This window comes from Rana temporaria, chromosome 10 (genome assembly GCF_905171775.1).
Source record: "Rana temporaria chromosome 10, aRanTem1.1, whole genome shotgun sequence".
In the NCBI taxonomy this organism is placed as follows: Eukaryota; Metazoa; Chordata; class Amphibia; order Anura; family Ranidae; genus Rana; species Rana temporaria.
In genome coordinates this window covers 29,447,115-29,519,203 of record NC_053498.1, presented here as the reverse complement: position 1 = coordinate 29,519,203, position 72,089 = coordinate 29,447,115, and the positions used below count along the sequence as shown (strand labels likewise).

Below are 72,089 nucleotides of genomic sequence, written 5' to 3'. Positions count from 1 at the left end.
AAGCTGGCCTTACGAGTGGGGAGGGAAGCTAAGATGGTGTGGAACCTCACAGGGAGACTAGAAACTCTTACATCCTCTTACATCCACCTGATAGAATCAAGTGAATGTATGGACGGAAGACCAAGTAGAGGCCTTGCAGATCTGAGTCATGGAGGCTTAGTTATGCACCCTCCATGAAGCACTAACTGCTCTGGTAGAGTGCGCTCTAATTTGAAAAGGTGGAACTCTCCCTTTCAAACCATAAGCCTGAATATTTATTTGCCGAATACACTTTGAAATGGTAGATTTCCATGCTGTCTGCCCCTTCCTGGAGTCTTCTGGCAATACAAACAAAACATCAGTTTTCCGAATCTGAGCAGTCGCCTTTAGATAAACTTTAACTGCTCTCACTACACCAAGAGGATGCAATGACTTTTCTTCCACAGAACAAGGTTCTGGAAAAAACGAAGGCAGAACAACATCCTGGTTTTGATAAAAACCTGACACTACTTTAGGTAGGAAGGTTGGATGAGGACGTAATACCACCTTGCTCTTGTGAACAATTAAATATGGCTCTTTACAATAAAAAGTAGCCAACTCTGATACCCTTCTTGCAGAGGATATAGCAACCAGAAAAAACTGTTTCCTTGTCAAAGGACCAAGGGAATATGGTGTATTTGCACAAAAGGCTGTTTTTGCAATACACGGGTGACCAAACTGTAATACGCATTACCCCTTGCATAAAGGCCTGGACCAAGGAATGCGAAGCAAGCGGTCTTTGAAACAATACCGATAAGGCAGAGACCTGACCTTTGATAGTACTGAAGGCCAGCTTCATTTCTACCCCCAACTGTAGAAAGGCAAGAAATCTACTCATGACATACTTCCAAGGATGCCAACCCTTGGATTCGCACAAAGAAACATATGCCCTCCACATTCTATAATATATGACTCTGGAAGCCGGTTTTCTCGCATTAATCAGAGTAGTGACCACAGACCCTGAAAGCCCCTGATTCTTTAGAATGTGGGCCTCAATAGCCAAACCATTAAATTTAGAGTTTGTAAGGCAGGATGGAACACTGGTCACTGCAAGAACAGGTCTGGACGTGGAGGAAGGGTCCACGTGTCCCCTACTGCCATCTTTACAAACGGACAGGATACTGTTAGCAACCATCTTAAATGAAATTGGGCATAGGGAACTGCTTTGACTGAAGCCATCATCTTCCCTAACAACCTCATGCAAAAGGCAAATGGAAGGATCTTTCCTCGCCTTGACCACCTGGACCAGCTTCCTTATGGCGCTAACCTTGTCTGGGGCCAAAACATTCTCCTTTGGGCGTTGTCTATGACCAGACCCAAGTACACCAGCCTTTTAACTGGTTGCAAGGATGATTTCTCTATATTGAGAATACAACCCAGGTGTTCCAGATACTTGACCAAGCTGAGCACACTTTGGTCTAGGCGGACTACCGAATGTTCTATTCAGCAGGTCGTCCAGGTATTCCATTACTGCTATACCCTGGGCCCTTAGTTTTGGTAGAAGTGGGGCCAGAACCTTACTGAACACTCAGGGTGCAGTAGCCAAACCGAAGGGCAGAGCCACAGACTGAAAATGGTGCCGCTTCACTTCGAATCGCAGGAACTTCTGATGAGCGGGGAAAATTGGCAAATGCAGATATGCATCCTTGATGTCAATTGATGCTAGAAGCTCTCCTCCCCATAGGGTGGAAACTACTGACCGGATTGACTCCATGTCAAAAGAGCAAATATTTAGGAACTGATTTAGATCCTTGAGATCTAAAATGGGTCTGACATCTCCATTTGGAGAAATTTTGCAAATGTGTACAAACTAAACCCCGTTTTTAATGCATACTGTTAAAAAAATTTGGTTGGTTGCAGACTGGTCAGTAAGTTGAGCTGGGAATTTCTTTGGTTTTGTTTTTCATGCATTGCCCTTCCAAGTGCTCCTTGCTGTAAAGGCCAGTTATAGGTAAGGGTAGTGGCCATTTGTTTGTATAGTTAATTAGAAGGGACCCACGTCAGACTAGGTGCTGTACATCATGTTCTATTATTTGCCTGTAACAATTCCTTAGCAATAGTAATCACTTCACAGATTCAGTGAGAGACTAATGTAATGTGGGTGAATGAAACAAAAAGCATACTCCCAACTGTCCATCATTAGCTAGATATGTAGACCTCTATATCAGTGGTTCTCAACCACAAGGCTGTGGCCACACTTCTCCCTGGACTCCAGACAGTTGCTGATCCCTTGACCTTTCATAGTGCACTTCAACCTCCCTGAGATCCCCAGCCTCCACAATGCACCCCAATCTTCGACAGTGCCCCTCAGCATGCTGCAGAGCCACCAGCCCTTTATAGTGTACCCAAGCTGCAACAGTGTTCCAGTGCCTCCAGATCTCTTCAGACATCTTATCCAATGCAGGGCCACTGTCAGAAAAGGTTCCTTCCGCTGGTGACACTGCCTGATATTTGGCGTGCAGTATTGTGGTCCACCACCAGGTGTCTCCTGGCAGTCTGGAACTGCCAGGGGAGCTCTCCCCTGGTGGTGGTATTATGTGATCTTTGGGCCGCAGTACTGGCGTCCACCAGCTGGGGGTTCCTGGCAGTGTGGGGCCGACATCTCCTGCGATTAGGCGTCACCTGAGACTGATTGCAGGAGATGTGTACAAATACCCTGCAGTGACAATCAGACGTCGCCTTGGTATCTCTCCATGCGCCCTGACCCTGAGTAGCTCTGCATCTGATCCTGATTCTGATCTGTAACCTGAACCTGGAATCCTGTACCCTGTGCTTTGTACCTATACCTGCCCCCCCTGTGATCCATCCGTCCTCTCCTTGTCCTGTTTGTTTTCCCTTTCCCCAGCTGCTGACCTCCCATTGACGATCCTGGCTTGGCCCTGTTATGATTATGGTTTTCCCCATTACCTGTACATATTGGTCTCTTACTGTTATTATTTGTGGGTTCTGCTGGTATTGGTTGTTGTGCACAGTGTGGTATTGGAGGTTGTTATTTTATTATTATTTCACTTATCTTTAATAAATTATATTTTCACTTAAACACATCTGGGTTTCCTCTGTTGCTGTCAACACAGTTCTGGTCTTATCTGATACGTGACAGCCACCATGCCTGCTCTAGGGTCCCCTAGGCCACTTCACGGCCTCCATTTGCTCCACAGTGACATTCAGCCCCATCCAGATCCTTCCAGCATTTCAATACATTTAGTGTTTCTATACTTTCATTGTGTGAGTATAAGCTTTATTTTTTACTCCTGAAGCATGGAAGTTTTTGAAAGAATTTACCAGGCACTGGTCTCAAAAGCTTGACAACCACTGCTCTATACTAATGCCCGGTACACACGATCCGATTATCGGACGAATAAACGTCTGTTTTTTTTTTTGTATGCTAATCTCACGTCAAATCTGACGAGTTTACTAAGGTCATGAAAATTCTCGTACGGCAGAATTAAAAATCGGAAGTGATGTCATGTGTTGTAATGCATTTGTATTGCATTTTCGAACGACAGCTGTAATGATTAAACGAATAACGTACGATCTGGCATCGTACGAAAAAAAATTCTGTGCATGTCCGATAGAATAAAATCGGATGAACTGTCCTGATCGGCTCTCGGAAGCTTTGTACTAATGATCCGATTATCATACGATCGTTTCGAAAGTGGCATTTTTCATATTTTCGGATCACTACAAGTGCACTTGGAAGTGCAGTCACTGTAGATCTGAGGGGAAGATCTGATGATTTCTATCATCCAGTTATGTGCAAGCAAAAATGCTGTTTTTTATTTTTATTGCATGTCCCCCTCAGATCTACAGAGACTGCACTTTCAACTCCTAAGTGAACTTGCAGTACACTTGTAGTTCACAGTGGATTTGCCTTTAGTAAATAAACCCCATAGTAATGAAAAACAAAATCAGTTGTGGGGCTTAGCCAATCGTTCTTTGATCATTCATTCTTTATGGTCCATTTAACTGGTGGGGTGGCGGGTGTATCCTTGTCTACACGCTTTGTGCTAAAGAGCGTCCATCTTTCTCATCTCAGAAAGTTGGAAGGTATAGCCAAAGGTACAGCATATGAGGCATATAAGTTAATGGCTGGTGGACAGCAATAGAGTAAAGATGATTATTGCAGCCAGTGATGTATTTCTATTCTAATTATCTGCTGGAGGACCTATGCCCAAAAAATGGCCAGAGTTCAGCTGTAAAGATAACATTTGTTTACACAATCCCTGATCAGATGTCAGAAATGACGAGTTCATTGCTTGTGAGGTGTGGTTTTCAGGTGGGCAGGTCTTAAGAGAAGAAAAATCTAGCCGATAGGTGGATATCCAGCATGGAGAAATAAATTGATCTAGTGGATTTCCACAAGGGTAAGGTGACCATATTTTTAAAATAGAATCCGGGGACATATTTTTTCTTTACTAGTAATGGCAACAATCAGCGACTCTCCACCCGTCTCACAGCCTCTCAAGTCTTAGGCCGGTCAAAACCGATGGAAACGGACTGAAGGACCGTTTCATCGGTCCAAACCGATGGTGTGTGGGCCCCATCGGTCAGTTATCCTTGGGTCAAAAATTTTAGAACTTGCTTAAAAAATTTAACCGATGGACGCCTAACCGATAGGTCAAAACCGACGGTTAGTATGCAAAAGCATCGGTTAAAAACCCGTGCATGCTCAGAATCAGGTCGACGCATGCTTGGAAGCATTGAACTTCATTTTTCTCAGCACGTCGTTGTGTTTTACGTCACCGCGTTGGACTCGAACGTTTTTCTAACTGATGGTGTGTAGGCACATCAGACCATCAGTCAGCTTCATCGGTTGATCGGATGGACTGATCGTGTGTACGCGGCCTCACTCTTTGGGCCCCGGCTACTACTGTATGGGAAGCAGAGGAAGATCACTCCGCCAGGGAAGGCAAGGAGATAGGCAGGTGGCTGGCCAGGATTTGAGCCAAGGCAGAAGAACATGCGAGCGAAGCTGAATGGGCATGCACCCGAAACTGAAGAAATATTCCCTCCGCTCCGACCAGCACATGATCATCAGAAAGGGGCACAGATAATATGAAAAATACAACCCCCCTCTGCACTGATTGTCTTTGAAATTTCCCCTGTCCCCTATTAAATCCAATCTGGGGACAAAACCAGGGACAGACTTGGTCCGGGGACAGTGTCCTCAATCAGGGGACTGTCCCCTGAAACTGGGGATGTCTGGTCAACCTACACAAGGGTCAGTTTTAAACATTTCACTGATCACTAGTTTTGCTTTGTAAAAAAATACATTGCATGTTGGTATTAGCTTTACTGACATTTAAAGGGCCGTAAGCATTTTTAAACGCTAATGTCAGAGTCCATTATCTCAGCTGCATGGCTGTAGGACACATGAAAGCAGATGTTGATAAAACGGTTTTTGGCCTCCCTCTAATGGAAGCTATTCTAAGATAATTTTTTTAAAAGACTAAAACAATTCTGATTTATGTCTGCTATTAATAAACTGACTGCACCACACTAGAAAAATTAATCAAAGATGCACTTTACTGTTGGAAACGGCATGCATCATTGCTCCTTGGCTGGTCAAAAATGATTAGCTATAAATTAGATGTATTATTTTCTTGTTCATACATCACGGGACACAGAGCCTGAGTTAATTACTTTGTGGGTTAGATAGTCACCACCAGTGGCGGCTGGTGCTCAACATTTTTGGGGGGGGCGCAAACGAAAAAAAAAATGCAGCCTCACTGTGCCCATCACATGCAGCCACTGTGCCCATCAAATGCAGCCACTGTGCCCATCAAATGCAACCACTGGGCCCATAAAATGCAGCCACTGTGCCATGCCATCAAACGCAGCCACTGGGCCATGCCATCAAATGCAGCCACAGTGCCATCAATTGTCACCACTGTGTCATGCCATCAAACGCAGCCACTGTGCCATCAATTGTCACCACTCTGCCATGCCATCAAACGCAGCCACTGGGCCATCAATTGTCACCACTGTGCCATCAATTGTCACCACTGTGCCATGCCATCAAATGTAGTCACTGTGCCATGCCATCAAAGGCAGCCACTGTGCCATCAATTGTCACCACTGTGCCATGCCATTAAATGCAGTCTCTGTGCCATGCCATCAAACACAGCCACTGTGCCATCAATTGTCACCACTGTGCCATGCCATTAAACGCAGCCACTGTGCCATCAATTGTCACCACTGTGCCATGCCATCAAACGCTGCCACTGTGCCATGCCATCAAATGCAGCCATTGTGCCAGTTGTCGCTACTGTGCCCTTCCCCCCCCCCCGCCTGGCCGGCACTTACATTTCTGGTGGTCAGCCATCATCCTTCTACGTCCCTCGATGTCTTCTGCCACCCTCGATGACGCTTCAGCCAATCAGGTTACCTGTAACCAGATTGGCTGAGACGCCTATCAGTCTTATCTAAGGAACGCACCCCCCGTACGTCCCTTAGATAAGTTTCCTGGAAGCCAACTACAGCCTGAGGGCTGTACTCGGAATGCCTATCAGAACCGCTGGCTCTGAAAGAGACTTCCACACAGCTAACCAACTGCCGTTATTCAGGTGGCCGGTGCTCACCATCCGGCCATCTGAATAATCGGCGGCAGCGGCAACAATAACATAGATTCATGCAATGCATGAATCTGTTATTGTAATCAGTGGCGGTGCGAGAGCCAGAGGGGGCGGCGCTCCGGCGCCCTCTATAGACGCACCGCCACTGGTCACCACAGGTAATTGGACACTGGCAACCCTAATTACAAGGCAAGTTTCTCCCCTATATAACCCCTCCCATATGGAGAACACCTCAGTTTTTCGCCAGTGTCTAAGGTGGTCATGTTAAAACATGTGCTAAGAAGAAAGCTCTGTTGATGGTTTTCTGCGAAGACCTAGGACAGTGATGGCGAACCTTGGCACCCAAGATGTTTTGGAAATACATTTTCCATGATGCTCATGCACGCTGCAGTGTAGTGGAGCATCATGGGAAATGTAGTTCCAAAACATCGGGGGTGCCAAGGTTCGCCATCACTGGCCTAGGAGCTACACAACCGGATTCATACCTCGGGCCAATACTAAATGCCTAAGATGGATGGTACCCGGGCCTCGTGTAAAGAAGAAGCAAGGTCATCTACAGGTCCAGGTAAGAGGTTCCTGTACGAAGGAACCCATAAACCTGAAGGTTGACACAACACTACCTGCCGTGATGGGTGAAGGCTGGATCTGCTGTTTTTAACAGCTTTCCTGCGGCGGGGATAAAGTAAGTGAAGATAATTTTTTTAATGTCATCTTCTGTGCGTAGGCATGTCTTACCTGGTTTCCACCACCAGAGGTAGTAAGTTACATACCTGGAGTACTCTTACATGCCATCCACGCTCAGTGAAGTCGGTCTGTTAAAAACACCATTCACCTCCTCCGCTGCAGGCCCTGCCACAATAAACATAAGAGGGGTCCCACAAAGCCCCCCTGGCCGCCACCATGACAGGAGCGTGCTTCTGACTGTCAGATGGCAGGGGAAAGAAAGGAGGCGTGGTTGCTCGTACCCGTGTGCGTGCACGGCTCTCCAGTGTGCAGGCGCCAAGAGGCTTGTTTTAAAAGCCCAGCATGCCAGAGCCTTCTGTAAGTGGTGTGGATATAGAGCTGTGGACTGTAATCATCCCAGTGGATTGGACCATTTTAAGGGGCATTCTGGCGGCATTTTAGGGGAAAACTGGCGACAATTTATGGGCACAGTGGCGACAATGTCATGTCACAGTTGCTGCGTTTGGCATGGCACAGTGGCGACAATTGATGGGCACAGTGGCTACAATGTCATTGCACAATGGCGACAATTGATGGCATGGCACAGTGGTGACAATTGATGGGCACAGTGGTGACAATTGATGGCACAGTGGCTGCATTTGATGGCATGGCACAGTGGCAAAGTTTTGGCATGGCACAGTGGTGCCAATTTTATGGCACAGTTGCTGCGTTTGATGGGCACAGTGGCAGCAATTGATGGGCACAATGGCGGCAATTGATGGGCACAGTGGCGACAATTGATGGGCACAGTGTGGCTGCAATTGATGTTTTTTTTTTCGTTTGTTTGCGCCCCCTCCAAAAATTTTGAGCACCAGCCGCCACTGCAGAAGTATTTCATGTCTTCTTGGCAGAGAACAGCTTTTATTTTTTATTATGTATTTTAGCAACTAAGTCTTTAAAACAAATCTATAAAGTAAATCTTGGATGTAATGTTTCTATTTTTTTTCTACCTTCCGACAAAACAAACATTTTGCTCTATAGAGATGTGGTATTTTTTTGCAAATTTTGTTCACTATTTCTACACAGCTTACAATAAGATAAGATCTGTATATATTACATTAAAGACCAAATACTTGCAAGACATTCTTGTGTGTGAAAAAGTGGTTCAAAGAGGAACTACAAAAAGTTAGACCATAGTAAAAACATTATTGTTTAAAAAAAAAAAAAAAAAAAAAAAAAATGTGATGCTTCATATTTCTCATTTTCGTGAGTTACTGGACTTTTGCAAAGGCTTCTTATGGTCTTAAAGCGGAGCTCCGGTCCAAAAAAATTTTATTTGTGAATGGGCCGGCTGCTTTCTGGGATACACACAGTTCCCAGAATGCAGCGCGCCCCATTCACAAGAAGAAACAGAGTGTAGGAGGAGGAAGAGAATCGACCGCGGTGGATGAAGAGGCAGATTAGGCACTTCCGCATAGCAACAGCTATTTAGGGTAAGTAAAACATTATTTTATTTTTTTTTTGTTTGATTTTTGCTGGAATGATTTTTTTCAGGGTGGAACTCCACTTTAAATGGAAAAAAAAATACGTACTGCTGGTTTAACCACTTGAGCCTTGAGCCTGTTTTTCAGACTCTGTGTTTACACGTTAAAAACTATTTTTTTTGCTAGAAAATTACTTAGAACCCCCAAAATTATATATTGTTTTTTTTTTCTAACACCCGAGAGAATAAAATGGCAGTTATTGCAATACTTTTTGTCAAATCGTATTTGCGCAGCGGTCTTACAAGCGCATTTTTTTGGGAAACAAAACACTTTTTTTAAGCAAAATGGTAAAGTTAGCCCAATTTTATTGTGTGAAAGATAATGTTACGCCGAGTAAATTGATACCCAACATGTCAGGGGACATAAATAAAGATGACACACAGGGAACTGAGAGTACATTGATGGAGGCTGAGAGAATTGCACATTGTATACCACCTGTCAGGGAACTCCTGTGAGACGTTTTGCAAACAGACGTGCGCAAGCACATAACCTTTGCCACAGAATGGCTCACAGGCGCGGGCACGCATGCGCACAGGCGCGGGCACACGTACGAGCCTAATTCCTTTTGGCGCCAGACAGCCTATTTAAAGGGAGTCTGGGCTCTTGTGCTTTGCTGACTGATCTTTAGCTGTGTTCCTGAATCCTGCTCTGATCTTGCGTGTCCTCCCAGTATTTAGACCCGGCTTGCTCTTGACCTTGGCTCTGTGTTCTGTTCCTGTACTGATGCCCATCTCTGACCCGACTCCGTTCCTGACTTTGGCTCTGTCTATGATTTAGTACTGAACCTTTTCTAAGAATATTTTCAGACCGAGTGATCCTTTAGACGGATCCTACCTTTCTTCCAAAAGTGTCATCAAATTTCCATCGGTTGCAAGAAATAGTTTTACCCACTTTTTCTTCCAATCCTACTAATGCTGGAGAAGAAGCGTTTCATACTTTAGATGTGAAAAGGTGCCTGTTACAGTTTCTTTCAGTCACTAGAGATTTCAGAATGAAATGCTCTTTTCATAACATTTTCAGGTCCTCGTAAAGGGGAAAAAGCTTCTAAAAGTATGCCAGGACGATGGCTCAAACTCGCAATTACAGAAGCCTATAAAGCCAAAGGAGTAGTGCCTCCCTCAGGTATTGCTGCACACTCAACAAGATCAACTGCAGTTTCCTGGGCCGAAAGGGCCGGTGCTACACCCGAGCAGATTTGCAAGGCTGCCACCTGGTCCAACTACTCAACATTCCTCAGACACTTTAGGTTGAACTTATTGTCTGCCGCAGATCAAGCCTTCAGCAGGAAGGTACTGCAGGCAGTAGTCCCACCCTAGGGTAAGTTACTTGTTTATCCTCTCCATGGTTGTCCTGAAAGGCGAGTTGAGAAAGACTTAGTTAGACTTACTGTTGACGGTATTTCTAAGAGCCTTTTAGGACAACCGCTATTTCCCTCCCTAAATGTATATTAAAGTAATAGTTAAAGATCTATCATGGTGTTGTGGCTTTCTGTGCTTTATCTTCCAGAGTGTCGGACCACAATAACTGAGGCCATGGTGGAAGAGGAGGGATTTAAAGGCCAGCATGTGTTTCCTAATTAAGAGGCGGAGCTGCGCTCTCTCCAAGGTTGTCCTGAAAGGCTCTTAGAAATACCGTCACCGGTAAGTCTAACTAAGTCTTTTTTGATGTGTTAAATGGAATTATCGCTAGCCTGTGCCATTTGTTGAATGTCTGCATGTGAACCCATCACAAAACAAATACACAATATATGTATACATATAGTATAATATAATATACAAATACATATGTAGCAAAGTCCCGGACCTCTTTAATGAACTCCCAGTCTCTCTCACTAGACTTCAGATCCACTAGCCACTGGATCCCTTCAGCTATTTCACTGTAGCACTCAGTATCTTCCTCAAGCGTCACCCCCGCTTTACTGCTGGATCCCTGGCTTGGCACTCACAGATACTTCTCAAGCTTCGCCCCTGCTGAAACGTTAGGTCACTGGCTTGGCACAAGCGCCACCTCTGCTCTCCCGTTGGGTCCCTGACTTGACACTTGTTGATGCTTTCCTACTTCTTCACCGTCCCCGGTTGTTAAGTCTGCTCTGGTATTGGCCTCAGCTTACTCACAATGGTCTCCGGTAGCAAGATAAACGGTCCCTTTGTGTTGAAAGCTTCCTCTCTACCTCCTACCACGACTGGTTCCCTGGCTGGCGGAACCGTTAATTATGGTCGGACTACAACCCGCAGTCCCAACCCTGCACTACTTCTGTATAGGCTCTCAGATAGCCTAGCAGCCAGATATCCCCGGGATAGGCCTTAGGTTTCTGGCCTAGCAGCCTGGAAAAATATGATACACAAGTCCACTCCGACAGCCGTCCAGGTGGCACAGAACCCCGATCGCATGACTCTACCCAAATAAATAGGTTCTCCCAGCTTGCCAAGGGACCCAAGAAAATCGTCTCCCAGTTTGTTTTGTTTTTTTAATGTGGGTATTGTGTCTATTAATTTTGTTGTAAAGAATCTGTTGGAAAATGTGTTGTATAGTCTGGTTCATCAAATCATTCACGAACATTTGCATTTTCGAAGCGTCAACGCGCGCTGGGTACTAAGACAGCTTTCCACTTTTAACTGGCACAGAAGAGTTGAAGACTACATTGTGTTTAAGGAGCGTTTTGACAGGGAAGGCCAGGATTTTCTGGATCGCATCATTAAAAGTCACAAAACCTGGGCACATCAGTTCACTTCAAAATCAAAAGGAGCATCAAAGCATTGGAAGCTTGCGGACTCAACACCACCAAAAACAATTAACAATTGTGTCTGCAGGTAAAATGATGGCAAATGTTTTCTGGGACATGGTGGTGTTCATGTGGATTTTCTACCCCGCAGTGCCACTATCAGGGCCAGCCTTAGGTGTTCAGGCACTCTGTGCGAGCTAATCCTGTGGCGCCCCCCCCCCCCACCCCATCTTCACCCCTCGCCCCCTGATCACCTAAACATAAACAAAGAGGAAAAAAATATTTGTAACAAATAATTTGTTTTAATAACAGTTAATTTAAGTGCATGTGCAAACAATTACAATAATAAATAACTGCATAGACTGGTAACAATGATGTATATTAAATACATTAAACACAGAAAAAATTAACCCCTTCCCTGCCAATGGCATTATTACTGTAACAGTGCATATTTTTAGCACTGATTACTGTAGTAATGTCACTGGTACCCCAAAAGTGTCAAAAATGTCAGTTAGGGTTCCGATCTGTCCGCCGCAATGTTGCAATCCCGCAAAAAAACGCAGATCGCCACCATTACTAGTAAAATAAAACAATAAAAATTACATAAATCTTTCTCGTAGTTAGTAGACGCAATAACTTTTTCTTATGTTACATCCCTTATATCCTCCTCCTCTTCTGTGTGTAGGCAGGCTATAAAAAGTAAATACTTTTTCTTTTTATCTGGAAAAGTAGATGCATGCAGGGCCAGGGGCTCAGTGTGACCTACCTTTCTGTGGACGGTGCGGCTTTGCATTTAAAAATGCGCTGTCTGCCCGAGAATAGCCAAGCGTTTTCAGGCTTTCCCGGCGCATGCGGCGTGTGCCTGTCAGAGGCCGGCAGCAGCCATTTTTTTCAGGTGTCGATGCGTTGCTCTTCACCCAGTCCCAGGGCAGGGGGACCTGGCAGCGCCTGCTGCTGTGACTCGTAGGAGTGCGGCTCCTGTGATGATCATGTGAATAACTGACTGCGACTCACATTCTGCGAGCTGTGATGGCCGCACGGCGCCCCTGTTGCCCATGGCGCCCTGTGCGGCCGCAAAACTCGCACACCCCAAAGGCCGGCCCTGGCCGCTATCAATGATGAAGATTACTGTTGTGTTCTGAGTGATGTGTGTATGAAACTGCAGAAAAATTTGATCACTAAGGGTGTCCTGTTTCTTCAGGACAATGCATGAGCTCATACTGCCCACCGCACTAAGTGCACATTACAGCAACTCGGCTGAAAGGTTTTGCCACATCCCCCTTACAGCCTGAATTTCTCAGAAATTTACACCTGTTTGGACCATTAAGAGTTCCTCAGAGGTCAGCATTTCAGCACTAAATGCTGTCCTAGGATGGTTCAGGTGTACTGACAAATCTTTCTATGCCAAAGCTTTCCAGGCATTAGTTGAACGCTGAGATAAGTGTATACAATAAATGTAGCGGACAGTTTCCACTCATTAAAATGTATTTTAATATATAACATCAAAAGATATGATATGACTTAAAACGCCCATCATAGTTCTCTCTACTGCGTAGTATTTGAAGAGTTTCTACAGTTAACCACTTCCCCTCTTATAAACAGTCCCTTCTCCTCATAATTCTCATAATTCTCAGACTTAAGCCTTACAAGCTTTGAAGTCCTCACTGCTTGCAACCAGATCGGAGGATTCCATTATTTTTTTATAATATTGCAGGATGACCTCCTACGCATACTATGATGATGTAAGTATTACTAACATGTGTCTTATTAAAAAAAGGTATTCAAATAAAAATTGCTCACACTGCTCAAACTCAGGGAACATTTTAAAAAAAATTGTTAAAAAATGTTTTAAATCAATTATTCTGCAACAGTTAATTTATCAACATTTTTATAGCAACATGTTTATAGCTTGTTTTTGCTAAAATGCTTTCATATGCATTACAAATTCTTTAAAGCTTAACACTGATTTAAAGACAAACCCTCACATTAGCAGCAATATTTAATATGTCTGCACAGGCTTTTGAATGATCCTTTGTAGCCAATGGGAAAAAAATAGAAACGTTCACATAAGGCTTTCGTTTACAGCCTTTACTGTTAACAGAACAAGGATTATTATTCTGTGGGGGGTATTGCAATTACAACTACAAGCAGAAATTCACAAATGTTTTTAAAAAATTTCACAATTCAGTGTGAAGAAGAGGAAAAGTGAGAGAGAAAAAAAAATACATGATCAAGTCACAGCACCAAACATAATATTTATTAATTGTGGTACTAAAGATACTTTAAGCGCCTGCACACCTAAAGAACAAAAACGTATTTAATAAATTTGTTATGTGTAAAAATCTCCCCTATTTTGTCTACGCTTCAGTCTTTGTACAAAAATAATTGTAAGCATTTTGGGTACCAATAATGCCTAAATCATTTCCTTACAAGGTACTGGTTTGATTATTTATATTTATATATATATATATATATATATATATCATTTTAATTTGTTTTAGGAAAGGGGTGGAAATAAGGATTTCATTTGGTAGTAGTGAGGCTGATTTTGTAAGGCGTTAAGAATTTCAAATTTGAATATGTACTTTATGTAATTATGTAAAAAGAATCAATGCATTATTGGATATTTAAAGTGAACAGGAATTTGCTTTTCATACGAATAAATAATTGAACTTAATATTTTTTGTGAAGTGAAGATTCTCAACTCCTTCAATAAATAAGCTGTTTTCTGAAAAACAATGAGTCCTACAAATGAAAAACTAAAAAATAATTTTATATGTTTGAAAAAACGAAAAAAATGAATACTATATATATATATATATATATATATATATATATATATATATATATATATATATATATATATATATATATATATATATATATATATATATATATATATATATATAATAACAAACTTTATTGTGCACCTTTTTCATTTACTGCTAAATATTTAGGCTTGGTTGCCACTTATGCAAGTTTCCTCTTGGTTCTTTCTGCAGTGCTTTTTGCGTTTTTGTAGATGCTATTTTAACGCAATTTGCTTTTTGCATTTTTTTATGTTTTTTTTCCCCCAATTTGTTGTTGGACAGATTAAAAAACCCAAATTGCGGAAACATCATTGTAAAATTGCGGGAAAAAAGGAACTACATGCTTTTCTGCAGTTTCTCCATTGATGTCCATGGAACCAAAAAAGCAAAAATAGCACCGTTTTGCATTTACAAAAAAAGTCCTTAGCCCTATCCAAAAACGCAGGCAACTAAAAAAAAAATGCCAGAACCTTTGGCAGAAAAAAGAGGCATACACAATGCTCATAATGGCTCATCTTGCACACAAGGTTATGTGTGTTTTGTGCATTTGCGTTCATAAGCTTTTTTTTCCCCAAAAAACATTATCTGAAGCACATTTTTTCCGTTATAATACATTTTCACTTGAAAATACTATATGCATACTTAGATGGCAGCACCCTCTCTCTTTTGTCTATTATATATAAACATATGCACAGCCAAGGGTAACTACCATACTACTTGGGAGGGACTTCTAGTTAGTCAGTATTTGTAAAGGCACACTTATTGCCAGCCTTGATAATGCATATATGCTTATAACTGTGGATAGGTGGGGATGAAGGCACACAAGTGATGTAGCACCTTAGGGGTGCCTACTTACTTGAAGGCAATTAATTTTTATTTATTTTTATTTTTTATATATATTACAGACCAAAAGTTTGGACACACCTTCTCATTCAAAGAGTTTTCTTTATTTTCATGACTATGAACATTGTAGATTCACACTGAAGGCATCAAAACTATGAATTAACACATGTGGAATTATACATAACAAAAACGTGTCAAAAAAGTGTGAAACAATTGAAAATATATTTCATATTCTAGGTTCTTCAAAGTAGCCACCTTTTGCTGTGATTACTGCTTGGCACACTCTTGGCATTCTATTGATGAGCTTCAAGAGGTAGTCACCTGGCCCAGCACCCCATCACTCTCCTTCTTGGTCAAATAGCCCTTACACAGCCTGGAGGTGTGTTTGGGGTCATTGTCCTGTTGAAAAATAAATGATGGTCCAACTAAACCCAAACCGGATGGAATAGCATGCCGCTGCAAGATGCTGTGGTAGCCATGCTGGTTCAGTATGCCTTCAATTTTGATTAAATCCCCAACAGTGTCACCAGCAAAGCACCCCCACACCATCACACCTCCTCCTCCATGCTTCACGGTGGGAACCAGGCATGTAGAGTCCATCCGTTCACCTTTTCTGCGTCGCACAAAGACACGGGGGTTGGAACCAAAGATCTCAAGTTGGGACTCATCAGACCAAAGCACAGATTTCCACTGGTCTAATGTCCATTCCTTGTGTTCTTTAGCCCAAACCAGTCTCTTCTGCTTGTTGCCTTTCTTTAGCAGTGGTTTCCTAGAAGATATTCTACTATGAAGGCCTGATTCACACAGTCTCCTCTTATCAGTCCTAGAGATGTGTCTGCTGCAAAAGGTGGCTACTTTGAAGAACCTAGAATATGAAATATATTTTCAGTTGTTTCACACTTTTTTGTTATGTATAATTCCACATGTGTTACTTTATAGTTTTGATGCCTTCAGTGTGAATCTACAATTTCCATAGTCATGAAAATAAAGAAAACTCTTTGAAAGAGAAGGTGTGTCCAAACTTTTGGTCTGTACTGTAATATATATATGTGTGTGTGTGTGTGTGTGTGTGTGTGTGTGTGTGTGTGTGTATATATATATATATACACACTCCTAAACATTGGACTTTATGTAAAGGGAGACTTAAAGCAGAGTTCCACCCGAAAGTTGAACTTCCACTCATTTGTCTCCTCTCCCCCTCTGGGGGCCACAATTGTCACCTTTCGTAGGGAGGGGGGACTGGATACCTGTCTTTGACGGGTATCCTGTTCCCACTTCTGGGAGTCCACGTCGCAGCCCATGACATTACCGCAGCGCCTACTCCTCCCTCTGTCGCCAGGCCGGTAGGAGAGAGGAGCGGGGCCGCAGTAGTATTACCGGCCTGAAGCCGTAAGGCTTATATACTATAATATATGCAGACCGGATAGGATTAAGGCACAGCCAGACTGCTCTGGCATTGTTCTGCTATAATGACCAATCACAGTGGGATCTCAAACTTAACCTATCGGTCATATTTGCCGTTGAATGGTTAATCACAGGGATATGCAGGTACTCTTGACTGGGAAAGGTTTTGCGGTCTAGCTTGAAATGGAAAACCGTAATTTCTACATTTTTTAATTAAGCTCAGAAGCTTGCTGGCTTGGAATACTGGCAAGAACTGGCTCAGCTCTGCCAGGAATTGGATCTTTGCTGTTTTTATTTGGATGGATGGTTGCTTCCAAGCACAGTGTTCTAATTCTCAGATGCTGCCTAAGTGAGTGATCGGTTATTGAAAATAAATAGAGATTAGCTCATTAGTCAGATTTTCAACAACAATAACAAAAATGGGTACAGAAGTGAAGTTCCACTATGGCATTTTACTTTCAGAACTGTAATTAAAGATATATAGACATAAATAGACTTTCACTCTCATCAGCTCACACTGACAGCAGGTGTGCAATATTCCAGGACTTTCTATCCCATTCATTATAGCTCTATGTTACTAAAAAAAATATATATTAATATGTGTTAAACGTGTATTAAACCCCAAAGAAAATATTTTTTCTATTGCAGCTTACCAATTCTTAGATGTAGGGCAAGGGCGTCAAACTCAATTTCATCACGGGCCATATCAGCATTATGATTGCCCTGAAAGGGTTGGTTGTATCTGTAAGACTAGGGGGCAGATCCTCAACGATCTGCACCGGCGCAGCGTATCTGAGATACGCTATGCCGCCGTAACTTACCTGGCTTTGGTTTGAATCCAGAAAGAATTTGCGCCTTAAGTTACGACGGCGTAGTGTATTTCTCGCGGCGTAAGGGCGCGGAATTCAAATGCGGCGAGTAGGGGGCGTGTGTCATTTAAATGAAGCGCGTCCCCGCACCGAACGAACTGCGCTTGCCCCGCCCATCAAAACTCCCAGAGTGCATTGCTCCAAATGACATCGCAAGGACGTCATTGTTTTCGTCGTGAACGTAAATGGCGTCCAGCCCCATTCACGGACGACTTGCACAAACGACGTAAAATTTTTAAAATTATACGCGGGAACGATGGCCATACTTAACATTGAGTACGCACCAGATAGCAGCTTTAACTATATGCCGGAAAAAGCCGAATGGAAATGACGTAAAAGAATGCGACGGCCGCTCGTACGTTCGTGGATCGTCGGAAAAAGCTAATTTGCATACTCGACGTGGATTACGACATGAACGCCACCCAGCGGCCGACTGAAAATTGCATCTTAGATCCGACGGCGTACTAAGAAATATGCCTGTCGGATCTAACACAGATGCCGCCGTATCTTGTTTGGTGGATACTTTGCAAAATTTGAAATTACGTGGCGTATCAACAAATACGCCGGCGTAATTTCTTTGAGGATCTGCCCCCAGATGTCCAGAGCTCCCCCCCCCCTACCTTTATATAAGATGTCAAGCATGCCACCACCCGCATAAATCAATAGTCAACCCACCCTCCCTTACATCACAGTTCACCCCCATACCTTGTGCTGCTTCCGGGAAGAAGATGGGAGCAGAGTTGAGAAGCAGAAACTGCAGGGTCTGGAGGAGGACCAGAGGAGGACTGGAGTTAGCTGCCAGAGTCTTCTGAATGCTGAGACCAGGGGAGGTGGAGACGTGGGGGTGCTCCGGCTGCACAGAGAGGTTCAGGATCTGTAAGAGGAATTTTGTCTTCCTCTCTGCTGCTGGCTGCTGAGACAAGGGGGGGGGGGTGCCACAGCTGCAGAAGAGGTGCGAAGGGCCACATGAAATGGCCTGGTGGGCTGCATTTGGCCCGCGGGCCTTGTGTTTGACACATGTGATGTAGGGCTACATTTGATTCTTTTTTAGGCTTTATTTATTTTATTTCCACCCATCTGGCCAGTAAGTCTGGTGTATTTCAATAGACCAATCTGTCTTTCAGATATAGAGAGGGTGGTGGTAAACCATTTCACAACGACATGGGTGCTTACAATGATCAGCTTTTATTTATTTAAAATCTCTATCCCTAAAGGAAAAAAAACTGTTGCTGCAACTGCTTAAAAAGAGTCGGCTGGCGTTTGGCTTAAGTTTGTTAGTGTTAGTCTAAAACTGTCTAAAGCCCTGTACACACGATCGGTTTGTCCGATGAAAACAAATCGATGGACTGTTTTCATCATACAGACCGATCGTGTGTGGGCCTCATCGGTTTGATTTCCATCGGTGAAAAAAAAAAATAGAACATGTTTTACATTTTTCCTATGGATAAAAAACTGATAGAAAAATCTGATCATCTGTGTGGAAGACCAAAGTTCAAGCATTGAACTTCATTTTTTTCGGCTCGTCGTAGTGTTGTACGTCACCGCGTTTTGGCACGATCGGATTTGTGACTGATGGTATGTAGGCAAGACTGATGAAAGTCAGCTTCATTGGATATCCGACGAAAAAATCCATCGGATTAGATTCTATCAGATAACTGTTCGTGTGTACAGGGCTTAACACTTTGCCCAGACTGACAATACTGCTGTCTAAAGGCATCTAAAGACACTTCATCCAAAGACACTCTAATACAGGAGGTGTGTTACTGGCTAGATTACCAGGTGAAATTAGAGGGGGGGGGGAAACGGATGCAGCCACCACATCTATTGATTGATGAGCTGCAATATTTTTGGTTTTAGGTTTAAAGCAGGAGTTCACCCGAAAAACAATTTTTAACCTTAGATTGATGCTCATTTTGTCAAGGGGAATCGGGTGTTTCTTTTTTAAATCGATGCAATACTTACCGTTTTAGAGAGCGATCTTCTCCGCCACTTCCGGGTATGGTCTTCGGGACTGGGCGTTCCTATTTGATTGACAGGTTTCCGACAGGCTTCCGATGGTCGCATACATCGCGTCACGAGTAGCCGAAAGAAGCCGAACGTCGGTGCGGCTCTATATGGCGCCTGCGCACCGCGCAAACGCGATGTATGCCACCGTCGGAAGCCTGTCAATCAAATAGGGATGCCCAGTCCCGCAGCCCATACCCGGAAGCGGCGGAGAAGATCGCTCTCTAAAACGGTAAGTACTGCTTCGATGTAAAAAAAAACACCCGATTCCCCTTGACAAAATGAGCCTCAATCTAATGTTAAAAATTGTGTTTTTGGGTGAACCTCCACTTTAATACAGCTTTAGTTAAAGGCTATTGGTTGAAAATAATGTAAACATAACTTACAAATATATCCAAATATCTAAATATCTAGCATACACTATTAATATCAAAGCATTTTATTTACATTTCATTACTACTAGCAATTTTTAGGATTTTATGTCCGTAGCATGAGTTGAAACCAAAAAAAATTATATTAGCACAGATTTATTTTTGATTCTTCAACTGTTCCTATAATAAAATGTTCCCATTGTGTGGGTTTTTGTAATTAAATTAGGTGACCGGCATCTCTTTTTAACAGCTACAGATAGATTGCTTGTTAAACCTTTAAAATGAACAGGAAGTGAGAGGAAGTCCCTGCAAATAAGTGACTCCATTGGGGGCCCCTAGTCACCAGGACTTGTGTCCCCATTGGAACGTTTTCCTTCAATTAGTGTTCTGGGGCAACCCAGAATGTGTAATTTTCTTTAACTTTTACTTTTGATTATAACGGTAAACAAGACAAATAGAGATGGTGAATCTCCCAATCTAACAGAGCTTAAGCTATTTTGCAAAGAAGAATGGGCATGAATGTCACTCTCCTAGATGTGCAAAGCTGGTAGAGACATCCTCAAAAAGACTTACAGCTGTAATTGCAGAGAAAGGAGGTTCTACAAAGTATTGACTCAGGGGGCTGAATGCAAACGCCACACTTTTAAGATATTTATTTGTAAACAATTTTGAAAACCATTAATTATTTTCCATCCACTTCACAATTATGTGCCACTTTATGTTGGTCTAGCACACAAAATCCCAATAAAATGCAATTACCTTTTTTGTTGTGTAGCACTACCCCCGAAGGAGCTGCTGGTTTGTTTTGGGTTTGTTACTCCGACTATCAACCCCTGAAACTGGCTCGAACCATCCCTTGGCACAACTGGTATCAGTGGGAAATGTTGGAGGGCACAATGTCCTATCACACCACAGTAAATGATATAAACAAATGGTTACCTTGAGTTGTATTGATCTCACAGGATGACAGATGGACTGCACACAAATTCAGCTTAACCAAAGTAACTCTTTACTTGGTAAGATAAAAGCAAAAGAAACAAAGGTAAAACAGTAGTAGACTTCTCGCAGGGCCCTGCGAGAGTCAGAATCCGTGATAACTGATAAATACAAATTAAATTATGATAGCTATGCAGACCTGTGTAAGAACACAGCAAAGGTATTCCCTCAGTAAGATATCCACACTGAAGCACCTCCTTGCCAAGCCTCACCCAGCTCTCTCTAATAACAGTGCCACACAGTGTAATGGAACAATTACCCAGTTAAAGAGTATGAGGCCAGATATCAAACAGTTTACTATAACTAAACAGGCAGTCTTTGGATAATATAAGTCCGTGTACTTATGTGTTGGCATGCGTTGGAGCACAAAGGGGCAATTTGTAATCCATAAAGGGAACAAATAACTGGTGGAAGATGCCTGAACAGTTAAATCACAGTGGTGAGTGCAAACGATCCACTCTCCTGCAACACAGTCAGTAGGTTTGGGCAGGTGCCCGTCTCACCCAACCAGATTAGGCCTTGTCCTTCTGGAACACTCCATCTGCGAACTCCGATTCACAGTCCTTCAGGATGACACTCTATGGTTCTCTCACAAGTCACCATCGTGCTGGGACACCGTCCGATCACTCTGTCAGGGACGCTACCTCTTTTGCTGGATGGTGATCCACTTGGGTATGGCTAGGCCTCAGGCTTCGGCCTAGATTTCCAGTGAAACACCTCAACACAGGCATCCTCCTGGGTTGGAGAGGCGGTCCTGAGACAGCGCGCCAAGAACGTCCTCTTCCTTAAATTACCTCCCCCAGAAGTCTGTGCAGGGAGCAAAGCATTCTGGGGTTGTACAGTTGCTCTCTGGGTATTGTAGTCTATAACTAAACTAGGGCAATGGAGTCTTTCTCCCTGTACTCAATTTCCCCAAATTCCTTGTTGTAACGATGCAAAGTAAATAGAAAGGGGCTATATCACAACTTGACCACCGGAGGGAGCCGAGATCCTTCTTGATCAGCAGATGGTAGTCTTTAGATCACATAAAAGGTGATGCCCCGCTACAGTTGTAACATGATAAAATGTGAAAATTTCAAATAGAATTAATACTTTTTAAAGGCACTGTACTTTATTATGAAGATCAATGACAATAGGTAGGTCACCAGGGGCTCCATCAAAATGTTGCTATATAACTGCAGCCTGGTAACAACACTGAAGCCTTGTACACACATATGATTGATTGATTGAGAGATTTTTACCGGCTGTGTGTATGCTCCATCGCAGTTTTCCCGACAGGAAAACTCCTGGCAAAAAAAAGAGAACAAGCCATCTTTTTTCCCGCTGGAATTCCCAGCGGATTTTAACCCGGCAGTTTTCCCATGGGAAACACTGCCATGGAGCATAGACACAGCCGGGATTCCCGACCAAAGCTCTCATGGCAGTTTTCCTGTCAGGAAACCCGGTCGTGTGTAGGGGGAAAAAGTTACCAAGCAGGTTCTACCCTTGGGTTTACCTCCGGTAAACCTGTACGTATGTACGAGGCTTAACTCTACTGTATCTATGGAGGAGCAGCCTGACCACTCTAGGAAAGAAAGTGTATTAAGACTACAGACCATCTTTCTGTCTTCTTATCATTTTAAAGCGGAGGTCCACCTAAAAAAAAATATTTAAAGCCAGCAGCTACAAATACTGCAGCTACTGACTTTTATTAAATGGACACTTGCCTGTCCAAGGTGCCCACGATGTCGGCAGCCGAAGCCGATCAATTGCTCGGCTCGCGGCTGCCCCCCCCGCCATCCTAGATCAGTGAATCAGGAAGTGAAGCGTTGCGGCTTCACTTCCCGGTTACCTACAGCAGGGGGGGCGTGACCCCTGCGATAGTCTATGCCTGGAAGTGGGTGCAAATACCTGTGTGGTGGCAAATGCCTAAAATGTGTCAAATGTTACACCGGAGGGGGGAGTGTTCCGAAAAGCGGAGGTTTCATTTTTGTGTGGACCTCCACTTTAACATATGAGGTAGGTGTTTTGAGAGATCTGAGGAAAATGCTAACTGATAAGAGTGTAGCAGAAGTAAAAAGCCTACTGGACTGACAACTTAATCAACATCTTATTTGAACTTTTTAACAGTAATCAAGGGAATTCCTACATCTACATAACACAGGGAGCATTTTCTGCAGTCCACAGTTTTGACATAAGCAGTTAATAAGACAATTGGGACAACACTGCAGAATTCGCCAGAACTTGCAAGTTCATTTGATTTCTGGTGGGTTCAACAAACTCTCTTTTGCACTTATCGAAAGGATATAACGAAACTTATTCAATGGTATATTTAACAGACCAAAAAGGAGAAAATAAAGAAGTTCATTGATAGGGTTTGCCTACGCCTTAAACTCCTTAAACATACAATGTTTTTTTAGCTTTCCAAACATACAAACATATAATAAAGTCTCCAACGTAAAATAAAAACTGCCACTTTGAAATACAAAGCAATCTAAAATCTTTTTTCTAGTATTTCTCTACCCAAAACCACAGCTGTGTATTTTGTTTCCTAGGTGTATCAGAGGCTGACTCATACTGAGAATCCACATGTTTTTGTAAACCCCCATACAGGGGGATAAACATTAATTTTACAAATAACATTTCCAATCTAATTTATCTTTAAGCCGAACTCTAGGTAAACAGCTATTTACATTTGATTCATACACGTCTGCCAGACAATCCCTGCAAATAGGTGAATCCATTCCCCCCCCCCCCCCCCCAGGTCACCAAAACGTATGATTTTAGCATGAAGCTAATGGATTGAGAAAAAATAAAATCCCTTCTTTAAAGTCTTCAATTCCTGCCTGTCAGCTCCTTCCCTAACAGAAGCCCGACTTGTGGGTGCTGATTTCAAGCAGAACACAGTTACTTCTATCCCCTGTAAAGTGAGTTTGCCTGTCGAGAGTGCATGTAGGAAGTATTGATGTTTACAATGACCATTTTCGTAAGCTGCCCATGCTCATACTTCCTCTCCTCTGCTATGGTATAACCAACGTCTGTACCCAGCTACCCTGTTTGTCTCACTGCAGCTCCGTTGGATTAGCCACCCAGCAATTCAGTGCCATGGGTTTCCATAGTCTTGGAGGCCCAAGCAGCACAGCTTTATTAGTTTCCCTGGTGCTGGTGGCCAAGGTACCACAACGTTACACTGACCATTCTCCTAAGTTGCCCATGGTCATGCTCCCTCTCCTCTACTATGCCATGACTAATTGCAACACCCAGCTTCCTTGTTCAACTCCCTGTTTGTCTCACTGCAGCTTAGTTGGATCAGCCATCTGGCAGTTCAGCTTTATTAGTTTCAATGATGCTGGTGGCCAAAGAGGCACCGCATCATTCATTTCCATGGTGCTGGTAGTTCAGGTACCACAACCTAATTAGTTTCCATGGTTATAAAAGCCCAGGTTGCACAGCATCATTGGCCTCTATTGTGCTGACAGACACGTTTTCTGAACCCTAGAAATTAAGTGGCTGATTCAGTTGAGATGCAGAGAGACAAATAGAGGTTTGAACCCCTTTAGTGAAGAGGAAGCTGGGTCTATGTTTCCGTGGGAGAGGGAAGCTTACTGTACAACTGATGCATCTCCCCCTACATTTCTAGTGACAGCAGTTGTCTCAGGCAATTGCATGGAGACAGGCACGGTCACTCATGGCTCATTAGATATGCATCTTCATGCTAGCTGCATTATGGGTGTGGTTGCCTTTTCTGGCCATGTCATTGGTCTTGGAGACCACATAGAAGAATTTTCAATTTACTTATCCCTTGGAGAGACAGGGGACACCAAAAAATGAAGACTACTTAAAGCGGGGGTTCACCCAAAAATACATTTTTAACATTACATTCAGCCGAGTTGTCCTAATGACAATCGGCTGTTTTTTTTTTTTTTCGTACATACCTTATTTCCCCGCCGCTTCCGGGTATGTCTTCTCCGGGACTGGGCGTTCATATCTGATTGACAGGCTTCCGTCCGTCGCATACTACGCGTCACGAGTTGCCGAAAGAAGCCGAACGTCGGTGCAGCTCTATACGGCGCCTGCGCACCGACATTCGGCTTCTTTCGCCAACTCGTGACGCGTAGTATGCGATGGTCGGAAAACCTGTCAATCAGATAGGAACGCCCAGTCCCGCAGAATACATACCCGATAGCGGCGGTAAAAAAATAAGGTATGTACGGAAAAAAAAACAAAAAAACAGCTGATTGTCATTAGGACAACTCGGCTGAATGTAATGTTAAAAATTTATTTTTTGGGTGAACCTCCACTTTAAGGTTAACATTGGTGTCATTTTTTTACAGCAACACACTAAGAAGTCATCATCTCTGCTCACTGTACTCTTTCAACTCTTGGCTCCATGTTTGCATATGTGCATGAATCAGAACTTGATTAGCTACTGGCGCTGCCCATACCTCTTCCAGTTTATGTAATCATATACAGGAGATGACATCAAGACAGATTTAGGTACTCTATGTAAAATGTATTTAATAATTTTTAAAGGTGTACACAACTACCTTAAAATGTATGTATAAGCCTAGCTTTGTCTTTAAGTTGTAAATGGAGTGGGGAAGGGTTCAAACATACGTCGGGTTATATTACTGTCTGTATCTCCTTCAGAGAGATGTATCCTTTCTATTTGTCCCGGTGAGTGACCATTATCAAAAATACACAATTGGACAGTTTTTGCCAAACCAGTGGATGAGGGACATTTTGAAATGGGGATACCTGTTCCCATAACAAATAAGAGGGGAATTATCCTCATTTTGGAGAGATTTTCTCTCACTTCCTGCTGTATCACCAAAGCTGAAAGCAATGGGAAATCTCCTTTGTGAGACATAGGCAAAAACAAATTGACTTTGGAAGTGGAAAAAATACATGGGTTACTGGGTCTCTTGAACAGTAGATATTTTTAGTGAGGTCTTAGGCATTGTAGAGGGAACAATCATCCTTAAGCAGCAGAAATGGTGGCAAAAATGGTTTCTCTTTGCTTGAGTAGGAACTGGGTGTGCAAGGAAGAAGGCGCCAAAAACAGAACATATAACATCCAGATTTAATTGTATTCAGACTTTGTATCAAAAATTCAACATGTTGCAGTAGTTTAAAAGGGTGCCCCTTCATTAGGATACTATTGAAAGAGGTATGTACAGGACTTATAACATTTGAGGGATCCAGAGGTATTCAGTATGATCACTCCATATGCCATTTCATAGCTTTTGCCACTTTCCAACTTGCATAACCAAAAAAATCGACATGTGCAAATGCATTTTCGTCCAAATTTCGGGGGTTTTTGGGTTCCTTTTAACAAACGATAACGAATGTACAGAGTCCGAAATCCGAAAGATCTGACACAAAAAAATGCTTTATTTTAATTTTGTTGCGACAACAGTTCGATATAGATAGACGATTCGACCTGACAGTGACTATAGCGTTCTGTGTCTATCAAATCTGCAGTTGAATGTGCCCAACCTAACTCTATTAGTCCGAGATTATTCAACATAGAGAGAAAAGATTCAAGATTATGGAGACATGAAGATTTGACAAAGAGAGAAAAAATTCAACGTTACAGAGACATGAAGATTTGACGAAGCAGCTAAAAACAAAGGATCACAGCGAGCGGACATTTATGGTCAAATGCTCCGCCCATAGGCTATAGAAGAATTCTAATGTTGGCTGACTAGTAATAATAATAACTATAATTATTAGTCATACAACATTAGAATTCTACTATAGCTTGTAGGCGGAACATTCGACCAGAAATGTATGATTGCGGCATCGTACTGTTTAGCTGCTTCGTCAAATCGTCTTGTAACATTCGATAGACACGGTAAGCCTTCAATGACAGATTCGACCTTAATTAATTCGGATTTTCGGACTAATGCATTTTTAACAAAACTAAATAAATAAAAACAAATTTTGGAAGTACCTAAATGTTATTTTTTGGACAAAATGAAATTCCGAAACAAAATATTTTAGTGTGCACATGTCTACCAATAAATGAGAAATGAAAAGTAATTGAAAGGTTTCAGCTATACATACATTTTTTTCATTTAGTTTTAAATGTACTAAGGCTTGTTAATGTATTCTCTGCATGACAGACCTGCTAATATGGATGCAAGGAGACATGCAGATGTTTACAGTCTAGTTAGATGTCATTAGTGCAGGATATTTATGAAAAGTTTTGCAGAGTAATGATCATTCACAATAATCATTTTTTTCAATTACCCTCAACAGGATGTTACAGATTCGCCAGAGGATGCCACTCCTTGTATGACTCTTGATGCTGTTGGTGGCTTTGCTATCTATTTCATTCCAATTACTTATATGGTGGTTTTCTTGCTGGATCTATTAGGCAATGGGCTGGTGGTGTATGTGCTAGCGGCAAAGCGCTCCCCTTGGCTTCTAGCAGACCACTACTTGTTTCAGCTTGCCTTGTCGGATCTTCTGCTTGGGTTTACTTTACCTTTTTGGGCCTTCCAGTACAGTTCTCATCAGATTATTAGTGACACCCCTTGCAAGATTCTAGGAGCTCTTTTTACTATAAATATTTATAGCACAATCTTCTTCTTGGTCTGCATAAGCATAAATCGCTATTTCTCCATTGTCCATGCTATAGAACTTCATAAAAAGCAGCGACCTCTTCACACAGTTTTCATTTGCATTTTTATCTGGGTGCTCTCCTGCGCTCTGTCTTGGCAAGAGTTTTATTTCCGAAAAGCTGAGGGCTCATTATGCATGTATAACTTTCCCATAGGCAAATCTACCTTTTGGAGAGTAGTTCTGCAACTTGTTGAACTTACCATTGGATTTATTATTCCTTTAGTGTTTATGGTGTTCTCCTACTCTCGGATACTTTGCACACTTCAAAGGTCCAGGCACAACCATTCCAGACGATCGCAGATGGTTATCATAGTTCTCCTACTTGTGTTTATCTTCTGCTGGGCTCCCTACAAAACTTTACAACTTATTGACAGTCTGCAACGTTTGAATGTAATTGCTCGCGACTGCTATTATGAGAAGGTCTTGGACATTGGAATGATCATCACCGAGGCTTTGGGTCTTTCTCATGTGTGCATTAACCCAATTGTGTATGCATTTGTTGGTGTTAAGTTTAGAAGAGAAATCTTCAAAATGTTCAAAAGATTTACAAACCAGGTCTTTCACTCCGCAGCGGTTATCTCTAGGGAAGGTACTATCTACACGGACTGCTCTTATTCTAGAATCATGTAATCGTCCTCACTCACTGTCTGTCATCCTTGTCCATTTATCATGTTTGTTGACTTGGCCTGTATCATCATTTATCATAATGTTGACTTGACATGACAGATATTAACAACATGTGTGCTTTAAAAATTTGCTTAGAATTGATTTATTGATGCCTTAAAACATATAGGCTTATGCCGCATACAGATGATCTGACATTCTGACAAAACCGTGGATAAAATTTCTGACGGATGTTGGCTCAAACGTGTCTTATATACACATGGTCACACAAATGTTGTCGGAAATTCCGAACATCAAGAACGCAGTGACGTACAACACGTACAACGGCACTAGTAAAGGGAAGTTCAATACCAATCATGTTAGTAGAAGTTTGGTGAGGGATGACTCGCGCTTTTCAGCCTCATGCTTTTCAGTCCATTACAGCATGACAAATGTGCTATCTCCATTATGAACGCTAGTTTTACCAGACCGAGTGCTTCCGTCTCATACTTGATTCAGAGCATACGTGGAATTTTGTGCATCGGAATTGTCCACACACAATCGGAATTCAGGGAAACGGGTTTTGTTGGTGGATAATTTGAGAACCAGCTCTCAAATTTTTGTTGTCTGAAATTCCGACAACAAATGTCCGATGGGTCCTCCACACAGTCGGAATTTTCAACCAAAAGCTCCCATCGAACATTTGTTGTCGGAAATTCCGAGCGTGTGTACTTGGCATTATTTTATAGGGCAGAGAGAAAATGCAACAGCCTATAACAACAAATCAATATTTAGCTTCTGCCTGCTGATGCCTTTGTTTGGTTGATTTATCTGGGTTACTTCACATTTCATTTTTAGCCTGTAATCTTAAAGTGGATGTAAACCCAATTCATTAAATTTGAGCTGGGCACATATATCTGCAGTATTTTGTTATCTCTCTTCAAATAGCTAAGTCCCTTTAGCTCTCTCTCTTGAACAGTTGCTCTGTTTATCAGCCTGATAACTCCTGACACATTCTCTCACACTTTAGATAAAAGCAGCCTGAAATTTCTGTCATGGGAGGTTGTTGCTAAAATAGATTAACAGGGAGCTTTTTGGTCATATGAGCTAATGGTGAAACACTGGTTATGTGCCAGAAAAAGATCAGTTTTCAGACAGAACCACTAATAGGCCTTGCATGCCAGACATGAGTTTTTTTTTTTTTAGCAGTAACAACATGACCAATACTCCACCATTCAGACAAGTGACTTACACCAGTAGGTTGAGGATTAGGGATGCTCAAAGTAATGTAAATTCATGATACTAGGGTGACTAGACATCCCCAGTTTCAGGGGACAGTCCCCTGATTGAGGACACTGTCCCCGGACCAAATCTGTCCCTGGTTTTGTCCCCAGATTGGATTTAATAGGGGACAGGGGCAATTTCAAAGACAGTCAGTGCAGAATTAAAATAAAAAAAATTGAATATCACCCCCCCCCTCCGCCGTGCCTACTAGCATAGGGGGGGGTTGTATTTTTCCCATTATCTGTGCCCCTTTCTGATGATCATGTGCTGGTGGGGGGGGGGATATTTCTTCAGTTTCGGGTGCATGCCCATTCATTTCCGCCCACATGTTCTTCTGCCTTGGCTCAAATCCTGGCCAGCCACCTGCCTATCTCCTCGCCTTCCCTGGTGGAGTGATCTTCCTCCGCTCCCCATCTAGTAGTAGCCAGGGCCCGAAGAGTAAGACTTGAGAGGCTGTGAGGCGGGCAGTGACGGGCAGAAAGTCGCTGATTGCCGCCATTACTAGTAAAGAAAAAATATGTCCCCGGATTTCATTTTAAAAATCTGGTCACCTTAATCTATACCAACCTGTTACATGTTGTTTCCCCATTGCTGTGACCCCCCCCCCCCCTTGCATACATTTTCGAATAAATTGCATTTAAATACATTTTTTTTATGTGATCATGTGACCCCAGCTCTTTCTCTGGTGCAGCTGTCATGGTAGCCAGTAAGCTTCTAACTTCAGTTTGTTTAGATAAGCTTTGGCAATAAAACCTCCAGTGGCGACTGGTGCTCCAGCCGGAGGGGGCAATGCAGGGCAGTGAGAAATCGCTCTGGATGGCCATCTTCCGAGTCTTAGATCTTCCTGTACATCCTCCCCCCTGCCCGGCCAATATGATCGCTTCTTCGCTTGGCCGATCACGTTCCTCCTGCTTCCTGATTGGCTGGGAGGAGAAGCAGGAAGACAATGGGGAATAAATAATTTGCTATTGTCACATAACTGGGTTGGCTCAGGGCGCTATGTAAATATATACCATACCAGTATATATGTATATATGTGTGTATGACTGTGTGTCCCTAGCGTGTCATGATCCTACGGGGTAAAAATGACCGCACCAGCCAAGCAGATACTGGCTGGAAAAAGCGCCCAGAGGCGATTCAGTTCACATGCGTTGCGCTATACAAGTCATTCATTCATTCATTCATACCTTGAAATCTTCTTTAATGGTTTATCTTCCATTATGATTACAAGAACAGGTGTTGTCATTCGCTGGTTTGGTGGGGGTTTTGGTACAACATGTACAACATTGTGTTTCACTAGGAGGAAAAGAATGCTGCTGTGTAGGTGGGAGAAACAAATGGCTGCTGTGTCGGTGGTGTCAGTCCAAGGTGAACTGTCTTATCTGTGTCACTAGGAGTGTGAGTTGGAGGGCTTTTGGTGGGCATTTTTTTTATTTTAATCTAGAGTGCTTTCTGAGCTGAGCACATTCTTCTACCTGCACATCTGAGCTAAGGGCAGATGGATTCCAGGAAATAAACGATACATGATTCATCTGTCCTTACTCAAGATGGCCATAGATAGAAATACTGGGGTTGTTTTTCAGAGGGATTTCTCAAATAAAGCATGGAGACGTGGAAAGATGGGGAGTTTGCTTTGAATAGTTAAAATGGATAAATACCGTTTGCAGTTTACGGTGCTTAGATACAGTTGTGCCCTACCTTGAGGGGCCCTTTGTGGTTGCAGAGTGAGAAGCGGGTTAAAGGGATCTGAGGGAGTAGTGTGGCTTTTTGGGGCTTTTAAGGGTAGAAGGAAGCTCTGGGGCTGAGTTGCTTCTCCACCCTATATGTACTGACTAGGGATGAGCCAAACCCCCCCCCCCCCCCAGAACCTGTGAACAGACCAACAGTTTGTGTGAACTTTAGAACCCCGTTAAAGTCTATGGGACTGGAACATTTAAGATCTAAAATGCTAATTTTAAAGGCTAATATGCAAGTTATTGTCCTATAATGATTTTTCGGCTCCCGGCAATACAGAGAAAAGTCATTGATAAAAAAAAAAACTTCATGGGGATCCACCCAAATTCAATTACCAGGTCTGGTAAGGATTTTAAGGGGAACTCCACCCCAAATTTAAAAAAAAAATGGCGTGGAGTTCCCCCCAAAAATCTACACCAGACCCTTTATCCGAGCACGAAACCTGGCAGGCCGCAGGAAAAGGGGGGAAGAGAGAGCGGCCCCCCTCCTGAACCGTACCAGGCCACATGCCCTCAACATTGGGAGGATGCTTTGGGGGGTCTGTGACTTTTCTCTGTATTGCTGGCAATAGAGCCGACAATTCTTTATAGCCGCAAGTGATTTTAAATTACTTTTTTTCCCTTTAGAATTGACACTTTGTGCAGGGACAGTTCCAAGCACGGGAAACAGGCGCTACTTCACAGGCATACTATACACCCCCCAGGTACGAAATTTAAAGGAATATTTCACTTTTATTGTTTCACTTTAAGCATTATTAAAATCACTGCTCCCGAAAAAATGACAGTTTTTAAAACTTTTTTTGCATTGATACATGTCCCCTGGGCCAGGACCAAGGTCCCCAAACACTTTTTAGGACAATAACTTGCATATTAGTCTTTAAAATTAGCACTTTCGTTTTTAAATGTTCGAGTCACATAGACTTTAACAGGGTTCTAAAGTTCACACGAACATTTGGTCTGTTCGCAGGTTCTAATGTGAAGCAATGTTCGAGTCGAACATGAGTTCGACTCAAACTCGAAGTTCATCCCTATCACAGACCTACTATTTAGTGTGACACCTGCCCAGGAATTAAGGCAACTGCTTCTTCCAGTCTCTGGTCATGTGATATATCACAATCTTCTTCCACTCTTGTAAAGAAATAATTTCCGGACGCCTGCACTTCCAAAAATCCTTTTATTAAAGCTTCATATGACAAGTGGTTGACAGATGGAGCAGGGGACAAAGAGGCAGACACGTTTCGAGCAAATATCAGCGCTTAGTCATTACATTCTTCCACTCTTGCTGCTCTCTTCTGCCCACAGTATGCAGCCATTGGAGAGAAAAGAGAGCAGATTCTTTCCTCCATCAGCATTTTTTTATGTTTTTTATGTTTTTTATGACAGTATTGTTTTGTAGGTGTATAGTCTCACTATTTTATGAGACTTTTTTCGATTTTTGATCGTAATAAAAATTGGAACCTTTTATTATTCATGACAATTTATTGAGTACCTGAAAGTCACGTGTTTCCCCTCTTATTCTGTTCATTTATATTAAACAAATGTTTGGATGTGGTACTGTTTTGAATTTGGTTGGGGATAGGGACAACACACTGAGATTACCCTCATCCCTGAAAATGAGGAATCATTGTACTGTAGTAATAATAACACACAGCTCAAAATGCTCCACTGCCTTTTTCGGAAGCTGAAATCTTGCTGTAGTAAATGCTAATAGTGTGGATGAAATTACAAAATCAAATCAGCACTTTCATTTTGACTTTTCAAGATATGAACCGCCTTTTTACCTTACCACAACATATCTAACCTAAATCAACCTCAATGTGAACAAAGATTTTCTAACATTCACATAAGTACTTTTAAAGGTTTCCATAACAAGGAGTAATTTCTGATGCTGGCCGTTTAACAGATAACATATTCCCCTGGATAGCAACATTACAATTATAAATCTCATTATAGGCAAGTGTTATTCAGATGGACATTTTTTTTAATAATCATGATTTATATATGTATACTATATTGTCAAAAGTATTGGGACACCTGCCTTTACATGCACATGAACTATATTGGCGTCTTAGTCCGTAGGGTTCACAATTGAGTTGGCCTACCCTTTGCAGCTAGAAATTGCAAAGATGGGTGCCCCAGGGACACTCTCTGGGGCACCCATCTTTTCAATTTCTTCTTGATTTGGGATGTGGCAAAGGTCTCCATTGCTATACTCCTCTGGTGGTTTCCCTCCATATTCTTCACCCTTTGCAGCTAGAACAGCTTCAGCTCTTCTGGGAAAGCTGTCCACAAGGTTTATGAGTGTCTATGGGAATGTTTTACCATTCTTCCAGAAGCACATTTGTGAGGTCAGGCACTGATGTTGAACGAGAAGGCCTGGCTCACAGTGTCCACTCTAATTGATCCAAAAGATATTCTATTGGGTGGAGGTCAGAACTCTGTGCAGGTCAGTCTAGTTCCTCCACCCCAAACTCGCTCATCTATGTCTTTATGGATCTTGCTTTTTGCACTGGTGCTCAATCATTTTGGAACAGGAAGGGCCCATCCCCAAACTGTTCCCACACCATTTTTTTCATCGATCTTGCCGGGAGTCGGCAATACATTACTGCCGCAAGCAAATTTAAATTACATTTTTTCCTTTAGAAATGTCTACTACCATGCACAGATGCATCACTTTACAGGCAGACTAAGAGGATCCCCCCATGCACGATAGTTAAAAGAATATAATAACTTTTTTTTTCAACTTTTTCAACTTTTTTTTGCATTGGTACATGTTCCATAGGGCAGTACCCAGGTCCCCATACACTTTTTATGGCAATAACTTGCATATAAACCTTTATAATTAGGACTTTTGATTTTTCATGTTTGTGTCCCATAGACTTTAATAGGGTTTACATGTTTGGTAGAACTTTTTGCCTGTTCGGGGTGTTGTGGTGCGAACCGAACTGGGGGGTGTTCGGCTCATCCCTACTCTTGATTATTTGCATATAAAAAGCTCCCTATTGAGTCCAGTCACAGTTGTTATAACCTGTGATGAAGAGAGTGCCTAATCCCTCGAAACACGTTGGATGCCTTGTACCACTCGAATGAGAATGATTAGAATTTTCTTTGGATTTACTTGGAGGATGGAGTAAATGACCGTAGTAATAATAAGCGACAATTACGAGAAAGTCTTTCAGCTTGGACTTCATGCAAATTCGTCTGTGCATCCTCAAAGATGAGGGAGTTGCTAGAGAAGGGGTTTTTAATTGTAAAATAGCCTAATTGGGGTGGAGGTGTCGGGAGAGAATTATAATCCCCCCCCCCCGGCTTTTTCTTTCCCTGGTTGGTTGGGGGTTGGTTTGTAGGGTGAGTTGTCACAAGAAGTTTCTTTATTTGAGATCATAAGTGTATAGGCAGGCCTCTTCATATTGTGGTTTTCCTTTTCAGGAATAGGATGACTCGCAATCTATACGATTATGTGAATGATCGTGTTTGTGTTCATTTTGATTCAAAACTTCAATAACAATTATAAAAAGAAAAAGGGGAAGCAAAAAAAGAAAAACAAATAATTTTCTTAATAATTTACTTTAATTTTTCTGATTTATGGCATAGCACTTCCACTTCTTCTCTTACACACTTCAACTTTTCCTAGAACCCCCTTTGGGGGCATGGCATTAGGTGTAAGCAGTCTCGTCAAAGCAAGTCGGCTTAGTCATAAACAGGTGATATAGTGCCTCCTATATTTTGTATGTGTGTGTATATTCATCCTATCTATCTATCTATCTATCTATCTATCTATCTATCTATCTATCTATCTATCTATCTATCTATCTATCTATCTATCTATATCTATCTATATCTATCTATCTATCTATCTGTAGATAGATATATAGATATGTAGCACCCTCTACCGTAGGTAGGTGCTAGAATAGGATTTTTCTAGGGAAACTGTCAGCGCAGGTAAATTTATGCAGGCCTATGCTTCAGGCTAGGCCTGCTTGTTTTGATCTGGGGGCAGGGAGTGGTTAGTGCAGCAGTGGGTTTGACCACCTGTGCTCTAGTTTTTCCAATGGATTGTTCTGGAAAAGAGGCACAGGGCCTAGGACTGGAATGGCAAGCAGGTCATGTGAGGTGCCCTGACCCATCCCCACTTGGTATTGGCAGGGGGCAGCCCTCCCATATAGGCTGAGGTCACATGCCTCTGGGGAGGAGTTATCGGCCAGTTGACTTGGAGAATGGAGTACTAGACAATGGCAGGAAGTAGCCCCCATCTGGGCGGGGGGGGTGCACAGAGCGTGGAGGAGCCCAGGAGAGATGTGTGGGAGCTTCATCCTTACACGGTCATGGATGAAGTCCTCATCTTTACTTGGTCATTGAGGAGTCCCGGAACAGAGGAGAGACTGTGGGGAAGTATGTCAAATCTATGTGCCCCACGAGGGCAGGATTTGCAAGTCGGGCCAGCTGGGATCAGTAGTCCACCAACCAACTAAATTACTAGGCCGCCGGGGAGAGGTATTGCAGACCTCTGGCCTAGTAGCAGCACCTAAACACAGCCAGCTAGTTGGGATTATTCAGAGTGATTCCTTTTTGTCACAAAGAAGATGGGACTGGATCTAATAATTCTGCAGTGATATAGTAGTTGTGCAGTGGACATTTGTGCAGGATTAGAGAAGTCCTGGGAGCAACAGTCTGCAGGAGTTAGTGCAGAGGAAGAGGAGAAATAGTCTGCATGGTGATATGCAGGGTAAGAGTCTGTAAGGCCTCATGTACACTGGACGTTAAAATAACGTTATAAAAACGCCAGTAGCTTTGCAGTGAGTTTATCAACTTTTTTCAACTATTTTCAGCTTTTTTCAACGTTTCTTCAATAGCGTTTTTTTACCGTTTTTCCACGTTAGCGTTTTTTTTTAAGGAAAAAAATTATCTTTTTTTTAAATGGATCAAAAACTTTAAAAAACGCTGGTGAGTGAAGTTTTTAAGCGTTTATCAACGCTTATCAGCATTTATCAGCATTAGATCGTTTTTACATCTGAAAAACGTCTCTCAGAACCCACTAGCTTTTTTTTTTACTGCTCAATAACGCCACTGCCCAAAACTGCTAATAACAGCCTATGTGTGCATGGACACATAGGATAACATGATGGAGAGTTTATTGACTGTAGAAAAAATATTCTACTGCCAAAAACAGCTGCTGTAAAAACGTCCAGTGTGCATGAGGCCTAAATGTTAGTAGCACATCAATTCTTCAAGGCTAAACAGTTCATCAAGGTTCACTAAATATGGCATCCCATATCCTCCTTACTCAACCAAGTTATATCCCCCAATAAACAAAAACAAAACAACGCAAATTATTTTTCATGTTCGTTGTCTTTTGAGGTGATAGATGGAGGTCTGGCAGCAGGGTGATATGGTGTATGTGGATGTTAGTTACTAGTAGCAACCAAGGGTTATATGATGGTGCCGATTTCGGCTGGGATGGACAAAATTGCATATTCTGTAATCTGCACAAATGGTAAAATCCTTTTAACATGCTTTAGCTTTTCCTGTTGTGTTTGAAAGTGCATTACATTGTGGTATTATGTTTTTTTTTTTCTGAATTTGCTGTATTGTGTTTTCTACCGCAATAAGGAGTCTTTATTTCCGTTTTATTATGGTATCATTATATGATTTATTTTTTATCTTTTTGCTAAACCAAGCTCGCTTCAAAAATTACAGCCAGGGCTGAGAGTTGATCTATGTTGCTGATAATTTTTCTTTATTTCTGTATTTACTAAAATGCTATAAAATAAAAAAATGTATTCTTTAAAAAATGAGTGACCTTTGTGTATTTCTTCAAAGAAGATGAAAACAAGTATTTTATTTAAAAATAGTGATTGTAATGTACAGTGCTTTAATCAATTAAATACAGTTAGGGATAACATCTACTTTATAAATGTATTGTTGCAATGCATTTGAGAAGTAATTATCTTGTGTTAATTTGTCTATATCTGAGGTTTACAACCACTTTAAAAGTATGAACAAAGCACATCCTTCTATAGTGTTTGTTTCAATCAAGATCACTGTCATTTATGTCTGTTTCTTTGTTCCTCTGGTATCAGTATGAATCACTTCTGACAAGTTTTGACACCAGGGGGAAAAAAGGTGACAAGGAGGGACCTCCAGCTGATTGACAGCCTCCGCTCTGTTTCAAAAATGTAATATATTGCAACAAGTCCTTGGTGTGGTGGCTGCATTAATTATCCTTTTTTTTTCAATCTTCTTTTGCTTTATTTTTACCTATTAATCCTGCAAATTACGCACTTCCTGTTCCTGGGTGGCTACTTCACTCCTTCACTGTATCCATGGAGGGAGCCATAGTTGTCACATTAAGCTGCTCTCCTGATATGGACTACAAACATGTTTGTATCTCTTCATCTCTAATACGTTGGGGGAAGTGTGATTCTAAGAAGAAAGATATTCTTTAGTGCATCCCACAGGTGGTGACAAGGTAGGCTGCCCACATGACCCGGATTGCCCGGGACTGTCCTGCAATTGACATGTCTGTCCTGGGTCCCGGGCACCTTCATTCCAGGACAATACAGTGTCCCGGAATGAAATGGAGGACACAGCCACCCCCTACTAACTACATTTCCGGAACTGGTTGCCATGGCTGGCTCTGCCTGGCATCTGGCAACCAGTGACAATTTACTCTGACAGTGAGGCCAGGAGCGAGGCCTGTGCCTAGTGCAGCACTGCTGTCCCCACCCACCTCAGAACCTCCTTCTCCGGCACCCAGCAGTAAGCAGCAGGGAGTCTGGTGTGATCTTTACTCTCCAGATAGTGACTCCATTCCTTTCCTTCTATGCATGCGGCTCATGCAGAGGGAGTGACAGCAGCACTGCATCTGGTGGCAGACTATGGGTGGCAAGCGACACTGCATCTGGTGGCAGGGGTCACTGCATCTGGTAGCAAGTGGCACATTCACCTGATAAATAACCTGCCGCCAAATTCCCCATCAACCCCGAAAACTACTGGACTGCAAGGGATTGGAGGTGAATATTATAGCAAAAGCTAGTTTTTGTTATTTCTCATAAGCTATCCATTGTCATCTTATCTTTGGCTTTAATTCTGCTCTCCAGTTAATTTTTACATAGTTATGCCGCGTACACACGATCAGAAATTCCAACAAGAAAACCATGTATTTTTTTTCCGACTGAATTTTGGCTCAAACTTGTGTTGCATACACACGGTGACACCAAATTACGTCCGTCAAGAACGCAGTGACGTACAACACTACGACGAGCCGAGAAAAATTAAGTTCAATGCTTCCGAGCATGCGTAGGATTTTTCTCTGTCGGAATTGCATACAGACAATCCAAATTTCCTCCAAGAACGTTTCCCGTCTGAAACTTTGAGAACCAGTTCTCAAATGTTTCTTGGTGGAAATTCCGACAGAAAAATTCCACTGGAGCTTACACACGGACGAAATTTCCGACCAAAAGCTCACATCGGACTTTTCTTGTCAGAATTTTTTTTTTGTTTCAAACATTTTATTAAAGTTAAAATAGGAATACAATTAATTTCCGTATACATACACAGGGTTTTACAATAATTATTGAACATAAAATAACAGAAATATGGATCTTGTCAGAATTTTTTGATCGTGTGTATGTGGCATTAGACCCCTTCCACATGTGGGGGGGCGACTCCGCTTATGCAGCGCAAACACAGATGCAACCTGCTCTACTCTGAGTGGTTGGATGTAAACGGACCTCCTTTCTTTTACACCTGTGACCCATGGTTTCTTTAGTGTGCCACTCAGACTCGATCACTATCGGGAGTAGTGTGGGTAATGCTGCAACCACTGCAGGAGTGCCAGCAAGGGATGGAGCTTGTCGAAGCTCCTGTAGTCACTGGAAGGAAGAGTGGAAAGATCCCTGGTGCCGCACATCCACGGAGTCCTATGGTGGTATGAGAGAGACAACCTCAGCTTGGGCTACCACCAGGCCACGCCTCCAATGTGTTTCAGTCCGCCCCTTGGGGCTTAGTCAAGGGGATCTATGACTAAGCTCCGAGGGGTGGAGATAAACGCATTGAAGGTGTGGCCTGGTGGGAGCCCAAGCTGAAGTCGTCTCTCTCATACCACCATAGGACTCCGTGGATGTGCGGCACCAGGGATCTTTCCACTCTTCCTTACAATTTCTTTTACACCTGACTTCCATCTGATCCGATCCACTAGACAGATGGGGAATGGATCAACCTCCGTCTGTTTTTAGTGTAGAGGATTGGGGGTCGGTGAAAATTTAAAAATTCTAAAATAAGAAAGTAAATGCTGATAATTAGAAAGAACGAAAATCAAATAATTTTAAATAACTAATAATAACTATTAAATTATAGGTATTGGAATGTCCTTTCAAATTTGTCTGTTAGTAAACGTAATGAATACAAATTTATCTGAAGTTACGAATTATCCGAAATAAAAAATGCTGCATCCAAATAAATGGAACGGCACCAAATAATAATAAAAAATATGTTTTCATTATAATTATTGTTATTTATTACTATTTATTTGTTACATTCCATTCGTTTAGATGCAGCATTTTTTATTTTGGATAATTCGTAACTTCAGATAAATTCATATTCGTTACGTTTACCAAATTTTAAAGGAAATTCCAATACCTATAATTTAATAGTTACCAATAGTTTAGTTATTATTGGTTATTATTTCAGATTTTCGGGTTTTTGAATCTTTGGATTTTCAGAAACATTTTGAAATTAGAGAATTTTGATATTTCAGAATTAACTAATTTGTCTAAATTCGTTAAACAAATTTGGAACTGAACAAATTGCACATATCTACCAAACAGTCTACTCGTGTGAAAGGAGCCTTTGGTTGAAAAAAAGACAGAAGTCCATCTTGTTTCACCAATAGAAAAAAGTTTATAGAAAACTTCCATATATACACAATCTTATACCTACAGTTGATTCAGAAGAAGGCAACCCCCCAATAAAGCATGGTCCAATTTGCTCCAGCAGTGGAAATAACTCTTTCCTGATCCCTCCCCCTTAAGGCAAATGGATATTCCCTGGAATTTGTTGCAGGTTTTGTTACTGTATATTTGCTTATCTGCTAAAAAACAAACAAACAAAAACAAAAAAAACAGCAAGAATTATACAGTACATTGTGCCTATTTGATCAGGTCTAAGCATCAGGGCGTGAAAAGGGTGCAAATGCTTTTGGTCTAAATATGTTAGAGGTCCAACCACCCATTCTGCTTTCTTTCCCAACTATGAGTGCACAATAATTTCATGTTCTTAATCCTTTTAAGTGCTGACTTTGCCTCTGATAGTCTTATAATGAAAAAGAAAATCATTTTGCCCATTTTTCTTTTAAAGGCATGAGAACTAGCAAAAGGTTAAAAGTTCAATAGTATAAAAGTTCAATGGTATAAAAGTTCAATAGAGTAAACCTGAAAATGAGGAAGGAAATACCCTGAGTGATTTCAGTATGGTTGATGAATGACTCACTGTACCTATACAAGAAGACATAGCACTCAGGGCTCAAGTCCTGCGGGAACGCGTGGGAACGGAGTCCCTGCATTTTTTTCACAACAGGAACGCAGTTCCCCTTGCAGGATTAAAGCAGCCGAGCTGCCCGAGCCAATCCTTCACCAAGTGGCGATGCCCAGCTCAAGTCCCTGTCAGGGGCAGGTGAACCTTGGTAATCCTTTATCTTACTGGCCGCTTTGTGTATATGGATTCATCAGGTAGTGTGCGGGTATTCAGTCACTTCCTCGATGCCGCAATGTCTCCTGGGAGCTTTTGTCATTGTTCCCAGGAGACATTGTGGAGGTCTGCCGTGATTATCACGGGATTTAGAAAGAACATACGGTTTAGTAATTATGCATATGAGCGTATCATTTTTTTTTTTGGTGGAGGAGTGGATCTTGGGTGGGAGTTCCCACACTTTTTTCCCCAGGACTTGACCCCTGGTAGCACTGCAGGGATACTTACTGTATGCGTGGGAAAAATATGAGTGTTGACATGTCTGTATAGAACCAAGAAAACTTCCATTGACAAAGTGTCTTTCATAATAACTCATAGTATTTCCATTGAAGAACCAATCACGGTTAAACTTTCTCATGTCTCCAGCTAGTCGTTTCAGTTTAGAACGGACTCATAAATACAAGTAAGCAGATCTTAAAGGGTAAGTTCACCTTTACAGAAAATATGTAAGGTGAACTTACGCTGGACATCCCCCCCCCCCCAAGTCCCCTATACCAGTGTCCCACGATCCCGCGCTGTCAGGACGCTGCTTCACCCGTCTAGAGATTTGAAACCCTCCTAGCTTTCTCTCTTCTCCTCCAGCACTGACAGTTTGGGCTAGACGGGTTTTGATTGGTCAGCACCTTCTATGTGACAAAAGAGTAAGGGGAGAAGCGCCACTGAGTAAACTGTGTATTTAATATAACAAGTAAAATAATCCAGCACTTACATCATAAATTACTATGCTGCAGTCAGGGGAGCTGGAACAAGTCTGACGGGCAGTAAACCACATGTATCCAGATGAGATGTGGCTGCTGGGACCCGAGGAGAGCCGGAGGGAGCCGGCTATGTCCGTGGTTGGTATCGCACTGTCAGCATGGAATACATCCGGTGGAACGTAGCGTCAGCTTGGACGGAGGCCGAGAGGGACCACAACGCGTTTCAGAGCATGCAAAGTCAGCTCAGTATATGCAAGAAAAAAAGAGTTAGGGGAGCTTACTCTTTTTTCTTGCATATACTGAGCTGACTTCGCTCCTGGACAGCTGCCTTGATTAACTGCTTATCATCTGAACCGACCGTCCACAACTTTCTACAAACTCCTATTGATATCTTGCTGGGACTGATCCTCTTACTTCCTATAACAAGGACTAATGAACTTTCAGACTACACACGTCGCCATTGTGGTTTGTTTATTTTCATTTTAATTTTAATTTGATTATTATTATTTACCCTTATTGATTGTTCTTGCTGACAACCTGAGCGCTGTACCACCATTGCTATTTACCTTCTATGTGACAGTGCTGATCAATTAGAATGCCTCCTATCCGTACATGCTGATAGGTACATATACGAGATTAAAGTGGTTGTAAAGGCAGAACGTTTTTTATCTTAATGCATTCTATGCATTAACTGCTTGCTGACCGCCGCATGCCAATGAACGTTGGCAGAATGGCATGGCTGTGAAATATTATATCAAGAATTGTAAATGTATGCCATGGGGCAGAAAAATTGTGCCTTAGGTACTGGTTCCACAACACAGCAACCCCTCACATATACTGTAGTTGGAGTGCACTAATGAGCCCTGCTGCAAAGTATTGCATCAAAAATTGTAATTACACGACCCTGTTAAACAGGGGCAGAAAAATTGGGCCTTAGGCACTGGTGCTGGTGCCACAACACTGCAACCCCTCACAGGTACTCTAATTGGAGCGCAGGAATGAGCCCTGGCTTTGGCCAATTATGGCTCTCTGTTTTTTTTGCACGCTGTGATTGGCCCAGCATGCGGGTCATAGTGCATGCTTGGCCATTTATCAGCCAGCAATGCACTGCGATGCCGCAATGAATTATGGGACGTGACACGCCACTCAAACTTGGCGCGAACGGCCCATAACGTTCGTAATTCGACGAACGGTCAAACATACGAGTTCAACTTGAACACAAAGCTTATTCCTAATATAGAGACACAAGGGAGAGATGTGTTTTATCTCACTAATACAGAGCTGTTAGCGTAATTACATTAACTGGCCAAATATGGTTTATGAATTTACAATTTAAATATATATAATCAATTCGGACTACGAAATATAGAGATGCAAACTTCCCCACTGGAAAACTTACTGACTGACCCCTCCCACACCAAAATAGTTTCGTCTTACTATAAGACTCTACTACACTCCACGACCACTAGGCTTACCACCATTGAACAAAGATGGCGCGTAGACATACCTGAGTTGACGGAGGAGATCTGGGGGGAGATTCTTCCCCTGCAGGTGACCTCCGTCATTTCCTCAAGGGACAAAGTGATCCAGACCAAACTATTGTATAGATCCTATTTTACACCATATTTGTTATATAAATTAAAGAGATTATCCACTCCTTTATGCACTCGATGTGGAATGGCCGATGGAACATTCTTCCATCTGATGTGGGAATGTGCTCCGATAAGGAAGTTCTGGTCGGATGTTACTGCTTTCATCAGCTTTGTAGCTGAGATTCCTAATATTTGCAATCCTCTTAGATGTTTACTGGGATACATTGATGATGAAGATTTATCCAAAAACGTACAATCCTTCATACGCATAGTGCTATTTTATGCTAAAAAAACGATTACCATGCACTGGAAATCTCAGGCCACACCAAATATTAAGCTTTGGCTTACCATTGTCAACCAAGCGATACCATTATATAAGTTAACATACGAAGCTAGAGGATGCCTAAAAAAGTTCTCCAAAATATGAGACTCTTGGGTTAACTCAGAGAGTACCATACCACCTGCCCCCTAGGGTACAGCTCTTAATAGGGATATTATGGTTCCAGAACTGCCAGTGCCTAGGCCCTGACTAGGGTAGATTGTGCTATGTGATGATATTTTCTGTATGCTGTTTCACAATGTTTACCTGTATACCTGAGTATTGTATTGCACTTTGACTGAAGCGATGTTCGCTAGGATAATATACCTGTGTAGTGTTTGTTTGTTATGTTTTTTATAAACAATAAGAAAAAGTTAACCTTTAAAAAAAAAAAATATATAAATATATATATATATAATATTTTTTTATTTATGATTGCAATTTTAAAAGATATAGTAATATGGTTTCTCTTTCAAAAATAGACCAACCCATTTTAATTTGTCGTTTTAAACTTTAAGTGTATTTTTTTGATCTCCACTGTGCTTCCACTCACCGACACCTGCCCTGAATCCTTCCTGAACTTTCTCTGGACCATGCAGACCAACTGTCTCTCCTAGCTCCTGTTCCGGGACCCCTCTCAATGACTGTGTAAGTAGAGGCTCCCTCCCAGCTCCCCCGCCAGATTTACACCCCCCTCAGATGGGGGTGTTCCTCCTGCACGACAGTCTATCACTCCATCCTTCAGTTTACCCTACCGACAACTCCTCCCCCAGCAGGCTGACCATGGGAATATGTAGGAGTCCTGCCCCCTTCCAATCCTAGATGGGGATTGGTCAGAGCTCCTCACATGTACCCTATGCCACTCCAGCACTCAGCCCTGCCACTTTTACAGAACATTTTCCACTGGAAACAGGGGAGGCGCCCAAGAGCTGAAGTACATGTCAGTCACCTACTCCTACACTAAGCCACTCCCCTGCCCACAGATCAAAAACAAACAGGCCTAGCTCACAGCATAGACTTGCTTAAATTTACCTGCACTAGCAGCGTACACAAAAACAGGTATAAAGGATGGTACGTCTCGCCGTAAAGCCACGCCCTCAGATGATGTCATGGTGTGGCTTTTCGACGACCATCAGTGACGTCAGCACACAGCTCAGGGACACAGCGTTCACTACCGCTGGAAAGGGCAGCCGAATGTGTCAGGAGACACCACGCTATCTCTGTATGGGTCTGCTGATGTGACCTTGTTTAATGTTATGCCTGTTTGCAATGTTGTTTTTGTAAGTGCAAGTCTTAAGAGGGGGTGTTTTGTGGAAAGCGTTTTAAACTGGATTACACTACGGAATTTCCTTTTTCATTTTGATTTGAATCGAGTGTATCACTGTGTGATCCAACCCTCAGGTGCAGCTTTCCCTCTGAGATTGGAGGCAGAGAGATCAAACCTATGTGTGTTTTTGCCTGCAATCTAGCTGATTTTGGTAAGAGTTTCATTTGAAGGGTGATGAGAGTACCCCCCTGCTTCTGCACGTGTGGAGGTGTTGGTGACCGCTTATCTTGTAATCAGAAATTGAACTTCTTTCTGGACAGTCTCATTGAATTATGGACTCTCTTTATATATTTATATATATATATATATATATATATATATATATATATATATATATATATATATATATATATATATAATTGCACTGCATGATAACTTTTATTCCTTTTAATTTTTGTACTTTTTTATGTTTGTACTGTATTATTGGAGTTTATAGCGCTGCCCTGATGGGGCTTTATGGGTAGCAGCTTTAGCCTTAATTGGCCCCATATTATTTCCATTGAGGAATTCATTATTTTCACCTAATCCATAAGCACTTGTTTAAGTAGGAATAGGTGCACTTTTCTACATATTTTCTTTAAATTGAGTATTGGTATACTAAACCTGTACTTTAAAGCCTTTTTGTGGGCGTGGCCTCCTCATTCTGCATGAGGGTACCTCTCTTCTCGTGTACGTACTCACCAATGCCTGGGACCATGTTCATGCAAAAGTCAACATTAAGGCAGTATCCCGGCTTAGAGATGAGCCCTACACAGTATGCAGGTATGTAACATACAGAGTTTCTCTCTGAAGTGTTTTGTCCCATGTTACTACACACCTTTTCTCAATGAATGTTGTATTTAGGAAGGACACCTCTGAGCCTATGCCCTTTACACCAGTTTGGCATGCCTCTGCCACCTTACTCCCAGTGAAAGAATTAATTATCTCCTACGTTCTCCCAGTCTATCCATACTGCTGGTTCAGGCCCAGTCACTTTTTAGGGAACCGACCTCTAGTGAGGGAGCCAGAATATTGACCCCCTTACTCCTGGAGGACCTGTCACCCGAGCCTGGAACCACTCCTTGTTTGGCTGCTATGCATTCCCATCAGTTCATAGTCACCCTTAGCAACTATATTCCTCCCGCCAACTCCTTTCTAGAGTTAACCCTTTGTGATGGCATTCCTCCTGTGTGTTATAGGCGCGTTTCCACTGATATGCCATGTACCACCATGCACCCTTTTTGAATAACTTCAGATCAGACTCATAAACTTTTAACAAACTTTATTTGAACGCTGTGACCGTACAGTCCATGAACATTCAAGTCCCTCACTAGCTATTTCTCAGCTGTCCAGGCAAAGTCCTTAGCAGGTTGGTTTCCTTAGGGTGATGGTGATTGAAGTTTTCTCTGAGTTATATCATTTTACTAAACCCTGTTCTCTTTTCCCTTTAGGTCCCGCTCGCTCCTCAAGCCTGGCCTTCCCCCTAATTTGTATGCTGAATAGGGTGGGGGGCAGAACCCATAAAGCCAGTGAAACTGGAAGACTCTATATTAACGCTTCCCCACCTGGGCAGCCCAGGCTCTCTATCTAGCGATAACCCAAATTGTAAGTACCTGCCTACATACATTTATCTTTCAAAAAAGGGAAGCACAGCATGTAAAAAAAAAAAACTCTGGCTGCAATACTTAACTTCTATCCCAAGTTGTTTGCTGCAGTTTGTGTTCTTCCCCAAAATATGCTGATAGTCTTTGGGTCTAAATACCATCTGTCATTCACCTCACTTCCAGTAAACCCAGGACAAACCCCCGGGAAGCTTGCAGGTTTAGTTTACCAATACCCAATTTTACCTGGTAACTTAAATTCTGATGGACGTCATAAGGGTTAGAGTCAGAGCCTGGAAGTTCTTTGCACTTCCTTTCATGAAATTCAAGCACCAGGTTTCTAGGGTTATTTTTTATGAGAGACTTACAGCTATACAGACAAACAATGAAAAAACTAAAAAATGTGGATACCATGGGTCAATTACTACTGTCCTATGTTTCCCAGGGACTCCCCAACAATCTGAAACTAGAACAGCTCGTTTTTCCCTTTTTCCCTAAGGGATTGTTGCTTTTGCTGGCTCTGCCCCTCACTGGTACTTATTTTTCCCCCCTACTTATCCTTGTTCCCCCTTTCCCCTCCCTACCTCCATACAACCCCCCTTACTCTTTCCCTATTTGCCCCCTGTCCCCCTCCCTTGTTGCTTTTTCCTACTAACCTCTGAAGACCAGGTTCTCTAATCCTAATTCTCATTGGGTGATGTCCTAGTTACACTATCCTGTTATGTACTGAAGCTTTTGTTATTTTATGACCCTCACACTGCCTCCACCCATTTTATTTATCTATTGACTAGGTACTCTCTGTTTTAATGTTTATTTTGTGTTACCTGCTGTACATACTTTGGTTACACCAAGTGTCTTATACTCAGTTGTCATTGAATCTTACATCTGCTGGTAGTAGGCATTGACAACTGGCCTATTGGATACCAAACCTTTCTCACCCACCTATGTATAGCTGCCAGATTATCGATTGTGAGAGGGTGGAAGCACCCAGAAGCATCTACTCTCCCCATAGTTATACAGATTCTTAATGACCACACCTATTTATAATTCATTTTTCTAAAGTCTCTAGAACGATTCTGGTGATGTCTTAGTAAATTTGTAAAAACAATTAGTGTTTTGAAATCAACAAATATAATCCCCCCATTTGAGTATCATGTACTCTTGACTTGTCTTTGGGTTTAAACCAAATGTTATATATATTGAGGTACAGCGCTAAGTGAAAAAACGTGATGAACCAATTGTAAAAAAACAAATGTTGATAAATGGCTAAACAAGAGTTAAACCAATATGACAAATAGATACAAAATAAATATGTACATAAAAAGATAAATGAAAACTGTAAAAAAAAATCCAAAATTGGTGAATGGAAATAAGCCAAAACAAGGCAGAAAGTCCATATACTGTGATTCACATCGGTGCATATAGGTTGAATGTGTAAAGAGAGATATCTTCTTCCACCAAGAGGACACCTAAATAGTGATAATGTAGTCTCCTTACCAGAGGTTGATGACCGTTATTACAGCGGTCTCTCTAGGCACAGGGATTTAAAGTCTCCCAAATAGACTGACTCCAAACAATCGTTTTTGGCAAAGTCTCCAAACTAGACTCACTCCAGATGATCGTTCAAATATGCTTTAATGTCTCATGAAATGAGAAACGAAAAAGGCCCCATAGCATAATAACGTTTAAAAAGTGGTTTATTCAACTAAATGGTTGCTCTTACACTTAAGCTGAAAAAGTCTCGCAGTGAGTGTAAACATGGAGATGCTGCGTCTCCCCGAATCTTCTCCTGAACATTAATATGCTATGGGGCCTTTTTCGTTTCTCATTTCACGAGACATTGAATCATCACCCTATGCTTTAAACCAGTGGTCATCAACCCTGCTCTACAGGGCCCACTAACAGGCCAGGTTTGCAAGATAACTGAAATACATGACAGGTGATATCATTTGCTGCTCAGTGATTGCAGTATTCTAGTCTGCATCTCCCCAAGGTAATACATAAAATCTGGCCTGTTAGTGGGCCCTGTAGGGCAGGGTTGATGACCACTGCTTTAAACGACCATCTGGAGTAGGTCTAGTTTGGAGACTTTGACTAAAAACGACCGTTTGAAGTCAGTCTATCTGGGAGACTTATTTCCATTCACCAATTTTGGAACTTTTTTTCACAGTTTTCATTTATCTTTTTATGTACATATTTATTTTGTATCTATTTGTCATATTGGTTTAACTCTTGTTTAGCCATTTGTGAGGATAATTATAGGTATCCATGGTTGTTCTTTTTAAACAAAGCCATCGGAGTAGCCTTTATAACTAAATGGTTGCCATATATCACATGTGCGAGGTCAGTATCAGTGTATACAAGTTTGGCTTCAATACAAGGGCCGCTGCTTGTGATATGATGGATGAAATTTATATGGAGGTGAAGTGCTCTATGATTATCCTTGATGCTGATTATATTTATTAATAAGGTGAGAGTTCTGTGAGACCGGATACACCTAGGATCAATTTATTTACTTTCAAGATCTGTGGATATTTATTCATTTATTTTTATTGATTCTCCTCTGTTGCAGCATAGCTGCTTTAACACCTCCTTTGTGTATTTTGACACATTTTTTTAACTCATCACTTTATTTATTAGTGTGACATTTTGCGCGAGAATTCACTTTATTTTATTTCTGTTTTTGTGTATTGTAAACACTATTAGTTTTTGCTGCATTTTCACTATTGTTCCTCTTTTGGAGACATTTATTACTCACAGTAGGACTTTATTTATCAATGACTGTTTTAGACTGTGAGACTCAGGCGTTAAGAGGCAGAAAAAAAAAAACACACTGCCAGTGCATCTGGAAGCAGCAGCGTTTTGGCAGAAAACAGATTGATGCACCTACACATGTCTAAACGCAGTTTAGTGCATTTAGAGCTTAAGCAGTAGTTTATCTCTATGGCCAGAATAAATTATTATTCTGCTCAATTAAATGAATTAATGCCCAATGCCTAAGTGGGTTACCTACGTTTGCAATCACCAAGCGTTGTTTTTTTTTCTGCCAAAACGCTGATGCCAGGGGGGGTAGCGTCTTAGAGACATGGCCATACAGTCATATAAATGTAGGATATAAATTCACTGTGTACACTGAATGCCTTTGGAATCCCAGATATTACCTTGTTAATTATATAGATGTAGAACTGGCTTAGTATTGCTTCTGTAATATATGCAGAGTATTGCTCTCTGAAACATTGCATTGTATTTTCTGGCTAAACTGATAGCAGGAGGAGAGACTCTATTGGGTACAGCTGCGGGATTGAAGGCAGATTGGGTCCTGCTGTAGCTAAGAAGGAAGCCCACCCCTAACAACAAAAAACAAGGAAGGACAGGATTGGATAGCAGCCAGGGGAGCTGTGATTGGGGGAGAGAGAGGAGGACACAGGAGAGACAGACTGGCATTGTGTCAGCCAGACAGAAAAAGTATGTGCTTGTCTCCTGAGCACTTCCAGAGCCTGTGTTGCACACTTGAGAGGTGTAAGGGCTTACCTTGGGTCGAGTCCATAATGCAGAGTTGTATGCTCACCCTTGCAAATACACACAGCCCACTATAACAAGGTAAGAAGCTACCTGGGCTGTGAGTCTGTGCATGGGGGCTTGACAGGAATTTGCCAAAGGATAGTTGAAGTAAAGCTGTAGTCAGGGATTCAATAAGTCAAGATAAACGAAGAACAAGCCAGGGTTTGAAGCCGGGGTCAGTCTTGGAATACTGCAACTAAAGGATAGGAACCTTTGGCAATGACAGAGACAATGAACTGACAAATCCCTCAGAGTGAGGCAGTGTTTAATACCCAGTTGATTTGGTAACCTGCCTCAACTGAGCCAGGAGTGACAGGTTCTGATTGCAAGGAGATCCAGAGAAAAGCCTTCAGCACATCATGCAGAGCTAGGCTTAGCTGGAAAGCAGGCTGAATAGAGAACTGAGGTAAGGATCAGAGGCAAATTAACAGGAGCAATAAACAGACAAAGCTGGATTCAATGCCACCTAGAGCCACTTGGGGCGTGACCTCACCTGGCCATTGGCTTGGCACGGTAGGGACCGTGATAAGAGGGGATTTTGCAGTGTGTTGTTCTGCCTGATTACTGAAGATGTGCGTGCAGTGAAATCTAGAGACACATTTCAGTACTGCAGCAATCATCATCATTTACCTGTTTGGAGGAGTTTGTGGCATGGGTTGCTCCCATTGCCATCCAGTCGACTGAGACAGCGATCAATCTACCAATTGCTGGAAGGAAGATATATCAAGTGCATCTAATGGTGAGAGATCTTCTGCCATCCTTGTGTAAGTGGATTTTGCTTAATCCTGCTAGGTCCTATTTACCGCTAATGCAGCTCTATCTGAAGGTGGATCACCACATCTGTTGATCTTTGTTACCCTGTGACACTTGTGAAGATACCCCTTTCCATTCTGTGGATTACAAATATTACTTCACAAAAGTCTGAGTATTCAAAAACAGGATTTAAAGGGCCCCAACACTGGCAGACTCTGTGTGTGTTTGTTTGAATAGTATTCCCACTGGCTATTGGTTAGCTAGAGTAAGGATCTTATAGTCAGTAACATAACTTTTGGGAAATTGTTAAACATTATTTTTGGAATGTATTGTACAGTTTTGTTCACCACTCACTCGTTCAGTGCATTTCAGGCAAGGCCTCCCGCTGGCGGTCAAAGTGAACGGCCACCAATCCAGTTTTCATTTACTGAGCAGTTGTATTATATCATTGCATTTAATATTGGTATTCTGTTAATCAATGTATCTCTTTTCAGGGCTTATTGCTAATTCTAATAAAGCTCAGCTAAGTTTAAACTGTGTTTTGGTGTTACTTGGATCCAGGTGAGGGTGAGCCATCACTGGTGTGGGACAGAAGACCTGTATATTACAGTGGCCCTTGCCGGGGTAGGGATATCATAAGTGTGCTAAACTTTGCTTGTGCAGAGAGGAGAGCTGTGGGAGAGAAACAGCAGGGGCCCGAGACAAGACCAGTCACCCTGCACATAAAGAGAGAGCAGCAATGATCGGTCTTTATTACAGGAAATTTCTGCACAGAGGGAAAGTACAGGAGTTCTTTCATACTGGATTACTGCACAAAGACACGTGTGGCTGTTGAATTTAGAGAAATATATGTTTAGCCTGAATTTCAGCTTTAAATCAAGTATATCTGTTATCAGAGAAATACATAGTCTGGTATTGCTGGTGGCATCCTGAAGAGTTGTTCCCTGTCTTATTTGCTTTGTGAGTCCCTTACTGAGGAAAAGACTACAGATCAGGAAAGTCGAAAAAAAAAGTCCTTTACTGCATACTACTTCATATCAGTTATTTTGAAATCGTTGATGCAACAGGATAATCAGGACAACCAGTTAAGGAGCATTTTTAGAAGGAGAACACAGCAATGTTTGCCCCTGTGCTTCTTTTATGGCGGGTTTCTTTTAATGTGCACATCAGTTCTAGTCTAAGAATGAAGAATAGAGCTTCTAATGGAAAAGTTGGCTGTAGCATTAAACAAGGCTTCATCAGGCATTTATTAAATTCCCTGTGAAACCTTTGAAATATCTGCTAAGGCCAGATAATAACCAACAATATACAGTAAGTAGATGAATGCATAAACTTGCATATTAAATGGTTACTTTTATGTTATATTTAGACTTCTCTGAACAACAGGTGTCTATACAGGTTCTCAGTTATTAGTATCGCTACAACAGCTGCATGGCTTGGTGAAAATATGACATATATTAACATATATCTCCTTGTGTAAAAAAAAAAACTGGTGGCTTATAGACTCATTGAATTATGTTATGCACACAAAACCACAGACAGTAAAAGCAATACAGACACTCAGAGATGCTGTGAACATGTACTATGCTTTATTTTACATTTGCTTTGGTGTAATATAGGCTTTAGTTACTCTCTATAATGTTCTTAATCCAGTTAGAATAGATGCAGACTTTGTTGTAGACACCAGGAAATCCACGTTCTGCACAGTTTTTACCCCAGGAGACCACTCCATACAGCTCTCCATTGCAGACCAGTGGTCCACCAGAATCCCCCTGTTAAAATAGAGGTACATCATTACAGGAAAGTCCTTAAAGGATAGGACCACTAATAATTAAGTTTTGTGTTTACTTGTGTGGGATAAACCTCCCTCCAGCTTCTGAAAGTTTATATTCAATATTATACTTCAAAATCTAAGCAAAAAAATAATAGCTGCTGGCACATTTTATTTATTAAATTACTTATTTCAGTTATATTGTATAATTCCATATTTTTAAATGTAATAATTAGGTATCAAACTTGCATGCAGTTTTATGTTTTAATAAATATATATATATATATATATATATATATATATATATATATATATATATACATACACACACACTATATTGCCAAAAGTATTGTGACACCTGCCTTTACACACACATGAACTTAAATGGCATCCCAGTCTTAGTTTGAAGGGTTCAATATCGAGTTGGTCCACTTTTTCCAGCTATAGCAGCTTCAACTCTTCTGGGAAGTCTCTCCTCAAGGTTTAGGAGAGTGTCTACGGAAATGTTTAACCATTCTTCCAGATGCGCATTTGTTAAGAATGGTCAAACATCAATGCCTGACCTCACAAATGCGCTTCTGGAAACATTCCCATAGACACACTCCTAAACATTGTGGACAGCCTTCCCAGAATAGTTGAAGCTGTTATAGCTGCAAATGGTGGGCCAACTCAATATTGAACCCTACAGACTAAGACTGGGATGCCAATAAAGTTCATGTGCGTGTAAAGGTAAGTGTCCCAATACTTTTTCTAATTTAGTGTAAATGGGTTCCCTTTATGTGCAATTAAGCTTAGAGTTCTACCCCATAAATGTGTACAGTATGATACAGATGTAAACACATATTCAGCTATGTAGATTAAAAAATTGAAGTCTCAGAATGAATAGTAAACAGTAAAATCAAAGTGGGTTGCATTCTGAGTCTTCAAGGTTTGAACAACTTATTGATATAAAACAAAAAAGAGGTCAACTCAATGAAAGCATCATTTGATATTCACAATATCACAGGCTTCCATCCTCTGAAAGGAGAGATATCTGAACCTGTATATTCTCACCCTATCAAATAATATAAAGCTTTCCAATTCGTTTTCACACATTCTGTTAAGGCTTAAAACCATACTTTCTTCTGGAGTTCCTTGAATTGGACTTCCTCATGTTGAAAGAAGCAACAGAAAGTAGCTTTCTATATTGTGAACTATATATATGCATTATATAAATTAATACCAGCAGATGGCACTGCAGTATTATAATTATCTGTAGTAATGTAATAACAGGATGTATTGTCTGTATCTACAGTAAGTGTTCCCTTATTGTTCTCTTCCTGTTTCTATCTACATGATGTAAAGCTATGATAAAGATAATCCTCCATGAAAGTTAAGTATTCTCTGCATACAACAAGCTTCCAAGCGCATGATTCAACAACCATCCTTGCAGTGCCCCTCCACTTCAAGGATAACACTTGTTTCATCTATGAGAATAGGAATAAGCACAATGTTAACCCTATTCCCATGTGTTCTGGCACCTTTCTATCAGAATCAGAAATAACTTTTCTAGCAGATTGAGCAATAGTATCTCTTCTATTGGACTACATAGGTCAGCCTTCCCTCCCCACATGCATCCATGAACCTTGACCGCCCACAATCCTGTTGCTTGCTAAATGGTTTTCCCTCTGTGGATCACACTTAATAGGTCCTGTCCTTGTAAACCTGGAACATCCCACAGGAGCTGCAGTTTTGGAGTTTCTCTGACCCAATCATTTAGCCATTACATTTTAGTCTAAGTGGCTTAAATCCTTGCCCATTTTTTCTGCTTTAGGGACGAAATGTTCACTTGCTGCCCGATTCATCCCACCCACTTTGATGCCATTGTAACGAGATAATCAATGTTATTCACTTTACCTGTCAGTGGTCATAATGTTATGGCTGAATGGGGGTACATGTCAACCCCAACTTTTCTATTTGAATGCAGGCATTAAAGATTAACTAAATCCTCCTATCCTTTAAAGGGGCCCCATAGCCCAGGCAATAGTAATGCCATTGGTTCTATAGCAGCCATATGGTCTAGTCGGATATACTTGCCATCCTCAAAATGCAATATAAAGACATTTATGAATATTTATATTTAATGCTCACCTGGCATGAGTCTTTGCCACCTTCCATGTAACCAGCACAAAACATATTTGTAGTGATCTGGTTTGGATAGGAAGCTTTACAGCTGGAGTCGGACAAAACCGGGAGATCAAGACATTGTAAATTTGTAGCATATTGCACTGAAAAATAGTAAAATATTTGTGTTATTATCTACAATGCAGTGTAATTTAAGATATAGGTGATATTATACATGTCAACATTTTTATATTATCATTTATGTTATTTTGGGAGATGACCAGAGCCATTTTTCTTTTAAATACGTATTTTAACTAAAGTGGAGTTCCAGCTAAAACAATTTTGTTCAGTTATGTATTAAGGAGATTTCCCCCTCACTTCTTGTCCTGGTGACAATACAGAAAGTGGAAATAATCTTGTAATGGGAAATTGACAGCAATAAAGACCTGGCACAATATATAACCCTTCCTTAATACTAAAATTGTCAAAAAAAATGGTAGCAGAAAAAGCGTGAAAAAATTTGCAAGGAACCAGAACAATAAACCAAAGCCTGAAGAGCCCCAACTCCTTTGAAGTCAACCTGTGCTTTGCAGGGCACAGCAATAGCCTTCGCTTTAAGTGTATGTAAGCTCTAACTATCCTTTTTTGAGGTATTAAAAATAAAATGGATATAACAAAATGCTTTGCAATGTTATGTATAAGTGTAAAAAATGTATTTGTTGAAGTGAATTAAGAGCTTTCCTGTGTCTTTTGCAGACTTCCTGCCGGGCTGCTGATAGAAATCGCAGGGCCCTATACAGACTACCTGACAGCCCCCCCCCCCCCCAAGAAAATATGAAAGTAATATTTTGCTATAAATACAATTAAATTATATGCAGGCACAAATAGAACATAACTTACATAATTCCTGCTAAATCTAAAAGATAAAACTGAGTTAATAAAATAAAAATGAGATGGAAAAAAATACACAGATTCCGGTGCATTGCCATGAAATGTGATTTGCCATGAAATGTGATGGTCCGCCTCCATCACATCCCATTGGCTCACTCATGTCATGTGACATATAGACACGTCATCAGTCTCAGGTAGGCTATCATAGGGAGAGGATCTCCTCTCCCTGTGATAGCTTCAGCTATATATGTGGATGAGGGCTCAAGTGTCGCCCCTCCACCTCTTCTGCGCCTGCTCCTTCCATAGAACTGAGAGTGATACCCGTGTAACCAAAAGATAATATAAAAGTCCTATTGGAGAGTATGGGGGATTTCCAGGGTGCAGAATCCAAGAATCAAAGCACGGAGCTGGTATATACTGTTAGGAAGGAGAAGCCAGTGTGATATGCACAGCTCTGTGAGGAGCAGCCTGTGTTGCAGTGAGTGCATTGCTCGTGTAACAATCTATAGAAACAATGATCTCACACACATCTATAGGCTGCCTCTCCCCTCCTCTCCCCTGCTCTCGGGCTGTGTGACCAGCAGCACACACACACACACACCATGGGCAGACTGTATAATGGAGCAGCCTCCCATCTGCCTGCCCCCCTCTCCTCTCTCTTAGCCCTTTGAAGAGCTGCACGGGGGCTGACCTCCCTGGGTGTGCGAATAAGCTACATTTAGTACTACAGCTCCGTGCAGCTTCAGCTATTACAGGGAGAGGAGATCCTCTCCCTATGATAGCCTAGCTGAGACTGATGACGTGTCTATATGTCACATGACATGAGTGAGCCAATGGGATGTGATGGAGGCGGACCATCACATTTCATGGCAAATCGCATTTCATGGCAATGCACCGGGATCAGAGAGACAGAGGTAGAGAGAAACAGATAACAAACTTAGGAGCAGAGCTAACATTAGAGCCAGTGCTGAGAGGGAGATTACTGAGGGACGACTGTCTCTTTCTCAGCAGATAAAAGCTGGCAGCATGGAGAGGGGGGGGGGGGACCAGCTTTCATCACCATGTGTGCTTGTGCTCCCTACAAGAGAACTGGTGGTCCCCCCCTATCTTATGCATTGTGCTGAACAATGTTACAGGCAGCATAATGTTCTCCACTGCTTCTCCAGACCCTTTCATGTCTGTCACATGTGCTCAGTGTGAAACTGCTCTCATCTGTGAAAAGCACAGGTCACCAGTGGTGAACCTGACAATTCTGGTGTTCAATGGCAAATGCCAATCAAGCTCCACTGTGCCAGGCAGTGAGCACAGAGCCCACTAGAGGACTTTGGCCCCTCGAGCCACCCTCATGAAGTCTGTTTTTGATTGTTTGGTCAGATACATTCACACCAGTGGCCTGCTGGAGGTTATTTTGTATGGCTCTGGCAGTGCTCATCCTGTTCCTCCTTGCACAAAGGAGCTAAATATGGGTTACAGACCTTAAACAGTCCTGCCCAGCTCTCCTAGAGTAACTGCTTTTCCCCTGGAATCTCCTTCATGCCCTTGAGACTGCGCTGGGAGACCCAGAAAACCTTCTGTTAATGACATGTATTGATGTGCCATCCTGAGGAAGTTGGACTGCCTGTGGAAACTCTATAGGGTCCAGATATCGCCTCATGCTACCAGTAGTGACACTTACCCTAGGCCAAATGCAAAACTAGTGAAAAAAAGTCAGAAAAGTTGAGTAGGGAAAACAAAAGTCAGTTGTCTCCACCTGTAAAACCATTCATGCATGCATTATTACAATAGGCGTGTGTAAAGGAGGGCCCGTGGCACCCAGAAGCTCTTACAAAGTATGAGCCAGGAAATAATAGACATTCAGAATATATCTTGGATTGCTTTAACATGGGTCTGTAATTCACAATATATTCCAGGATATCTTGAACTATTACTGGTTGTTGATTCTGAACTCAACAGGTTAATTGAAAGAGTGACTCATTCAATGTGGGGACACATACTGTTAGGTGTTAATGTTGTCTGTTGTGATGTAAATGAATCTAGGATGGCTCTTGAGGGTCTGTCATTTTGGTTTGTGCTAATGGACCCTGTATTGTGTGAAGGAGTCCTGTGATAAATGTGTATTGCAAGTTAACAGACAGTCTAAAGAGACATCAGATGTAGTTAATTAGCTCATGCAAATTAGGTCAGAGTTGGAGTCATGATGTCTACCAAAAAATATGTGTATTGGAGCTCATTGTATGATGTTGTGGGCGGAGTTGAGTCATTGTTCATTTTGGTTACTGCAGGATCCTAACTGTATATAAGAGCCTGATTTTCTCATTAAAGGGTCTATTCGTGTGGAACCTCAAACAGAGCTGTGTGTCTCGTTATTGGGGTTCATTTGCCTGACTGTGATGTGTCGGTCGCTGTCTTGGTGTCGGGAATGGAATATCTTAAACAGCTTTAACCCCTGTCCCATTTGGGGGTTCCGTTACAGCGTGGATTTATAATTTTATAGCTTTTAGGCATTTTTTGTGTGCACTGATTGAATTTACTCATTGCCAATTAGTTTCCTTGCCGTTAGCACATGCGCAGCACATAAACATCGGGCATCCAGCAATGCGTATGTGTGGAGGCTAAAGTCCTCATTCTGCTGTTTCCTTCTTTCAGCATGTTTGTAGTCAGAGCATGTGCAAGCCTCAGACTTGCCCTTTCTCTCCCAGTCTGCTGTCATGCAGGTTATAGAGGTCTGAGATTAAAACAGGTTGTTTTATTTTGGGTATATATATGATGAGGTCCTTGGATTAAATGCATTTGATGTTTTTACTGAATAAAGTTCAGCTTTAAAACAACTATTTGTAAAACCCAGACAGTGAACTTACCTCCAACGATTCTTGTGTTCCCCCAGCCTGACACCAGGCACTGACTTCCCACCGTTGGACAGGATGTGGCTATTGGGATGGGTTGAACGTACTGATTGAACTGGGCAGGCTCAGCTAGTTTGACCAGCATGAAATCATAATCTAAGGTTTTAGAGTTGTAGCTGGAGTACTTTATAGCCTTTTCCACCCGGATACGCTGTTCTGTCCCCTCTTGTTTACTAACATCATGTTCCCCAAGGTGAGCAGTTAGGTACTGGGGCCTGTATAAGTTGGATATAAGAATAAAGAGGAACTTTAGATATCAATATACTTTATTAAATAAAGGGTGACTACAACGTGCAAAATATAGAGGATTTCTATAAATAACATTAATGGCTAAACAATTTAATAGAGCAGTAATGAAAATGAAAATAAACATACATACCTTGATGGCTGCAGAATCAATCCAATGCTGCTGCTGTCCCCTACCAGCTCTAATACTGAGAACTGAGTGATCAAAGACCCCTGTTCGCTCAGTTCTTGGGTCCTCTCTGAGCACAGAGTGGTGACTTTCAGTCCCTGCTCTGTCCCTCCAGAGCTCACTGTTGGGTCAACCTAACAGCGGCATGTTAACAACTGCCGGTTAGGGATCTGGGCGGATCATGACATTGTCAGGATCCCTGTAAAGCCTGGACTGGCTCTGTGACATCAGTCAACCGTGAGCTTTAGCCCGCCGCTAAATCTGGGTCACAGGAGTGCAGACGTTGGTGAATTTGATCATGACCCAGGAGAAAATGGCGAGTACTTTATTAGACACCACTGAAATATGAGGCCACTTGGGGACCATGGTCCCAATATATGACTGAACCTTATAAAATGAACCCATCCACGCTCCTAGTAAGGGGGCGAGACTCGCTTGGTCACTTTGCTTTCTCTTCTTCCTTCTTTCCTTCTACTTTCCCACTATATCTCTTATTAACTAGGTCCCCCACTATGAACTAGGGTTCCTCTTATAAAAACACACTGGTTGTTTTCTCAGTAACTTATAATTTTTAGAGCACCTATATGCTCTGGTCAGCCCAGAGCTTTGCTAAGGGGCTTCTAAAACTTACACAAGAGATATCGCTGTGTCTGATGTTTCCCTCCATGGGACTGAGCTGATTTTTAAAGAATGAGGTTCTTGTTTTTGACCCCCTTCCCTTCCTACCAATCTTGGGGTGCCACCCATCTATACATAGTTCTAGTATTAACTTATGCTACAGTTCAACTATGTGTCTTTGTGGATTAGTTGCATGAACGTTTCTGAGACGGTTTATTTTTGTACCACCCAGTTCAATGTCTATTACAGACCCTGGAGCCTTTTCTTGGTTGTCATGTTTTACAGTTTTCCATAAACCACTAGCTTGCATGTAGTGGGACGTTCCCCCACCCTCCAAACAGAACTCATTTGGGGTGTTGGGAGGTGGAGGTCGCCTCCCCATCTAAACTCCTGGTCTTCTTTCTGATTCTTTATCTCATGCATGTAATATCCGAAGACTCTTAAGGCTCTTAACTTTCCTTTCTTAACTATGTATGTACCTCCGTTGTATACTTATAGGTGGATTCAAGTACTGTAGTCCGCAAACATCTTTGCGGTGGCGTAGCGTATCGTATTTACACTACGCCACCGTAAGTTAGCTAGGCAAGTACTGTATTCACAAAGTACTTGCCTGCTAAGTTACGGCGGCATAGCGTAAATGCGGCCGGCGTAAGCGTGCCTAATTCAAATTTGGCTGAGGGGGGCGTGTTTTATGTTAATGGAGGGTGACCTGACGTGATTGACGTTTTTTACGAACGGCGCATGCGCCGTCCGTGTACATATCCCAGTGTGCATTGCGGCAAAGTACGCCGCAAGGATATTGGTTTCGACCTGGACGTAAATTACATCCAGCCCTATTCACGGACGACTTACGCAAACGACATAACATTTTCAAATTTCGACGCGGGAACGACAGCCATACCTAACATTACTAGCCCAGCTATTTGATGGAATAACTTTACGCCTGAAAATGCCTTACGTAAATGGCGTATCTTTACTGCGACGGGCGTACGTACGTTTGTGAATAGGCGTATCTAGTGATTTACATATTCTAAGCCGAACGCAATGGAAGCGCCACCTAGCGGCCAGCCTAAATATTGCACCCTAAGATACGATGGCGCAAGCCGTCGTATCTTAGATAGGTTTAAGTGTATCTCTGTTTGAGAATACACTTAAACTTAGGATGGCGCAGATTCCGAGTTAGGTCGGCGTATCTATTGATACGCCAGCCTAACTCTATGTGAATCTAGGTATTAGTGTTACATTGTAGGTCACAATGCAACAATGGTGTTCTCCTTTTTTTTGAATAATCCAATAAAAAAAACGATTGAAATTAAAGTAGTAAGTAAATTCTTGACCCAAAGCCGTAATATGACCAAAAGATCTTTGCAGGTCTTTGGATATTAAAAGTGAAGGTGTAGAGGATGCGACTGTGTTTTTCTACCTCAAGTCTTTTTGGTAGCACAAAAAACACTAGGCCAATGGCCACCATGCCTTGGCATTAAAAAAAAAAACATCCCTTTGAACACCACCCACTAAATATTCCTCTCTTGATATTACAGTAAAGATGTGCATGATCTCACAGCCAACTTTGCTTTATTAGCTAAATATTAACTTGTTTCTAATCATTATAATCTATCCTATTTTCGGTATTGGGTGACTTTGTGGCTACTTGCAATACTCACAAGTATCATAAATATAATATAAGGCAATATTTTAAATAAACCATAGACGTAAGATAGCATTTGGTTTGTGGGCATAGTCCTTTATCTTAATTGATGTATTATGTTGTTTAATGATTTCAAACTTTAAAGTAACAGAAGCCGGCCATTGTACCCAGCCCTATCAGTGTTAAATGGATTATCCAAACCTATCTAGCTTCCACTTTTGCTGGATCACTTGGCCCGATAAAGTGAAAAAATACTGGAATTACATGCAGGATCAACAGGTAATAACACTGTGTTACTATAGGGACTCAAGGTAATGGAGGGATATCCCATTGGTATGAAGATTCAGACAACTACAGATTTCCATTTTATGGCTGATTTAGGATTCTTTGATCCTATTCAGAAACCCAAGCCATTTCAGCCCTAGGCCACTGGCTTTATCTGTGTTCTGTATTGCCAACTATTACCAATCTACAAAGAAGAATCAGTGAACTTACGGCTGATAGCAATGTGCTGCAGATATGATCCACCGTGATGAGATTAGGGATCCACCACACCATTGGTCTCCAAGAACGGTGAAATATACCTGCCAAGGTTGGGAATAACGGGCACACTCATAGCCATTAATAATCTTATCATCATCATCATACGAAGGAGCAGCGGCTGCAAAGGAATCAAAAACCATTTTTGTTTACAGATATTTATTAAAACAGAACCCAAAGTATGCTGCCAACGTTTGGGAAATATGGCATACAAGTACCCCTGCACACTGTATTCAACTCCAATGTCAGGTAAATGAAAGTCAGGCTTCAGCTCAGATCCCAGCCCATCAGTTACGCCCCTCTGACAAGTTATACCAACATTTGGCTAAATTGTAGAGGTGCAACTTTTGGGAAAGTTAATCGTTTACTCCCATTTCCCAAGAGCATATTATTACCTTCCCTTTGCTTCCCTGCTGCTATGTTCAGTCAGCAAGAGCAAACTAAATACTAACCAGGTATTTGGGGTATGGATGCTTATGCACACTGACTTTATGTGAGAGTGCTGGGAAAATCACCAAGCACTGGACTTGTCACATCAGCAGAGTCCATAACCTTGCGGCACCTACAACTTGAATGACTATGTCCATGACAGGGCAGCTCCTCTTGTTCCCAGCAGCTGAATTATGTGAAGAGGGAGTGAAGGAATGGTCAGTATGTGCTTCTGCGGGTTGGGGGTAAAAGTTCACCTTTTGCTTTGCTCTGAGACTGCTGTTTGAGAGAGAGAGTCTGATATTTGAGAATGCAGCGGAAGTTCAATTTCTGGGTGAAACTACGCTTTAACTTTATTATAGCGGTGTCAATATAAACAGATACAGATATTTCGTAAAAGGTATAAATTTCTTTACAACATACAATTTTTTTTAAGGTACATAAAGGAAAATGCAGAGTTATGCCGCGTACACACGATCGGATTTACCTTGGATGGTTTTTCCAACAGAATTCAGCTCAAGCTTGGCTTGCATACACACGGTCACTCCAAAGCTCACATCAGACTTTTGCTGTCGGAATTTCCGATCGTGTGTACTGGGCATTAGCTGATACTGGCCAAAGAATTCATTTCTTTATAAGATGGTTACTGATGCGTATCTCGTCCCTACATGTTTAGCCAACATTGGCTTCCTCAGGGGAGCCCAATAGTAGGCATACATTCAGGCCAATCCAGTAACCGTAACAAAGGGGGGTGAAAGTGCTGCCACAGGGGGCACAAAAGAGCCAAGATGAACTCTGCTTACAAAAAAGTGTGAGTACAGGGGCGCCAGTAATTAAGTTTGCAAGTTGAAAATGTATATCCAGTGCAGGACTGTTATAACAGCACATGATGGTTACCCCTGTTGTTCAGCAGGATTCTGTGCAAGTCAACATTCCTGGACTGGATATACATTTTCAACTTGCAAATTGCTACTGGCACCCCTGTACTCACACTATTTTTATAAGCAGAGTTTATCTTGGCTCTTCTGTGCCCCCTGTGGTGACAGAAATACCCCCCTCTGTTACGGTTACTGGATTGGCCTGAGTGTATGCCTACTATTGGGCTCCCCTTGAGCCATGTATTACACCGGTGATCATACAATCCCATGAGGAAACCAATGTTGGCGAAACATGTAGGGACTAGATATGCATCAGTGACCATCTTATAAAGAAATTAATACTTTAAGAGTGAATTTATTCACTCTTGAGAAGAGGAGAATAAGGGGGGATATGATCAACATGTACAAATATATAAGGAGTACATATAGTGAACTTGGTGTTGAGGTATTCACTTTACAGTCAACACAAAAGACAAGGGGGCACTCTTTACGTCTAGAGGAAAAGAGATTTCATCTCCAAATGCGGAATACAGCATATTCACCCGTGCATCCGGGTTGCGAGTCCCGCGGGAGTGGGCGTTCCTCACATGCTGTTGATTGACGTTTTGCCCAAAAACGAGCTCTCCCCCCGTCGCGTAAGCCGCGTCACGATTGGCGAAAGGAGCCGAACGGCGATGCGCATGCGCAGTATAGCGCCGACTCGCCGTTCGGCTCCTTTCGCCAACCGTGACGCGGCTTACGCGACGGGGGGAGAGCTCGTTTTTGGGCGAAACGTCAATCAACAGCATGTGAGGAACGCCCACTCCCGCGGGACTCGCAACCCGGATGCACGGGTGAATATGCTGTAGTAAGGTATGTACAGCAGGAAAAAAAAATATGTGCCTTAATCGTGATGGAATGTGGGGGGGCAGTGGAATAAAAAAAAGTTGTTTTTAAGGGGGAACCACCGCTTTAAGAAAGGTCTGGATACTTTCCTAAATGTACATAATATAACTGAGTACTAACATTTATAGGTAAAGTTGATCCAGGGAAAAACCGATTGCCTCTCGGGGGATCAGGAAGGAATTTTTTCCCCTGCTGTAGCAAATTGGATCATGCTCTACTGGGTTTTTTTGCCTTCCTCTGAATCAACTGTGGGTATAGAATTGGGTATATGGGATTGTACGATGTTTTTTTTTTAATTTTTATGGTTGAACTGGATGGACTTGTCTTTTTTCAACCTGACTAACTATATATCTGGTCAGTATCAGCTAACTCTGCCTTTTCCTTTATGTACCTTAAAAAAAAATTCTGTATGTTATAATAAACTCTATATGCATATTGTACATATGCATGTATATGATTGTATGTATAGCTATTTTTCATTCTGTAAAATGTAGGACATGGTTAATATATCTGCCATCTTATTTTCTTGTCTGTATCCCATCAGGGAGATTTATCTTCTCTTCTTGTCCCAGGAATGGAACAGAAAGTGAGCGTAAAAATCCCCCCTAAGTGAGGGCAATTACCCTTTTGGACAGTGGTCACTGGGCATCTGTCCCCTTTGGAATAGGCCCCCCTTTTTTTTTGTTCTGATGACATCTTTAAAATGTTGAGTTTCCCAACACTTACTATCTTGGTGGCATTGATGCCTAGGACAAATAGAGAAGGTGAATCTACTTAAATAAATAAAATTAAAAAAAAACGATTGCATTTCCAATCCTTCTGCATTCTATCCAAAACAGAAAATAAAATTGGCATATACTTCCACTTCCAAACAATTTCTAATTCAAGCTACAACAGAAATGATAATGAGGTGTGACAATGATTAGGTTTTACCTGCAAGCCCCAGGAACAGGCATATCCAGATATAAAGCATAGTGAGCTGATGGTAACTCTTCTTCTTGGAGTTGCTGAAATTTTGAATGGACCGTTGTCAGCTCCGGACAAGGTTTATAAAGGTCTGCAGAGTCAGCAGATTGTCCGTTCCCATGACTCACCTCCAGACACCTGACAATTCCCATATCTGCAAAGATATTTCAGTAAATACCTCGCAAAAAAAACAGTGACAGACACACACATTTGTCATCAGCTTGTTTGGTTCCTATTTATTTGGGGTATATTTTTATACATAAATTGGAAGAATATTTGGTGAAGCAAAGTTTAATATATAAAGGTGCTAATTTCCCATCTATTTATATCTCAGCACTACTTCCCACGTAAGTAAATATCACAACTATGGTTTACGTCAGAAGCCTGTTGGAAACCATGATAAGAACTTTTTTTTATATTTATGAGAGGGTCAAAAAATTCACAAAAAATGTATTTTTCTAAAATCTATAAATTTTATTGCAAACTAATTAAAAGCAATCTTGAAACTTGTCATTGCTTACATGTCATAGAATCATCCATATACATTCAGCTGACTATCCCTCTACTTAGTATTTCTACATATCATCTTGAAAGCTTAGTAAACATATTAAGGGCACTTCTGGCACCTCAAGCATTGAATGTATATATTGACAACAGGTGCTGGGGTATGCTAGAGGGTCTAATGGTGCTGGCTGCAGAGGGATGTCTTGTTGGTAGGGGTATCTATGGTAAAGCGAGGAGTCTATTATTACCAAGGGGGTGTTATGTTGCTGTTGGAGTAATTGTTGCTGGGAGGAATCTACTGTTGAGGGAGGGATCCATTGTGGCTGGCTGCCGAAGTCTATTGTTCCTGTGGTGGATCTATTGTTGCTGTGGGGGTCTTTTGTTACAGGGGTCTATTGTTACAGGGGTCTATTGTTGCTGGGTGGATCTACTTTACTGCTTTTCTTTTCATCATTTACAGATTCCACACAAATTACTTAGTATCACAATTTGATACTTGGTTCTGTGTTCTCTAAAAAGGATGGTATTGGGTGGTACACAGGATTGGTGCTCTGGGGTGGGAAGTTTGCAGAGACCAGCATCTATTTTCTGAGGAAATAAAGCCCTGAACGTATAATAATTTCCAGTAGAGAGGATGGCAAGCAATAACTAAATTTCCACAGATAGATTCTACTTTCTCAAGCAGCCATGGATGTGTGTAATAAGGAATCAGTCAAAGGCCACTGCTCATTAGGGGCGCACATGCACCCCCACCACAATCCATGCATCTGGCCCCTAATCTACATGCAGGGCCCCCGACGCATGAATTTCAATGGATTTTTTTTTTTTTTTGTAAGGGTGGGCTCAGTGCGCAGTGCCCACCCAGTTTTGTGACATTAGTAATGTCTTCCTGTTTTTCCTCCTGGCCAATCAGGAAGCGGGTCCTGTTACCTTATTGGCTGGGAGTCCTAAGACCCTATTGCCTGGGAGTCCGAAGACCCAATTGGCTGGGAGGAGACACGATGGCTGAGACATGGAGGAGACGAAGGGGGGAAGCCACTGCCGCAGCCATGACCTGCATGGGTAAGTGCAGGCCAAAGGGCAAGCGAGCCGGCAACTGGGGGGGTGGATATGGTGTGCAGTGGTGGGCTGGAGGAGGGGGAGTGTTTGGGTGGGCTGGCAGGCTGGAGCAACAGGGGGGGGCAATGTCAGTAGTCAGGTCTGTATGCCTGCCCCCCCCCCCTGATTGATGGAGCACCAGCCGTTACTGGAATCAGTGACTCGCCACATGAACCTAAAAGCACACCGAGAGGCTTAGGTGGAGGTGTGTTCACAAAACTGCCCCAGGGTAACAAACAGAACTTAAACTTGTAACACTTTCTAGTACATCTGTAAAAGTCTTAGTTTTCTTTTGAAAGTAGCCACAAGGAGCAGAACAAGCTAACCCATGGTAGCATACTGCAGAGAAAGACCTTTTCTATCTGTAGCGGTGATCATTCTACAGAGGTCCAACATGCCCCCTGTCAAGTCACACCTATGTGCTCCCTTCTGATTGTTAGGATTTGGCTCTAACACAGCAGAAGGTTTTTCAGACCTCTGCAAAGTCAACTGCTTCCACCAGGAGAGAAAGGATCCCACCGTTCAGCTTGCTGATGGGATAGGCTTTTCTACTCAGGCTGTTGTCGGCTTTTTATGTATCATAAACTGTTAGACGATCCACAGCTGTTGTTTTCATCCACCTGCAATGTATTTAGCTGATTTAAAACCAAAAGTTCAATTGTGCAATAAACAGAAACTATTATGGTTTGGGGTCAAAAACCTGTTGTGAGGAAATAAGGAGACATAACTGACCTTTCCTTCTGAAAATGGTAGTATCTTTGCTGTCATAATCTATTCAGTAAAAAAAAAAAAACATGCACCAACGGAAAGAGTGCCAGACCAAATAATTTAAGTGCAGATTGAATAATTAGCTTACACTGAAAAAACCTTTATTGGGCCTTCAGTTAACAAAAGGACCTTGAATGGACTCAAATGTTTTTCTTGTGTGAATCTATGCAGTTAAGGTCATTGCTGGACTTGGAGAGTTACTAACCAGTAGCCTCTGCATGAGCATTCACCAGTGTTGCCAACCGTCAGTAATTTTACTGGCAGCCAGTAAAAAAGAGACAATTTTCTCCTGCTAGTAAATGCAAAGGGTTGCCAGTAACAAATAATGGCTGTGATGCTCAGCTTGGTTCCAGAGCTGAGACAATCTGAGTGCCTACTACAGTGTGATTGGGTGGCTCTGACGGAGGCGGTGCCTGGGCACGTCGCTTGATGTCATGGTGCAATGGAACCAAGCAGAGCGGCCAGAGCCTTGTGTACAGGTCTGCGGTATGGGAGCAAGGCAGGCTGGGACCGTCAGTGCAGTTTAGACTGGAGTGGACTGGAGGGATCACTGGGCTTGGAGAGAGACTGTCACTGTGACTCAGGAGGGGATGTGTTGTGTCAATGAGGTCTCTTCATCATCTGTGCTACTGCACACTGTCAGTGTCACTGTGAGAGTAAATTGTATGTGTTTGTGCCACCCATTCTAATTTCTTGCCCTCCTAAAGCCTGTAGCTGAACTACTTACTATATAGAAAATAAAATCGGAAATATGTTTTTTGCCTTATTATCTACCTAACAACATATTGATAATTGCATATTGTATTTGTTTGTAGCCTAAATAATTTGCACTCAAAACTGTAATTTTGGTTCAACCGAGATGGCCTGGGAATGGAGAAGAACTTGAAGTCCTGGACATGGTCGACCTGGGCAGGGTTTATTGTCCTGTTAATGTGATTCAGTCCACATTCAAAAATCCTTCTGGACATGGTAGATGTTAAGATTTGACCCTCAAGTGCCTTGACATAAGAAATATATGATTCCCAAATCCTGCTTTAATAACTGTTCAATGAAAAGTCGAATTTGTATTGGAAAACTTAAATAAAAATCATTGAAACATAAAACTGTAATTTTGGAAATGCCAGTAAAAACTTGGCTTTGCCAGTTAATTTTGGGTGTTGTGTCTGTAAATTTCAATCTGGTAGGTTGGCAACACTGGCATTCACTTTTTACTACTTCTTTCTTCATGCTTTATTCATTAGCTTCAGTAATTCACATTCACACTCATTGGCTGGGAACAAGGATCTGAATTCCTAAAATTCCAAATTGTCATGCTTGCTCTGGAATGATGTCGCAAAACAGTAAAGACAAAGGTAGATGGGGAACTATCATTTTCTGTAGATCAACAATGGTAGCCCCAAATTTCTCGCAGTACAGGTTATCTTTAAAGTAAACCTGTCATAAAAGGGACTAATAGTGGTGTGCATAGTAAGTTTTATAAACTTGTAATTGATAGAAAAAATAGGCTCATTCACACAGGTTCTCTTACTCATACGGCGTAAATGAGTTGTTTGTGTTGCTGGAACCACCTGTTACTCTATGGGAATGCAGCAGCTTGTATGAATACAGCCGGAGTACTGAGTACGTCACCCTTTTTCTAGGTAAATATATTTCTAAAGGTGTTGGTGACATGAAATTTTCACTACATGTCGGTAATAACCCATGTAATCCATACATACAAAGAAACCAAAACAAGCAAGTTCAGAAATTAGGTTACAGTCAGGAAAATGTTTGATCCCCTTACAAAGAACTAAAGGGTCTATAATTTTTTATCATATGTGTAATTTAAATGATAGAGACAGATTATAAGCCCAAAATCTAGAAGAAACACATAACACAAATGTTATAAATTGAGTTGCAGGTCAGTGAGTAAAATAAGTATTTGATTCCCAAGCAAAACATGACTTAGTACTTGGTGGAGAAACCCTTGTTGGCAAGCACAGAGGTAAGACGATTCTTGTAGTTAGTGACCAGTAGGGATGAGCTCCAGCATGTTTGCACACTCCACGTGCAGAGCCTGCCAGGAAGTCGGCACTACGCTGCGATAATCACAGGCAGTGAGACATTGTCCAGATATGCGGCTACAGAGATTGTGAAATGTCTCACTGCCTGTGATTAGCGCAGCGCCGGCTTCCTGGCAGGCTCTGCACATGGAGTGTGCGAACATGCCGGAGCTCATCTCTAGTGACCAGGTTTGTACACATCTCTGGAGGGATTTTGGTCCACTCTTTACAGATCATCTATAAATCCTCAAGATTTCTTGGCCTTACCTTTAGCAGAGAAACGGCCCCAAAGCACAATGGGCCATATCCACAAAAGAGATACTCCGGCGTAAGCCGTCGTATCTCTGGTTCTAACTTTGGAACAGATCCTCAGAAGCAGTTTTCCTAAGTTAGGCAGAAGATCCGACATCTGTAAGGGACTTACACTGCCGGATCTTAGGATGCAGTACCGCATCCGCCACTGGGGGCATTTCGAGTCTAAATGCCTCTTCTGGTATGCAAATTAGCACTTAGGGCGATCCTCAAAGCTTTTGTGCTTAGTTTTTTCGCCGTAAGTGTTAGTTTGCCAAGTGTAAAACTAGGGCTGCTTTTACAAAGTGTAAAGTTAGTCACACCTTGTAAAGGCCCATTCAAGCGACGGCATTTGGTATGCATTCCCGAGGGAGAACTCCACGGCAATTTGTAAAATCCAAACCGGCATGGGTTCCCCCCCCAGGAGCATACCAGGCCCTTAGGTCTGGTATGGGTTGTAAGGAGACCCCCCCTCCGCCGAAAAATCGACGTAGGGGGTCCCCCTACAATCCATACCAGACCCGTATCCAAAGCACGCTACCCGGCCGGTCAGGAAGGGAGTGGGGATGAGCGAGCGCCCCCCCCCTCCTGAGCCGTGCCAGGCCGCATGCCCTCAACATGGGGGGGTTGGGTGCTCTGGGGCAGGGGGGCACACTGCGGGCCCCCCCACCCCAGAGCACCCTGTCCCCATGTTGATGAGGACAGGACCTCTTCCCGACAACCCTTGCCGTTGGTTGTCGGGGTCTGCGGGCGGGGGGCTTATCGGAATCTGGGAGTCCCCTTTAATAAGGGGGTCCCCAGATACCGGCCTCCCACCCTAAGTGAATGGATATGGGGTACATCGTACCCCTATCCATTCACCTGGAGGCAAAAAGTAAAAGTTATTAAACACACAACACAAGGGTTTTTAAAATAATTTATTATTCTGCTCCGGATGCCCCCCCTGTCTTCTTACTCTATTACCAGGGGGGGCTTCTTCTTCCACTCTCCGGGGGTCTTCTTCCACTCTCCGGGGGGGGGTTTCTACTTCCGCTCTCCGGGGGGGGGCTTCTCCGGACTCCGGGGGTCTTCTTCTATCTTCTCCCCTCTTCCGCTGTTGACTCGGCGAACCCGGGTTCTTCTCCAGCTGTCCGGTGCCTTCTTCTTCAGCGCTGGCTGCCTGCTATCTTTGTGTGTTAGCTCAATTTCTAGCAGGCAGCCATCGCGGTCTTGTGTGACGTCAGGGTCTTCTCTTCTGTTCTTCTCCCCTCTTCCGATGTTGCCTCGTCGCCTGTTGTCGCTTTAATGATGGAAGCGCGCCTTGCATCCCATTTATATAGGCATCACCGTCCCATCATGCTCCGGTAGGTACCCACGTGGTGGGTGCACGTGGGTAGGCACCCACCACGTGGGTACCTGCCGGAGCATGATGGGACGGTGATGCCTATATAAATGGGATGCAAGGCGCGCTTCCATCATTACAGCGACAACAGGCGACGAGGCAACATCGGAAGAGGGGAGAAGAACAGAAGAGAAGAAGGTGACGTCACACAAGACCGCGCCGGCTGCCTGTTACTAATTGAGCTAACACACAAAGATAGCAGGCAGCCAGCGCTGAAGAAGAAGGCACCGGACAGCTGGAGAAGAACCGGGGTTCGCCGAGTCAACAGCGGAAGAGGGGAGAAGATAGAAGAAGACCCCCGGAGTCCGGAGAAGCCCCCCCCCGGAGAGCGGAAGAAGAAACCCCCCCCGGAGAGTGGAAGAAGACCCCCGGAGAGTGGAAGAAGAAGCCCCCCCCTGGTAATAGAGCTAATAAAGAAGACAGCGGGGCATCCGGAGCAGAATAATAAATTATTTTAAAAACCCTTGTGTTGTGTGTTTAATAACTTTTACTTTTTGCCTCCAGGTGAATGGATAGGGGTACGATGTACCCCATATCTATTCACTTAGGGTGGGGGGCCGGTATCTGGGGACCCCCTTATTAAAGGGGACTCCCAGATTCCGATAAGCCCCCCGCCCGCAGACCCCGACAACCAACGGCAAGGGTTGTCGGGAAGAGGTCCTGTCCTCATCAACATGGGGACAGGGTGCTCTGGGGTGGGGGGGCCCGCAGTGCGCCCCCCTGCCCCAGAGCACCCAACCCCCCCATGTTGAGGGCATGCGGCCTGGCACGGCTCAGGAGGGGGGGGCGCTCGCTCGTCCCCACTCCCTTCCTGACCGGCCGGGTAGCGTGCTTTGGATACGGGTCTGGTATGGATTGTAGGGGGACCCCCTACGTCGATTTTTCGGCGTGGGGGGGTCTCCTTACAACCCATACCAGACCTAAGGGCCTGGTATGCTCCTGGGGGGGGAACCCATGCCAGTTTTTTCTTTGAAAATTGGCATGGAGTTCTCCCTCAGGAATGCATGCTGAGCGACGTTATCATTTTTTTTTAATAATTATTTGTTTTCCCGGCGCGTATATTTTTTTTCACCCGTCGCAACTTTAGTGTCCCGTCGCAATCCACAAAGCCGCCCGGCGTCAATTACGTTCGCGCGCTGCACGTCGGGAAAATTACGTTACACGCATGCGCAGTACGGCCGGCGCGGGAGCGCGCCTCATTTAAATTATAAACGCCCCCTGGAGAGGAGGACCGCCTTACGACGGCGGCACTTAAGTTACACGGCCTGAAATTTCTAGGTAAGTGCTTTGTGGATCAGGCACTTAGGTAGAAACTTTAAGTCAGTGTAACTTA

General features: G+C 42.4%; 2 protein-coding genes across 2 annotated transcripts; one reads left to right on the top strand and one right to left on the bottom strand.

The window, feature by feature from the left end:
- The first annotated feature begins 13,080 nt into the window (after positions 1 to 13,080).
- LOC120916046 (C-X-C chemokine receptor type 3-2-like) lies at positions 13,081 to 28,349 on the top strand. The gene is made up of 2 exons (XM_040326894.1): positions 13,081 to 13,264; positions 27,063 to 28,349. The coding sequence occupies exons 1-2, from the start codon at positions 13,238 to 13,240 to the stop codon at positions 28,056 to 28,058; spliced, it is 1,023 nt and encodes a 340-aa protein (XP_040182828.1). The 5' UTR covers positions 13,081 to 13,237; the 3' UTR covers positions 28,059 to 28,349.
- A 23,843-nt stretch (positions 28,350 to 52,192) lies between these two features.
- LOC120916486 (trypsin-3-like) lies at positions 52,193 to 64,748 on the bottom strand. The gene is made up of 5 exons (XM_040327471.1): positions 64,640 to 64,748; positions 61,470 to 61,635; positions 58,249 to 58,508; positions 54,527 to 54,663; positions 52,193 to 52,397 (listed from the first exon to the last, which is right to left on the bottom strand). The coding sequence occupies exons 1-5, from the start codon at positions 64,677 to 64,679 to the stop codon at positions 52,248 to 52,250; spliced, it is 753 nt and encodes a 250-aa protein (XP_040183405.1). The 5' UTR covers positions 64,680 to 64,748; the 3' UTR covers positions 52,193 to 52,247.
- Between the last annotated feature and the right edge of the window lie 7,341 nt (positions 64,749 to 72,089).

Excerpts from the sequence above, each read along its gene's own strand:
- LOC120916046 (XM_040326894.1), top strand. The coding sequence starts at position 13,238 with ATGACCTCCTACGCATACTATGATGAT. Across the intron at positions 13,265-27,062 it reads CCTACGCATACTATGATGAT|GATGTTACAGATTCGCCAGA; the intron begins GTAAGTATTACT and ends TACCCTCAACAG.
- LOC120916486 (XM_040327471.1), bottom strand. The coding sequence starts at position 64,679 with ATGCTTTATATCTGGATATGCCTGTTCCTGGGGCTTGCAG. Across the intron at positions 58,509-61,469 it reads GCAGCACATTGCTATCAGCC|GCCCCAGTACCTAACTGCTC; the intron begins GTAAGTTCACTG and ends CAACTTATACAG. Across the intron at positions 54,664-58,248 it reads GAACACAAGAATCGTTGGAG|TGCAATATGCTACAAATTTA; the intron begins GTAAGTTCACTG and ends ACTATTTTTCAG.